The 71,042-nt window shown below is 37.2% G+C and overlaps 5 protein-coding genes and 3 long non-coding RNA genes across 12 annotated transcripts; 4 read left to right on the top strand and 4 right to left on the bottom strand.

The window, feature by feature from the left end:
• Positions 1–4,429: 4,429 nt before the first annotated feature.
• LOC131019455 (putative pumilio homolog 7, chloroplastic) lies at positions 4,430–11,883 on the top strand. The gene is made up of 5 exons (XM_057948004.1): positions 4,430–6,545; positions 6,627–6,789; positions 9,744–9,907; positions 10,410–10,668; positions 11,384–11,883. The coding sequence occupies exons 1-5, from the start codon at positions 5,026–5,028 to the stop codon at positions 11,489–11,491; spliced, it is 2,214 nt and encodes a 737-aa protein (XP_057803987.1). The 5' UTR covers positions 4,430–5,025; the 3' UTR covers positions 11,492–11,883.
• Positions 11,884–19,294: 7,411 nt separating this feature from the next.
• LOC131019454 (uncharacterized) lies at positions 19,295–22,596 on the bottom strand. The gene is made up of 4 exons (XR_009100261.1): positions 22,377–22,596; positions 22,253–22,288; positions 20,190–20,254; positions 19,295–19,603 (listed from the first exon to the last, which is right to left on the bottom strand). It is a non-coding gene; the product is annotated as an uncharacterized LOC131019454 (long non-coding RNA).
• LOC131019453 (uncharacterized) lies at positions 21,295–22,199 on the top strand. The gene is made up of 2 exons (XR_009100260.1): positions 21,295–21,675; positions 21,775–22,199. It is a non-coding gene; the product is annotated as an uncharacterized LOC131019453 (long non-coding RNA).
• Positions 22,597–29,076: 6,480 nt separating the features above from the next.
• On the bottom strand, positions 29,077–32,170 carry LOC131019452 (uncharacterized). The gene is made up of 4 exons (XR_009100259.1): positions 32,032–32,170; positions 31,908–31,943; positions 29,846–29,910; positions 29,077–29,259 (listed from the first exon to the last, which is right to left on the bottom strand). It is a non-coding gene; the product is annotated as an uncharacterized LOC131019452 (long non-coding RNA).
• Positions 32,171–36,942: 4,772 nt separating this feature from the next.
• LOC131019450 (protein LNK1-like) lies at positions 36,943–42,509 on the top strand. Of its 5 annotated transcripts, none has more exons than XM_057948000.1 (8): positions 36,948–37,137; positions 37,554–37,641; positions 38,534–39,099; positions 39,178–39,499; positions 39,828–40,520; positions 41,519–41,667; positions 41,796–41,922; positions 42,008–42,509. In XM_057948000.1, the coding sequence occupies exons 2-8, from the start codon at positions 37,618–37,620 to the stop codon at positions 42,104–42,106; spliced, it is 1,980 nt and encodes a 659-aa protein (XP_057803983.1). In that variant the 5' UTR covers positions 36,948–37,137; positions 37,554–37,617; the 3' UTR covers positions 42,107–42,509. The 5 variants fall into 5 exon arrangements, with proteins under 5 accessions (XP_057803985.1, XP_057803983.1, XP_057803981.1 ...); XM_057947998.1 differs by having other exon boundaries at positions 37,544–37,641; XM_057947999.1 differs by having other exon boundaries at positions 36,952–37,098.
• A 6,346-nt stretch (positions 42,510–48,855) lies between these two features.
• On the top strand, positions 48,856–56,279 carry LOC131019449 (uncharacterized). Its single transcript, XM_057947997.1, has 13 exons — positions 48,856–49,400; positions 50,494–50,567; positions 50,876–50,959; positions 51,095–51,175; positions 52,154–52,234; positions 52,835–52,927; positions 53,810–53,989; positions 54,077–54,144; positions 54,514–54,565; positions 55,083–55,136; positions 55,224–55,316; positions 55,396–55,462; positions 55,959–56,279. The coding sequence occupies exons 1-13, from the start codon at positions 49,256–49,258 to the stop codon at positions 56,048–56,050; spliced, it is 1,164 nt and encodes a 387-aa protein (XP_057803980.1). The 5' UTR covers positions 48,856–49,255; the 3' UTR covers positions 56,051–56,279.
• A 50-nt stretch (positions 56,280–56,329) lies between these two features.
• Positions 56,330–61,712, bottom strand: LOC131019448 (uncharacterized). The gene is made up of 5 exons (XM_057947996.1): positions 61,000–61,712; positions 58,454–58,578; positions 57,873–58,187; positions 57,592–57,761; positions 56,330–56,959 (listed from the first exon to the last, which is right to left on the bottom strand). Exons 1-5 carry the CDS (start codon positions 61,282–61,284, stop codon positions 56,574–56,576), a joined length of 1,281 nt encoding a protein of 426 aa, XP_057803979.1. The 5' UTR covers positions 61,285–61,712; the 3' UTR covers positions 56,330–56,573.
• Positions 61,713–66,327: 4,615 nt separating this feature from the next.
• On the bottom strand, positions 66,328–67,227 carry LOC131019447 (early nodulin-93-like). The gene is made up of 4 exons (XM_057947995.1): positions 67,044–67,227; positions 66,905–66,966; positions 66,717–66,792; positions 66,328–66,629 (listed from the first exon to the last, which is right to left on the bottom strand). Exons 1-4 carry the CDS (start codon positions 67,123–67,125, stop codon positions 66,541–66,543), a joined length of 309 nt encoding a protein of 102 aa, XP_057803978.1. The 5' UTR covers positions 67,126–67,227; the 3' UTR covers positions 66,328–66,540.
• Positions 67,228–71,042: the final 3,815 nt, after the last annotated feature.

Below are 71,042 nucleotides of genomic sequence, written 5' to 3'. Positions count from 1 at the left end.
TCGTGGGTACAATTCACTATCCATTTAGTTCGTGGGTATGGGGTTTGATACTTACTATCCATACCCGCGAAACCCGTTTACCCGCGAAAAATACCCGCCAATTACCCGTCAAATATCCACAAAAAATTCTATAAAATATGGGCTTTATATACATATTTTGAGATTATGGGCTAGTATTTTATATTTTAAAATAGGCCCAAACAATAAGGCCCAAAGTCTAATACTGAGCTAAATGAAAGAATGGAAGCTTTTGGACTTGTCTTGAAGATGAAGAAGAAGAGTTCAATGAAGAGGGTTCTATTTCTACTGTCGAGCAATTATAGACATTGTTCTTTGTTGGATTTTATATTTTAGTTGATGAATTTGAACATTGTTCTTTGTGGATTTGAACTATGCTATTTGTGTTGATTTTTTTTCTATTAAATTTGTTGTAAATTTATATTTAAATTCTATTTCGTGGGTATCCAGCGGATAGTGGGTATCCGGCGGATAGCGGGTATCCGTCGGATAGTGGGTGACGAATACCCGTCGGATAGCGGGTTTCGCGGATACCCGACGGGTAGCGGGTATCCGCGGGTAGCGGGTTTGGATACCATTTGATATCCATGGATAGTTTCGTGGGTAGCAACCACTATCCATTTAGTTCGTGGGTATGAGTATGGATAGTCACTATCCGTACCCGTTGTACCCGATTGCCATCCCTAACCGCAGCCTAAACCAATGACTCGTCCTGAAGTCATCTCGGTTGTGATCATTTTTATATCTCTTAAGGTTATTCCAATTATATGATCTTCTGTGATCTACAACACACCATATAATCTACTTATAAAGAGATAAAGGACATACATGTGCAATCATGAACACAATCAGATAGGAGATTAGATAGTGGTAACAGGAAACATTGTATACAAGCATAAAACGTTCTTGCTTTCATATACAAATCCAACAACCCCAAGCCCATTTTTACCTACAATCTGAATTTGAATTACACAATTGAACAAAACCCTAAGTCTTAAGCTAAACACCAGCCACCCCCAACCCTAATCTCTCATCTCTCTCTCGGCTGAGTCTGACCGGCGACCGATGACGCGCACCCTGGCGTGCGCGCGACAGTAGAATCAGTGGTGCAGCACGAAGCCGCCGCCTTTAGCTCTCCTTTTCCCAGCCCGGCGCGCGCGCGACGGAGTATTGGGAGGAACCACCGGGAATTTTCGGTAAGTTTGATGCTTAATTTTCTGTTTGATAACTTAACATACTTTTCAACATTCTAAATGCAAGTATGAATCTCAATGTTGGACTTAGCATACTTTCAACAATCTAAAAATTCTTTTAATTTTCTTCATTTGGAATAAAGTGTGTTTGTTTGTGCGGGTGGGGTTGGACTTGAGTTCCATTCAGGAGATATAGGATTTCTTAGTTCTGAATATTTTTGTGAGAGATTAATGTGTTTTTGTTTTTAATGGTTGGGCTATTTCTCTACGCTATACATTCATGAGAGATAATGTGTTTTTGTTTTTAATGGTCTGATGAGGCTATGCTTGTGATCACAGTGCACAAACACTTGCATTGTGTTTGTCTTAAAGAATTAAGCTTCTTATGAAATGATGATTAATTGGCAGATGACAAATTGACAACTGAAATATCGATTGAAGATGTTCGAAGGGAGGTGAAGAAGCTGATCAAGAAGCTGCAAATCTGTCTTTTAATGTTGTATTTTCATTCAAGACTTGTTAGAGCACTCCCAGCAGATCACCTAAATGCATCACTAACTCTAAATTTAGGCTAAAACAATTGAAAATGATATAAAAAATGCATCCAGCAGATCCCCTAAATTGGATGGGGCCCACAAAATTTTTTACACCTACCTAAATTCAATCTTAAATTTACACCCACCCTAATTTTATTTTAAGCTTATAATTAGTAGGACCCATACATAATTATTGTTTTTATGTAGAAAATAGGAGATTTGGTGTATGCATTTATAAAATCGAGATCCTAAAATTAAATAGGGAAGCTTTAGGGAGGAATATAGGAGCATAATTTTGGGATTTCTGCTGGGAGTGCTCTTACATTTTGAATTTTTAATGCCTTTAGACTATTTGAAAATGCATGTTTCATGTTTTCGATGTTTTAGATATCCAAGACTTGTTATAACTGATTTGGACAAAGACTTTTCGTAATGGAATAATTTGTAATGTTATTCAATTTGTTGAAAGAATGAATGAGATGAGCTTAAACGAGCTCGAGCTCACCGAGTTCAAACGAGTCCGAGCTCCACGAGCTTAAACGAGCTCGATCTCGAGTAAGGCTTCACAATTGAGCTTAACCAAGTCGAGCTCAAGCTCAACGAGTATGGCATCGAGTCGAGCTCAAGCTCAAAAATATCAAGCTTGGCCGAGTCGAGCTCGAGCTCGAGCTTCAAGAAAATAACCGAGTTCGAGTCTGAGCATAGCAAAACTCGACTCGACTCGGCTCATTTACACCCCTACTGGTGAAGCATGAAATCAACGCCTAATCTATAAAGCAATAATCGAGACAGGATTTAAGTGGTTCGGTCGTTAAGACCTACGTCTACGGGAGATCTTCAAGTTCTTCCACTATATTTCGAGATAATTACATTTTACAAGTGTTGCTTAGAAATAAATCATGCCTTAAATGCCAATGCTAACCTTCTATTTATAGATGTGAGAGTGAGCCCTAAAGGCCTTAGGCCCATGAACTCTAATAATTGGATTTAGGCCCTTTAATGCCTTAATATACTTTAGTCTTGATTTGACCCATCTGTGCTGTCCTTCGTTGCCCGTGTTGAGTAACTCCCTTGAGCTGCGCAGGCGAGTCTGTGCTGCCGAGTAACTTGGGTAGTCTGCGCCGCCAAGTCCCTTCGTCTGCGCTGCCGGGTCCCTTTATTATCTGAGGTCTTCAATTAAACCTGCGCTGGTTGGCTTCGTTCAATAAGAATAATAATAACAATAATAGTAATCAAGTAAGATGTTCTTGTATTGCTAAGCACAGCGCTGATGAGTATTCTAGTCCTCATCACCTACCCATGATGTCCCTGTTTCTCTCTGATCTCCAACGACAACGGCTCACCGCCGCCACTGGTCTTTCTCCCCCTCTCTTCCCCAAGTTCTCTCTGTACTCCGGCGAAAGACGACGAATGCGCGATGGTAGAATGAAAAAGTTAGGGTTTCAATTAGGGATTTAATGATCTAAGTTGATTCGTCATTAATTTTCTTGGTAAGATGCTTTGTTTTCTCAGTGCAAAGCAGTTAAGTTAGAGAGAGGAATTGAGAACTTCACCCACGTGTGCAGAATACCCAAAATACCCTTGCCGGAAAATGGTCGTAGTACTTAAATCAAATCAAATTAATAGTTTAGGAATTTCCTTAATACACTTTGAATTGCGGTACCCAAACCAGAATTAGATTATAATTTAGTAATTTACATGCCATTAACCCTTTTCTATTTATAATTTGTATCATCCACGCCCTATATTTCTATGAACCTTATCATTAGGGATGTCAATCTAGCCCGAAACCCGTGGGTTGACCCGATTAACCCGCCACCCGAGAGGGTTAGGGTTAAATATTTTCAACCCGATAAAAATTACAACCCGATTAGCCCGTAATCGAATAGCCCGGCACCCGATAGGGCCGGCCCGACTAACCCGATGGGCTAGCCAGAAATCCGAATACTTAATATTAAATATTTAGATATAAAAATAAAAAATGACAAAATATTATAAAGTCTCATCATTTCACTTTTCTGTATTTTTGAGATGCTTTGCTTCTATGAATTCAAACTATTGTTGGATATTTTATTATTTTTTTCGTTAACAAAGTTGAACATTTCATTGTTACCAACTTATTTTATATGTTATGCAATCTTGATGTTTTTTTCAATATCTTATATTTTTGCATTTCATGCTTGCTATATAATTTATATATTTGATTTCTATGTATATTTTGTACATTATACATTAGATCATTAAAAATAATAAAATACAAATGATTATTTTATTTTACACATTTAAGCTGATTAGCCCGATGGGCTAGCCCGAAACCCGAACGTTTAGGATTAAGGTTGAAAATTTATAACCCGACAAAATCTCCAACCCAATTAGCCCACACCCAATTAACCCAAAATTCGATAGGACTGGTCCGAAATTCGGTGGGCTGGCCGGATTGACATATTGGCTTATCATGGTTCCATACGAGGCCTTTATGGATAGATTGAGCATGTACAACGTCGCTAGATGAAAAAAAAAAAAAAAAAAAAAAAAAACTGAAAGTGAAACAGTACAGCAGAGTCTGTCACTGCTGCTATTTTTACAATTATTTTATTCTACTAAAATCTCTCTATATATACACACACATTATAAAGCAGAAAGACATAGTACGCCTGTGTATATAAGAATCAGGAATTTTAGAGAGAGAGAGAAAGAGAGTGAGTGAGAGGGCAGAGCGAGAGAGAGAGCGTCGCTTTTCTCCAGCTTTAATGGCGTGATACAGTGTGTGTGTATGTGTGTGATATATTATACAGTATAACGTATGTGAATCATTTAAGCAATCCATTCATATTTGCATGCTTCACCAACTCTTTTCCCGAAATTAATCCCCAAACCAAAATGAGCTAAAAGAAAAAAAAAAAAAAACAAAACAAAAATAAGGAGAAAGGAAAATCTTATAAGTATATTTCTTTTTTCGATTTTGGAAACGAAAACAAAATGAAGAGACTTTTGAAATCTCACCATACCACTGCCCCACTTTTTCCATAATTATTATCACTCGAACTTTTGGTTTTCCTGAGGCCAATCCAGATGCTGAAAATCGCTAATCTCTCACGCGTTCTCCGCTTTGATGTTTGTATTTAGATTATTGTGTTTTCACTTTTGATTTTGTTGTGCAATCTAGTGTTGTACATTTTCTACAATTTTTTTCCTTTTTTTTTCTAATTATTTTTTTGATTTATCTGTTTGTGTGTGTTTAGTGCTTTGTGTGTGTGTGTGTGTGTGTGTGTTTTGTGATGTTTGAGGGAGTGAAGAATCAGAAGAAGGGCGCAGAAAACATGAAGGATGATGATGATGACGAGTTGGAAATGTTGCTTGGTAAGATCTCTCATGCAACGTCGTCGTTTAATCTTCATTCTGCCCACAGCGATGCACATCGTCAGCATCATGTCGATCATGGTTGTGATTACGGTTTTCGTTATGGCCATGGTCACGCGTCACGTGTGGTTCACAAAATGAATGGCCACGGCTATGGTGATGAGCTCTTCGAGCACAAGTATGCGCGTGAGTCTTCCCCTGTTAGTGGCTTTTCTATAAAATCAGATGGTTCTTCGTCGAGTCTGTTCCATGGCGGCGTGCGCTCGTTGTATGAGATTGGATCGCATTTGGAAGAACTGAAACCCCAGCTGATCCCCGGGAATGGATTCTGGCCGGATTTCAAGGTGGCTGATGAGAACAAATTGTTTGGTGATTTTAATTTGTCGAGAAATTTTAGTAAAATGTACGTTAGTGAAGAGGAGTGTGCTAATGGAAGCGTTGGGATGAATTTCGAGAGATACGAGGCGTCTGATGATGGTAGGAAGGGGTTTTTGGGGTGCGGGGGGTTTAGCCTCTCCGGTGCTAGAGGGAATTCGAGGATTCAAGGGGAGAATGGTGCTGCATTGGTGGAAATGCAGCATGAGCGGAGGAGTGGTGATCCGCGGTATCCACCTGGTCTGTTTGATGGAATGTTTTCGCGGTCAGATTTTGGGGGTAATGTGTTTGGAGATGGGAGTTACCCTCTGGGGTTTGTGGTACCAGGTGTGGCCTCGGGTTCAGTTGGTGATGCTTTCCGTTGTGCTTCACGAAATGGGATGAATCTGGTTGACGGGAGGGACGCTTTTTACTCGCCTAATGTGGTTCAGTTGACACGCATTCTGCCCCGTTGTGGTGAAGAAAATGTACTTCAGTACCAGCCATCTGTGTCTAATGGGCGAAACAATGTGCCTCTCCACGTTAGAGTGCCTCAAGGGAGTATCGATGCCTTTACCAGTGAGGATAGTTTGATCATTCAGGGGGAGAGTGTTAATTATGGGATGGGTAGAGGACACACACATTTGAGGGGTGACAATCTGAGGGGTCTTCATCATCTTGAGAATGCTGCTGAGAAGCCTCGAGAAAGGTTTCAGCTAAATGGCTGTCTCCGTGTTGCTGCAGTCCGCGATGGTTGCCACAGTCCAAGGACGGTCTGTCCTTTCTCCTCACCTTCAAAGTGTACCTCCCTTGCAGAGGCTCAAGGATACATACATGACATTGCTAAGGATCAGCATGGTTGTCGATTTTTGCAAAAGATATTTGAAGAAGGAACTTCTCAAGATGTGCAGATAATATTCAACGAGATAATTGACCATGTTGTTGAGCTCATGATCAATCCATTTGGAAATTATCTCATGCAAAAATTATTGGAAGTGTGCAACGAAGAGCAGAAAACGCACATATTGCTGAGGGTGACTGAGGAGCCAGAGGAACTTGTTAGGATCTCTCTGAACACACATGGGTATGTTTTCATCATGTCTTGCTTCGCCTAATTTCATCATATCACTTCTTATTTCAAGCTCTTTATTGTTTTTTGTATCAGCACTCGGGTGGTCCAGAAATTAATCGAGACACTTAAAACAAGACAGCAAAAATCACTTGTTATTTCAGCTCTTGAACCTGGTTTCCTTGCACTTATCAAGGACTTAAATGGTAATCATGTTGTGCAACGGTGCTTGCAATGCTTCACTACTGAAGATAGTAAGGTGACTACTCTTCAAAATATTTCCTAAAAACGGTTTTTCATAATGTTATAAACTCATTTTCTATTGCTATCTTTTATATCATATTAGGTCACCTATCATAGTCAGATTTCAGCTAAGAGTAACTCCTCTTTGCTGTGTGCTGTGTATTTCTTGTTTTTCTACATAATTACGTGATAAATTCTTCTTATGGGTGTCTTAAGAGTCAGTTAAATTATTAATAGGAAGACATTGTGCAATTGTGCTAGATGATAAACATCCATTATGATTTTATGGCTACTTCCAATCAATAAAGACCCTAGAGAACTTGAAATAACACTTATCCAAAACTGATATCCATCTTTCGTTACACTTACATTTTCTGATCAAATTACTCTATGCCATCTTTCCGGAACAGCAATCCATAGCAATCTTATCCTCGATACCCTTATGAGTTATATATGCTTATGATTCTGTCTGGATATCACTGATTCAGATGTGGAAATGAGATGTAGTTTCATCTGCTTTTCAATATAGATTCACTGGCCTAGTAGAAAATTTTGTAACATGTAAAGAAAAGTTTCTGAATTTTGATATGAATAAATGGTTAGTTGGTTATTGAAACCTTATGTAAAGCATTGAAATGAATAACCATCGGCTCCTTAAGCATGCATCTGCGTTCTCTTATGTTTAAACTGGCTACAAGTGAACAATAACAATGCTTTGAACTTTTCTAAGTTGCTTTCGAGCACTGTTCTTGATAGGCATTCTTTTTCTAAAATTAGATAGCCTTATCACCACATATCCTCTTTTATGTATTGCCATTAGCCAGGATAGTTACTCTCGTAAGGGTTGCATGTAATTCTGTGCTAATATTTTGATGAATAAATAATCATTACATGTCTGGCCAATAATAAGCTATCTTTGAGTTCAAAGATGCTGCATCCTGAAGTATTCTATTGGTTAAACAGCGCACAAAAAATTCTTTCAGTGACCTAATTGGTCCGGATCTGTAAGAAAAAGAAAAGCATTATATTCAAAAGGTTGTTAGCCAGAATCATGTTGACCGTGCAGTTGGATCTTGCAACCTGCTGCTTTGGAAATTTAGTTACTGTTACAGTAGAACTTCTTAAATTAATGTTTCATAATTTAATAATCTCTCTAAGATAATAAAATTATCCGATCCTGACTTGGGCCCACTGTGTAAATTAACAATTTAGATAAATTAATAAGATAATAATTTTTCAAAAGACCCTTGTATAAATCTATAGTCCCATCAACATTATAAATTAATAATCTCGTAAAATTACAATGATAACTAGGATAATTTAGTAAATATGAACTTATTCTTTTTTGATTTCTATTGAAATTTAAATCAAAATGAATTTTGTCTCTAAGTTTTCCCACTCAAAAGCTTTGGGGTGGTGTTCTTGAATTGCAACAAACAATATAAAAGGTTTTCGATGCTATTATTGTTTCCTTTGTTGTATCAGTCTGAGCTTCATCCTCATCTGGATTTTCAATTATGGTACCAACAATTTCTTCTAATGATCTTTGAACATGCTTTATTTTCACTACGATAATGCAATAGTTGATTGACATCAATTTTATCATGATCATGATAACCAAGATTAATAATCATTGTGTTGAGTTTAGGAATGCCTTTAGTATCTGCATCATTTAAATTCTTTGAAACTCCTCCATCCCTTGAATGAAATTTACAATGCCTGAAAGAATTCTATTGTCTCTTGGTGAACATTTATGGTCCAAGCCGAGATTACAAGATTGTTAACTTTTTCTATGTACTTAATAAAAATAAAGCTTATTGAATTTCTATGTTATTGAATTTAAGTTTGTTGAATTCCTATATAATTAATTTTGAATTCACCGAATATCGATCTCTCTTTTAAATTTTTAATTACTAGATTATCAACTTATCAATTAGTTAATGCCTCTCTCAAATAATAAAATTTTACGATCAGGACAATATTAATTTATAGAGGTTCGTACCTATTTTTCTTGAATTTCCCTTGCTCTTAAACTTGAGAAGTGTTCTTATGTTTTTCAGCCTCAAATGTCCTTTTAACTCTGGAATTTGGAAAGAGTTGGACGTATTTTGATCTTTCTTTCCATGACTTTCCATCATAGGGTTTCTTTTTAATTACCTGGAATTTTCTTCTCATAAGGGTTTTTCCTTCCCTTAGAAAAATATTGTTGTCTTGTGTTGCTTAAAATTAATGGTCAAAACTTTTCAGAATATGGTGCCAATATTAAACTTACAAAACTTGATGAGCTGACTTCTGCTTCAAATGCCACAAAATAACAGGAGGGCTTAAATGTTCACTGCGCTGTTAGGTAGAAGCTAATTTCGGCCCCTTGCATGTCACATTTTTCCAGAGGATGAGGCTGAAATAAGTATCTTGTTCTTTTCTCATTTCTCTCTCTCTCTCTTTTGGAAATATTAAAACTTCTATTTTAAATACATAGGAAGGTTTCTTACCCCTCGGCATCAACTAAGGCAAGCATGGTTATCTAGAAGTAAGACTTAAGTTTGTGAAATAGAAACTTTTCCAACAACGAATCATGATTTATTTGAAGGGTTCGTTGATACTGGAAGTCATATGAGATGAGCCATGGTCTTCTGCTCAGTATGCTGAAGGACTGGTTGCTCTGCGTAGAAAACTCTGAGCTCCTTTACACGTTTAGAGTGGTTATCCACTGTCTCTTATCCGCATCAACTCCAGAAGGACTTCAACATCAGTTATATCTAGATTGTGGCCATACTTGAAAATTCTTAGCAGAAGGATGTATTAATTGGAATAAAGATTTCCCACTTGTTTCAGCATTAATCTTCCAGAACCCTATACTTAATGTTGGTAAAAGGCTACTACCAATACAAAATATTACACTTGCCTTCTTCAATGTTTTTTGGCTTACACAAAAAAAACTTATTTTAACAATATGAATCAAATTTGTAGTTCATTTTTGTTGCTGCTGCAAAGTACTGTGTGGATATTGCAATGCACCAGCATGGGTGCTGCGTTCTGCAGCGTTGCATCAGTCATTCCACAGGAGAATTTCGGGAAAATTTGGTTGCTGAGATTTCAGCAAATGGACTCCTACTTGCACAAGATGCATTCGGGTAAGTCATTGGAAATCCGATTTTAATTTTTAATTTCATGTATAGTATTTGCCGGAACACCCTCTCCCCTCTGCTTAGGGAGTGACACTATGACAATATGTACTAGAGCAAAACATCACTAAGAATTCAAGAAATTTAGTTCTTCATATTTAGCTTTCTGATTGAACTATGTGTTTCATTCACAAACTTAGGAATCTTGTTGAAGTAAAATGCTGAAGTGAAAAGTTTTAAGTCGAGTTAATAAATGAAACAGCTTTTCCTAGGCCAACTCAGGGAGCAGGGATCTCTTATGTTTCTGTATTATTTCTACGTGATTGATGATACTTCCTTTTTCTTGATTCTGATTTTTGTATAGCACTGATAGTTGTTGCTCTGTCTCTGTCTGGCTGTCTCTCTCTCTCTCTCTCTCTCTCTCTCTCTCTCTCTTTCATCCACCTTTTCAGTTCTTGTAATCTTTCTATGCAAAACAATATTTCCTGAGACCATTTCATTTTATGTGCAGAAATTATGTTGTTCAGTTCATTTTGGAACTTAAGATACCATCTGCCACATCCAAGTTGACACGTCAGTTTGAAGGTAACTATGTCAATCTATCCAGACAAAAGTTTAGCAGCCATGTCATCGAAAAGTGTCTTGTGGTATGTAACAATGAAACACGGTCAAAGATCATCCATGAATTGCTCTCGGCCACTTACTTTGAGCAGTTGCTTCAAGACCCTCATGCAAATTATGTTGTGCAAACAGCTCTTCGAGTTACTGAGGTATGATTTTGACTGACATTTTGGTGCTAATAATTTGGTGTAGTACAATTTAATCTCGAATCTATCAGAGTGCGAGTTTTTTGTTAGAATCAAATTATTACGTCATGTGTAACTTGCGCTTGTGATAGAAAGTAACATTATACAGACTAAATAATAAGATTATCTCAATTTATGTGGAAACACCTACTACACCTCAGTTTATAACAATCCCTGGAAAAAGAATGGTCCTTTTACACTATGAAATTGCAGATTTAATCTTCAAAACTGTTTTGTTCTTTAGTTATCTCTGAGTAACCATCTCTTTGAAAAATGTTCGACTAGAACTTTTTTTTCTCGACTAGAACTATTGTAGTTATTGGTTTGACACATGTTTCCATATCAGTGGATCCACTACGATAGCTCCTAATGAACTAAAAGAGTGCAAGATGGAAGGCATCTTAATACTGCAACCATATTTTTTACCCTTTCATGCATTAGAGCTAAACTAGCGCTGCTTCAGTCACTATTCTGTAGCCAAAAATGAGGATGAACTTGACATGTTTTTACATACCTTGGATGAATATATTTGATTGCCTTTTGAATTAGAACCCCTTTCAGTAATTTTTTTTCTTGCTGCATCTGTATCCTCCGTGGCAATTTTTTTATTTTTTTATTAATGAATGTTCTCATATTGTGATATTCTTGACCAAGCCAATTATATTTCTGTTGCTACCAGGGGTCCCTACACAGTTCTTTAGTTAATGCAATTGAATCCTACAAGATGATCTCGAGGAATAGTCCCTATTCCAAGAGGATTTTCTCTCACAAGGTTTTGAAGAGGTGAACTACTGTCTCCTTCCAATGTTGTTCGAACCTGACCCCATGTCCTAACGGGCTCCATGCGTGAAAATTTAGCTGTCACTCATGCTCGCCAAGGACCAGATGTTTTGTCAATTTTGATCAAAACTGTTTTGTTACACCGGCTTTTGCTTACCAGAAGAGTGTAAAGAAAGGCAATCATGCTTCTAGTCACTTGAAACACAGAATTGCATTTGTACAATTGTGCTTTTGTTGTTCAGGTTAACGTTTATCCACGTGCTCGTTGGATCCTCTCCATCTGACCGTACAGTGTATATAGGCCCAAGTTATGCAACAGATTTAGCTATACGATTTGCAAGCTTTTTGATTGCATGTTCAGCACTGGTAAAGAATTGCATAATCCTGCTGCGTATTTCCCTTTTTTTCTGTTGTCTGAGCAGTGCATTTAGGTTATCTTTGGTGAATTCTGATCAGGATTTTGCATAACGTGGATCAGTCTATTTATTGTTTTAGGTTATGTTTGGTATTTAAGATAAATGATGACAAATAAAATTTAAATAAATCATATAGATTAAGTGAGATAATTAGTATTTATGGGTTTGGTATATAAGATATAATAATAAGATAATGAGAGAAGTACCAAATAGACGTAATCCCCTAAGATATTTACCTCTCATTTCTTGATTTTGGATTGTTAGCTCATCAATGTCTCATAAGGAGTGTAAAATTTCTCATGTTCTTGACAAACAATTAATTTCGTTCAATATTTTTTTTTCTTTACTATTTCTCAAGTGGATCCCACTCTATTTATCAATGTATTAGGAATAATGAACTTCTTTTATTTGGTATTTTTAATGACCTTTCATTTTGTTTGATATAATTTCAAAAATATTGTCTCAAGCTTTGTAGATTCAATCCTGGGTTATAAAATGTTTTGCTTATATAATGGTTGTCAGTAAGAATATAACCCCTTAATTGAAACTTTCAGAACTAGGGATCTTATGTGTAGTTTGCTATTCTTATTCATCAATTGACAGACCCACTTGAAAAATAGAAAATAAAAAAAATGAAAAATATTGGACGAATTAAGTGTCCGTCAAGAATAGGAGAGAGTTTGCACTCCTTATGAGATGTTGAGGGGCTAACAACCCAAAATCAAGAGATAGGGAGGTAAATATGTTAGGGGATATATGATAGGGGATGATTTGCTACTTCTTCCTAAGATAATTAATATTATTATTTGGTAGAAAAGATATTGGTCTAGATTAAGTGTAAAAATTACGATTTTAACCTTTATATAAATTTAAATAAATTAAATAAAAGAAAAAACATAAAATAAATATTATATCATGTCTTGGAGCATCCACTATGGGCAAATTTTTTGCATAATGTGGATTAGTCTATTTATTAGAGTGCAACATTTATTAGTAAATGTATTTCTTTAGAGGTCTCCTTTATTTATAAAAAAGAAAAAGAAAAAAGGCAAGTATTATTTATATTTATGTTTCTCCGCCAATTCTCCTATGAGACTAAGTGTATGGGTGAGATGATGGAGAGAATAGATGCTAAATTGGAGAGAAGGGTTGTTGAAATGCATGAACGGAGTAAGGAGCGATGGCGCAACCAACCCTTATTGGAGGAGGGATTGAAGGGAGCGGCACAATAGAATTTAAGTGAAGGCCATTAGGGCAGCGGATGAGTGTTACAAGAAGACGAAGAATAGTAGTGGTGTTGCTGTGGGGAAGGGTGTCACAAATGGAAGGATGTAGGCACGAGCTCACCATACTACCGAGAAGGGCGGCGGTGACGGTGTTGCAGTGGAGAAGGGCAGTGGTGGCATTGAGAATGTTCACTCTTTCCTCAACATAACTAAAATAGATTTGAAGTCAATTATATAATTTTATATAAAAATTGGATTATTTATTTATTTATTTTTATTTACTTATTAATCTTTGCTACATGAAAATGGATAATTTCATATATTGACTCATGATTTATTATATAGTCATGTTTAGTTATTTATTTAGTGGTGCCACATATGTAAAATAATATATATATATATATATATATATATATATATATTAAATTTTAAAGTTATTTTAAATTGAACCAACTGAAGTGAAATCCTGACTACATCACTTATTGGGATAAATGGATTTTTTTTTATAGGGAAATGATATTGTGTTTATGTTGTCTCAAATATATCTTCCAACCAAAACCTAAGTCCAACACAATGACTGCTAAACTATGAGCTGCCATATTTGATGATCTATACATATAAGACATCCCAAGCAAAAGGTCCCCTCAAACGGCCTCAATAATCTCGTAACGTCTTTTGAGAGTAATTCATCCCCTTATTCCAATCTTTCCCTCAATGGCGGACACAGGGAGAAGAAGAGGAACTTGAACCCCGACCAAGCAAATAATTTTTTTTATTTTTTGTTTTTACAAAATTGTTAAATTATCATTGTTTTGTGCAAATTAAAGTCACTATTATTGCATCAAATTATATTATAAGACAACGAAACGTAGCTCAATTCGTGAGATGCTTCTCCTCCAATTAATAGGTCGGGTTCGAGTCATCGGGGAGGAATGAGGATCCATTATTGATCCTTTTTTTAAAAAGAGAGAAAAAAGAAAATCAAATTATATTATAAAAATCTCAAATTCAAAATTTAGGAATCAAATCCTATCAAGACTTTTATCTACGTAAAACCATATTGCATGCCGCCGGTAAAAAAACATATCAACACCTCAATCAGAGTTATGTGATGATCCAAACAAAGAACAATTCCATTCACAACCTCCATAATCAACAGTTGGATGTTGAAGAACAATTTGCGAATGATGAACCCATAACTAACACTATTTTTATTACCGCTAGTTCGACATTTCCAAGCTGGTAACGCTAACGAACTCCATCACCTCAATTGCCTTAATTAACTATATCATTCTTTTTTTTTGATATATTAACATATTAAATAAAAAAAATTAAAGGTTACGCTATGGTGAACTTGAACCTAAGACCTTTGATCTTGGGCATTAACCACTCTACCGTTTGGCCAACATACATACATAAATATATCATTCCTTATACTAAACTACTTATACAAACAGAAACCATAACTTACATAAATACACATTCTTTTGTTTGAATTAACATAAATACACATTTTAGTCTTTCGGCCCTATTCTTTCCATCTCATTCTTGTTTCATGTGGGCCGACCAAAAAATATTCCTCTGTCTCCCAATTCACTTGCAAAATGGTTACAAGACTACTCCTAGGTGCACTCATTTTTTCAGCTATAAAGGTATTTTTGTCTTCTTTAATTAGATCTGATGTCTTCAAGTGTCATTTTTCTTCACCTCAGTTAACAAACAATCTTTTAACTGCAGAGTTCGTCTGATCATTGGTCCGCGAGCCCTTTGAATGGTCGAACTAGTTCTACAAAAGCATTCCCAGCACCAGATCTACTTTTCGTGTTTCCGCTCCTTGCAAGTTAGCTATATGTATGCTTGGAGGCCCCACGAGCTCTGGGTATTTGGGCTTAGTTTCTCTACTATTGAGAAGGCCCAAATACCATCCTCATCAACTGCTCCTCCCCTAGTCTGGTGGAGGCACGGTGTCTAGACTATTCAATCTATTCAGAGATTTTTTCCTTTAATGATCAGATCTGTCAATAAATTCAACAACCACCTTATCTTCTTGATGTGATGTACAATTGGCAACTTTATGTCAAATCGATGCCTTTTCAGCTTTTGAGAAAAATGGTTCACCTTCCCTTGTATCCAAGTAGTAGATTTTAGGGTACGGAACCCTATTAAATCCAGATCGTACGCTCGCGTCACTTGGTTTTGGGCGATGAATTTCACCACCATGTGTCATCATCATAGGACTCTAACTACCTTTATGAATACCCTATTGGTAGTGTTTGAAAAGGAAATTTCCCTCTCATTTGTGCTCTCACACTCTAAAATTTCAACTTTTTCTTCTTTCGATCATCCCCCCGACTTTCCTCGTTCCATCCTCCATTTTTTTGACGACTTTCTCGACGATGATCTGTAGGAAGTTGGTGTTTAATATGTCTGGGACAAGGCCAGGTACCTTTTCCTGCTTTTGATTTCCTATTTTCTCTTTTCTATTCTTTTTTTTTGTCAAAATCATTCGAGCAATTTTCTTCAATCGCTCATCCTACCTCCAAAATCTTTATTTCTTTTCTTCTGTTACTTTCTAAGCATCCATGGTTTGTACTTCCATTGAATTTAATCCTAGGTTACTATCCACGATTTTACTCGATGAAATAGACAAAATAATGAATCGTCACTACTACAGAAAAGCTAATAGACAATGGACATTGTCTATTGTCTATTAGAGAAATTGTCTGTTGTTGAAAGTGGCAGTGTCGTAGGTGCCTGAAAAAAGGTGCTCATAGACCACAGGCATTGCCTGTTGTCATAAATATCTATGACTACAGACATTGTATGTGGTCTTTAAGAGCATATAGTCTGTTGTTGTATCATTAGTATCACTATGGTTTTCGAGTAGTGTCTTAGGTGCCGATTGTCTATAGTCTTTTCTGTATACCACACTAGTTTTTGTCTGATGTTGTAGTAGAAAATCCTATTTTTAATTATTATAAATTACCTCAATTTTTGATCGGTGTCGTAAGTCCAAAAAAATCCATACCCTTTGTGACGCCTGGGGACGAAGTGCGGAGTGATCGCCGGTGCAAAAGAGGCACGGACAAGGAGCGGCTCCGGTTAAGACTTCCAAGCGGAGGGGCGCAGGGATGAACCGAAACACACCCGGACGAGAGGGATTCCAAGAATATGCAGGTATGGGACTGCATATTCCAGGAGAGCTTAAGTGATTTGATAGGTGCTACTCATATCAACAAGATGCATATTCTTTTCTGGTGCCTATACGAAAGAAACTCCAATGTTAAGTGTGCTTGGCTTGGAGCAATTTCGGGATGGGTGACCCTTTGGGAAGTTTCTCAGGGAGCGTGCGAGTGAGGACAAAACACGCTAGAAAAGACTCGTGTTGGTCTGTGGGGACAGCCGTCAAGTCTGGAGCCGGGCTGTTACAGGTGGTATCAGAGCCGAACCTCTCCCAGTACGGTGTGGTTCGGGGACAAACCAAGCGGAAGCTGGTGGGCCTGTGACGCCCGGGGACGAAGTGCGGAGTGATCGCCGGTGCAAAAGAGGCACAGACAATGAGTGGCTCCGGTTAAGACTTCCAAGCGGAGGGGCGCATGGATGAACCGAAACACACCCGAACGAGAGGGATTCCAAGAATATGCAGGTATGAGACTGCATATTCGAGGAGAGCTTAAGTGATTTGATAGGTGCTACTAATATCAACAAGATGCATCTTCTTTTCTGGTGCCTATACGAAAGAAACTCCAAGGTTAAGCGTGCTTAGCTTGGAGCAATTTTGGGATGGGTGACCCTCTGGGAAGTTTCTCAGGGAGCGTGCGAGTGAGGACAAAACACGCTAGAAAAGACTCGTGTTGGTCTGTGGGGACAACCGTCAAGTCTGGAGCCGGGCTGTTACACCCTTTTATAATATTTATATTTTTCTAAGAATATTTTTTCTAAAATTAAATATTTATTTAAAATAAGATAAAATTATTTTCATTTATAACATAATCATGATTAAAATTTCAACATTCATTACAACTCAAATTCAATTCAATCAATTCTACCACATCCATTACAAAATAAGTTAAATCCTAACAATAACTATAATTAAAATGAGTTAACATTTGTCGATCCATTACCAAATAAGTCCAATCCTAACATTCAAATGAGTTAACACTTGTTGCTCCTTCGTTCCTTCAATATGTGATGCATCAACCAATTCTTCATGAACCCGAAGGTTTCTTCATCCATTATCCCAATTGTGACGCAAATGAGAGACCAGAGGATCCTCAAACCCCTCGTACCATACCCCTCTGAAAAAATCAGGTCCCAGCAAGTCTGTGTATCCACCACATCTATTTTTTTCCAACAGATCTGCAACTTCTATCAACTCCTTTTTATTCTAAATTACCCCATTTGCGATACACACAGTTGTAACATAGCATATTCTTCTATCTGTCCATGGGGCAGATAACACATCTATGATCTTTACCCAAACCAATTCTTAAAGAAAGCTAACAATTTTTTACAGTTTCTCTTCTCTCCCCAAATATAACATAAAATTCTTAGAAAAAACCCCATCTGTTGATAAAGAATTCGCCGACAAGTACTTTGTCTTGATGTCTCACGATATGTTTTGGAGCGATTTTAATCTTTTGGTAACCACACGGTACCATGACCAAACCTTTATTAGAAAGTATATTGAGGACTCCCCTTAAAACCTCCGAGTTATAGATTTTTTTAATTAATTAGCGAAGAAGGAGCCCTTCGATATGAGGCCTTTGTCCGAATATGATAGTGCTCCAGCCGCGACGAGACTCTTTCTCACTTACCTAGCAAAGTTGATTGGTATAGCCTCTTATGTATAAGCCTTAAGTTTTGAGTTTGTTTTCCCTTTACTAACATTCATTTTTTATTTGACACAGAACCAGAATGGATAAGGAAGGTCTGATCACTGTTTTAATTAGCAACAAAACTGCAACTCACAAAGCGTAATTGCAGTAATAAATAGTAAGCAGAGTATCGTCTCCACAGAGACTGAAAATCGAAATAACCCTAGCTATTCCCTAAACAAATCACAGTAGACAAGCAAACAAAATAAGAAGAAGATTTAACTAAAGCTAAATTCAAACAGCAGCAAATAAAATTCAAGAGAAAAATTCAAATAATGAAAACAACTGATCCTAGGGTAGTAAATTCATTAACTAAATCCACATAATCAATCTATTAATCCTATTAACCAATTTAATCTAGTTATGATGAGAGATCACTTAATTAATCAATTACTCTCGCTAGAGCAGTAACGATCGTAGATTAGTAAATTCTCTATCTCTGGTAGGTCTCAAGAAAATCTACTAACTCTCAAAAGCACATAAGAATAGCTCTCTATGATCCACCTATCTCCGATAGGTCTCAAGGTTAAGATCATATCTTACATTCCTGAATTCGCTACACAGTTATCTCCGCTAGGTCTAAAACCGAATAGTTACACATGCAAACTATTGATTAGATAATTTACACGAATTCAAGCACCAAGAATTATGAATCATAAATTGGAAGACAAATATGTATTAACAAATTAATCACATGAATTCAATTAACTATTTACAAACCCCAGAATCAGAAAAAAAAAAAAAAAACTAGCCAGACATAATGAAATAAAATAGAAACATAATTAAAAAGAACGCAATTGTAAAAACTGAATTATATAAAATTAGAAATAAAATGATTGTAACGGCTTGAATCTTCAATCTTGCAGAAATCCAATCCAAGCCTTCAAAACTGGAAAGCAAAAATAATCTAAAGCTATGAAACTGAAAAATAAGGCTGGGAACCCTAGATAGGTCAAAAGAAGACCTATATATAGTGTCAGGGTAAAACCCAGTACAAAAAATTGGAAATAACTGATAAAAACGTAAAAGACTGAAAAAACGTGGAGAAAACGATGCCCTGATCGGCGACCGCCGATCAAGTCGTCGAATTCCTTCATAAAAATTCCTAAACTCGACGACTGCCGAGTTTCCACCTTCGTGCCTTAAATTCGTCCAGAGATATCGGCAATCGCCGAGTTGGTCGTCGAGTTCCTTCATCAAAATTGCCAAATTCGGCGGTCAACTTGTCACAGCCCACTATCCCAATGACGGGTTAACCGGGGTTATGACTTGGGTGAACAATAAGAAATGGAAATTTAAAAGGGATTTACTAAATAACCAACATTAATAACAACAAACTAGTGGTATATATATATATATATATATATATATATAACCACTTGGGTAATTAACAAATGAGCCAGCCATAACGACTAAACCCCAAATGAAAGTTAAACAAAATGAAGGAGTAATAAGTTCCACAATACGATAACAAATTCAGAGTGTTTGCAGCGGAAAAACGTGTGAGTTATGCATATGGAGATGCATACTCAAGGTTTCATTACATAAACATCAAAAGGGAAATCCGCTCAACACCGATCCATTCCATCGCCTGCTCAACCTGCACATTTAGAAATACATGCAGGGCTGAGTATAAAAATACTCAGTGACATAAGCCGAAAATACAACATGCATACATATATAAATTGAACTGCCATAACAGTAACACACAGGGGTTTTCATAAATGACCTGCGCTTACTAAAACATTTCGTTCATTTTCATAAAGGTGGATGCATCCCATTTTCAGTCTATATGATCCATATCTGCCCTTTCTATCACGCGCCTGGAAGGAGGCCTCCTTACCACGGACGCCAAGACCGGTCGCAAGCGACTCGCGGTCTCCATGAGTGTACACGTTAACCCTAGCTAGCGACCTTTGTCTAGCATAGGATCCCAATTGGATTTCCTTTAAAGTTGGCGAACCAACACAGATAGGATACATATAAAAACATAAACATTTTGGCAGTCAATCATTTCATAAACATTTCATTTTCATAACATTTTCATTTTCATAAAGGGCATTGAACATATAAGCATTTTATAAGAACTGAATAAATAGTCAAAACATATCATGCATATATATTCGCATATGAGGCCTACGTCACGCAGGGGATCTCTATATACGTAATAATAAAATAATGCCCACCTCAATTGTTCTTAAAGCTGGCGTGGAGTCGTTTCTTCTTCTGCTTCACTTTCTGTCGCACGGACCTTCATTGATGAAGAGTCGATAAGTTCGTGAAGAAATTGTCATAAGACAAAGTCTAATTCTACGTGCCTAAGGTATCTTTTAATGTTTTAGGGTTCTAGCATCCATATTAATCTCGTTTCATTCAATCAATAAAATGTAACCAATTATCATGTAACTATCATATAGGTTCGAACCCATTTGTTCGAACATCAACATGTACATAATCCATAACCTCCCTCTACACCCGTCATTTAGTCAAGTACTCCATCAATTAAGAACAAGCCATATTTTATCACCCTGAAAATTTAATCATTATAAATCATGCTTTCTCATACTTCGCACATTTTCATCACTTAAATAAATAAATCATTTATAAACACATGCTTAGTAATTTAATATCTCAATTAAATCTCAAGCTCATTTGATAAAGTAAATCATATACTTAATCATTCTATAACACAATTCCACATTTTTTTTTTATCATGTAAATAAATAAGAAATTCCATTACTCATTTATAAATAATAAAACATTTTAAAATCCATTGAGATGAAATAAAACATTTTAACCATTTAAAAAAAAAAATCCATACTCGTAAGCTTTGAAAATAATTTTATCATATAATAAATGGGGCTTAATCCCAAAATATTTGCTTTAAAGTCCATTAATAAATTTAGATAAAAGAATGGACTTCGTTTAGAATAAATAATCCCAACTTTAAATATTAAAATTTAAATCAAGAGATTTAAATTCACAAAAATAATTTAGTGAAAATTCAAACATTTTTTTTTTTTTAAGAAATAAGGCCAAAAATTCGTAGGCTTTATTAATCAATTAACAGTTCAAAACTTAATTAAAATGAGCCTCAATCAATTTAAATAAATACCCAACATAATTTAAAATAAAAATGGGCCAAGTACATTTTATTAAATAAAAATCGGCCCATTCCCTTATTTAAAATTTTCGGCCCAGCTAGCAAGAAGGGCTTTGAGCCCAATTAAATTCTAACCCTAACATAACACACATATATCACACACACAAACACATAACATACGCACACACACAGCCACTCTCACTCTCCCTCTCGGCTCTCTCTCTCGCCTCTCTTACTCTCACTCGGCTGAGGGCGGCGCCGCCTCCGGCGCGCCTCCTCGCCGTCGCCTCGTCCCCTCTCTTTTCACTCCCTCGGTCTCCTCTTCCCACTCTCTCGCTGGTACAGTCGCCTCCGCCTCCACCATGGCAGAACACGGCTCTCGCCGGTTGCCATCGTTTCTCGGCCGTCCTCGGCCTTAAGGTAGGTCGGCAGAGACCATTCCGCCGCTGCATGTGCCTTCTCCGGCCGTTGTGAAAAGCCGAGCGTCGCCGCGCCGCTTCCCCCGTTCTCCGCCGTCTCCGCCATGGCCGGAATCGTGGTGGATGGCCGAGCCTTGCCTCGCCGTGAAGGTAGGCTCCAGATCTGAGCTCCCTTTTCCTCTCCTTTCTATTTTAAAAAAAAAAACAGATCTGAACTCCTCCCTTTTCTCCTCTTTTCCGGCCGAACAGAACCGCCGTTCGTGTCGCTGCGCCGCTGCTTCCGCCGCGTCGCCGGAAAAGATAAGTCTCTCCCCCTTTTCTCTTTTTTTTTTTTTATTTTTATTTTAAACTGAAATCCTAACCATCTCTCTTTCTACCCTCTTCTCTCTCGTTTTTGGCAGGACAAGGGCTAGGCGGCTGTGCCGCCGCCGTTGCCGGCGTCGAGCAGCTACCGGCTGCTCATACCCTTCTCACTATTCCCGGTTACACACTCAAGACAGAGACACAAAAAGGCCCAATTTCAGTCCAGATTCACAAGTATAGCAAAGCTAGGGTTTTGTTTAGAAATCTGTTCTTTCATCATTCATTTATCATTTTCTTAGCAAAAATCAAACCTTGTAAATGTAATAGCTTAGAAAATATATTAACATGTGTGCGTGCGTATTCTTCTGTTCTTTGATGCTTGAATCGAAATTAACAAGATGAAGTAGGGAGAAATTGGAGTAACCTCGATATGAGGGGTGGTGTTGGCAATAGTTCGATTCTGCAATTTGTTGATCACAAAGTAAGAATGAATTTTTTTGAAATTGAAACTGGAAGATTAATGAAGAGTAAGACATTTAATTACCTACCTTCTTGATTTGGAATTTGAAACAAACTTGATAATTTCTTTGAAGGACCCGTGAGGAGTAGGAGGAAAGAAAATGGTAATTTAGAAGATTAGAGAGAGAGGATTTCTTAATGAGGAATCTGCAAGATGTAGTGCTGAATATGTAATGTAGTGGTGGAGAAATAAAAAAAATGAAGTGTGTGGAGAGTTAGGTGTATTGGTGGGGAGCAAAGGGTGGTGGTTGAAGAGGTGGAAAGCATGGCTTTAGCAAAGTTAAAGAAAAGGAGTTGATAATATAATTAGATAGTGGAAGATACTATCTTAATCATAATCTTCCTCTTAAAGCCAGCAAATTAGATAGTGAGCTTATATGCAAAGATTTCTTCCTGTACTTAGAAAAAAATCAATTACTGCATTGATTGATAGTGGTGGTGGAAGTTCTAATTGTAAATAATAATAAATCTTTAGGTCTTGGTTACTCAGTGCATCTACTATTTAATCGCGTGTTTGCAATCAAATACTGGCTTCTGCTTATTATTCGTGTATAAATTAAATACGTAGATTTAATTCACTTTACAAGCCGCTCAAACCACTAATTAAACTTGTGCACCATATTTATAAAGATCCTTTAAATCTCAAATGGATTTAAATAACAATAAGAATTAAGCACATCAGATAAATCAAATCAGTTTTATTATTAATGGATGCCGAACCCTAATTATTAAATCTTAAATCAGTGATTAAAAACTGGGATATGACATACTATCCCCCTTAAAATAAATTTCGTCCCGAAATTTGTACCTCAGGAAATAATTCTGGGTATTTCTCCTTCATGCTAGACTCGAGTTCCCATGTCGCCTCTTCTTGATCATGGTGCTTCCAAAGGACTTTTACTAAGGGTATCGATTTATTCCTTAGTACTTGAATCTTCCGATCTAAAATAGATTCGGGTCTCTCTTCATAGCTCATATCTGGGCTAAGGATAACGTCGTCTCTTTGGATCACGTGTTTTGGATCATAAACATATTTTCTCAACTGCGACACATGAAACACATTATGCACATTCCCAAGGCTTGGCGGCAACGCCAGCCTGTAAGCTACCGGGCCCACCCTTTCTAGGATCTCATAGGGTCCTATAAAACGGGGTCTAAGCTTACCCTTTACGCCAAATCTTGTAATCCCTTTAGAGGGAGAAATCTTCAAAAAGACTTTATCCCCACACTCAAACTGCAAGTCGGTTCGACGTTTGTCGGCATAAGACTTCTGTCTATCTTGGGCCTCTTTAATACGCTGTCGAATCTGACGGACGATTTCAATCATCTCGCCTACTGTATCTGGCCCCAAGATTCTTCTTTCGCCGACTTCATCCCAGTAAAGCGGCGATCTACATTTCTTCCCGTATAACGCCTCATAAGGTGCCATGGCGATAGTTGCTTGATAGCTGTTGTTGTAAGCAAATTCGATTAGTGGCAACACACGCTCCCAATCTTCTCCTCTATCTAGCACAACAGTCCTTAACATATCTTCTAGCGTTTGAATTGTCCTTTCGGACTGACCGTCGGTCTGCGGGTGGAAAGCTGTGCTGAAATTCAACCTTGTTCCCAATTCCTTCTGCAAGCTTATCCAGAATCTGGAGGTAAACTTAGAATCTCTGTCGGACGTGATTGTCTTCGGCACCCCATGTAAACGCACGATCTCCTTGATGTAGAGTTGGGCTAACTTATCTGATCTATACGTGATAGGGATAGGCAGAAAGTGTGCACTCTTTGTGAGTCTGTCTACAATGACCCATATTACCGTGTTACCTCGTCTTGTTTTTGGCAATCCTGTAACAAAGTCCATTGCAATATCGTCCCACTTCCATTCTGGAATTTCCAAAGGTTGTAGCTCGCCGTAAGGTCGTTGGTGTAAAGCCTTTACTTGCTGGCAAACTAGACACTTTTCGACGAATAAAGCCACGTCTCGTTTCATTCCTTCCCACCAGAAATTTTCTTTTAGATCTTGATACATCTTAGTGCTTCCCGGGTGGGCGACATAAGGAGTGTCATGGGCTTCGCTCATGATCTTGTTCTTGAGTTCTTCGTCATGAGGGATGCATATTCTCCTCTCAAAGAAAATAGCATTATCGGCTTCTTCGTGGTAGTTCTTAAGATTTCCTTCTCTTATCTTAGCTCGTAATTTCTCCAATTTATCATCCTTCCTTTGAGCTTCTACCACCAATTTCCTCAAATTCGGTATAATCGCGACCACCCCCGCTATTGTAGCAGGTGGGTTTATCACCTCTAATTTCATCCTATCAAAATCTCGTATGAGCTCTTCTTCCTTTGTAAGGATGTATCCCAGTTTCAATGGGACCTTGCGGCTCAATGCGTCGGCTACTACATTGGCCTTCCCCGGGTGATAATTTATACCACAGTCATAATCTTTTACTAATTCGAGCCACCTTCGCTGTCTCATGTTGAGATCTTTTTGCTCGAAGAAGTACTTCAGACTTTGGTGATCAGTGTAAATCTCACACCTGACACCATATAGATGATGTCTCCAAATTTTTAGTGCGTGCACTACCGCCGCTAGTTCAAGATCATGGGTCGGATAATTCAATTCGTGTGGCCTAAGTTGCCGCGATGCATATGCAATCACTTTGCCTTCCTGCATCAAAACGCATCCTAGTCCGTTCTTTGATGCATCCGTGTAGACCACATACTCCTTGTCTGGTTCCGGAATTGTTAGCACTGGCGCTGTAGTTAGCTTTTCCTTGAGCAGCTGAAAACTTTCTTCACACTCGTTAGTCCATGTGTATTTAATTCCCTTTCGGAGCAATTGCGTCATCGGCCTTGCTATCTTGGAAAATCCCTCAATGAATCTTCGATAGTAGCCAGCCAATCCCAAGAAACTTCTGATCTCGTTTGGGGGTAGTTGGCGACTTCCATCCTTGTACTGCTTCCACTTTGGCGGGGTCCACCTTAATACCTTCTGAAGACACAATATGTCCCAGAAATGTAACTTCTTTGAGCCAAAACTCACATTTGTTGAATTTGGCAAAAAGGCGTTCATCCCTAAGAGTTTGCAAAACAGTTCTCAGATGTTCCCTGTGTTCTTCTTCATTCTTGGAGTAAATGAGGATATCATCAATAAACACCAAGACGAATTTATCCAAATAAGGATGAAATACTCTGTTCATGAGGTCCATGAACACAGCTGGTGCATTTGTTAGTCCGAACGGTACAACTACGAACTCGTAGTGACCATATCTTGTTCGGAAAGCCGTTTTGGGTATATCTTCATGTCTAACCTTTAACTGATGATACCCAGACTTCAAATCGATTTTGGAGAAAACACCCGCGCCCTTGAGTTGGTCGAATAAATCATCAATTCTTGGCAATGGATACTTGTTCTTAAGCGTTAGCTTGTTCAGCTCTCGATAATCGATGCACAATCTCAAGGTTCCATCTTTCTTCTTGACAAACAGTACCGGCGCTCCCCATGGGGACACACTAGGCCTGATGAAGCCTAGGTCCAGCAACTCTTGTAACTGGATTTTCAACTCTTCCAATTCCTTCGGGCCCATTCTGTACGGTGCTTTTGATACCGGCGCCGCTCCTGGCTCTAGATCGATGGTGAATTCCACTTGTCTGTCAGGTGGTAATCCTGGCAAATTTTCTGGGAAAACATCTTGAAAATCCCGCACGATCTCTACATCTTCCATTGTCTTTTCGGTCTCAATTCCCCCGTTCAGGTATACGAGGAAGGCTTGGCAGTCTTTCTTGTTCATCATCTTCCTTGCCTGTAAAGCTGAAATAGTCGGCACTCTGTTCCTCCTGCATATTCCGTGGAAACTCAAAGCGTCCCTTCCTGGAAAGTTGAAAGCGATTCTCCGCTCTTGGCACAATATCGTGGCATAGTTCTCCGCTAGCCAGTCCATTCCCAGGATTATATCAACGTCCTCCATCGATATAACATGCAAGTTGTTTGCTATAACCTTAAACGATCCTATGGTCAGTTCTAGGTTCGAGCAAGCATGTGTTACTACTGTTATTCCTCCTATTGGTGAAGAAATTCTCAAGTCCTGATTAGTCTTTTCAGGTTGGAGCTTTAAAGTTTTTACACATACACTTGCAATAAAAGAATGCGAGGCACCCGTGTCGAACAGAAGTATAACAGGTGTGTCAAGTAATGTGCCCATACCTGCCAAATTCCCTTGGTTGTTTCCTTGCTTATTCTTGTGCAAGGCATAGGCTCTTGCCTGTGGAATTTGCGGTGGACGTATCGCAGGTCGATGTTGTTGCTGTGGTGGTGGGTAGAGTAGTTGTTGGCCTTGAATAGCCCTGAGTGGTTGTACTTGGCTTGGCTGATTTGGCCCTCTCATTCCTCCTTGAGGTTTTCCTTGGCAGTCTCTGGCAAAATGGCCCTTCTGGCCACACTTAAAGCAGGTATTGCTGCCAGCCAAGCATATGCCGTGATGTGACTTGGAGCATTTGGGACACATAGGTGCCCTGAGCTGGCCCTGATTGTTTCCAGCTGATCCTGGATTGACTGGTCGTCCTTGCCATTGCCCTTGTGGCATCATGTTTCCTTGCCATGGCCTCTTGTTATCTTGGTTGTTGTAGTAACCCCTATTATTGTTGTTGTTGCCATCCCATTTTCTCTTCCCACGATCGTTGTTTCCCGAAGCTTGAGTCTGGGTTGGGCGGTCTTCAGGCATTGCTGCTTCAACATCCAGGGCTCTACTAAGTGCCTCAGAGTGGGTGAGATTACCATGACCAGCAAGCGCCATCTTGATCTCATGCCTAAGGCCTGAACGAAACTTCTCGGCCATCTTTTCATCAGTGTCGATCAGATGAGGGGCATAGCGAGACATGTCGCAGAAAGCGCGATCGTATTCCGTCACGGACATCTTGTTTTGTTTCAGATTGAAAAACTCTGTCTCTTTCTTCTTTCTGTAGCTCTTAGGAATGTATTTATCGTAGATCTCCGTCTTGAAGTCTTCCCAAGTCAGGTTTTCCAATTGTTCGAGGGTCATTGCCCTCTTCTTGGTTTCCCACCAAAAATCTGCCGACCCAGTTAGTTGGAATGCAACACAAGAGAGTCTCTCTTGGTCAGAACAGTAAAGAAAGTCAAAAATCCTTTCCATTGCTCTAATCCAGATTTCGGCATCAGTCGGGTTGCCGGTCCCGTTGAATGTTGGCGGGCTCTGTTTAAGAAAAAGTTCCTCAACCCTTCGTGGGGGTTCGTTTGCGGTTCCCACATTGTTTCTTGGGGCTCTTCTGGGAGGCATTCTGTGCTTCAAAAATAAAAGATCCTCAGTATATTCCTTACCTCAATTCATAACATATTCCTCTTGATTTAATCATGAAAGCATCATAACAAAACATCTAAATCCTTATTGATCACAAGAGGGTACTAGGACAACTCAACAATTGTAAGGCTCAATTCTTGAACGATATCAAAACAAAGTGGTGCAGAAAAATTTGTTGAGAAACTCAAACGAATAACCAGATGGTAGAAAGGAGTAACCAATAGGTCGAACAAAATGATCTAGAGTAAAAACTCATCTGGCTTTTCAACCGAAAGTTGAAACACATGGGTTTTCAACCCAAAATACGTCTACTGATATTTGGATCATGTGGACTGGCTAGGTCCAACATCATCACCTCCCAATCACACGGAAAACATCATCCCAAACTTAAAAAGCCGTGGACAACTATTCATAATAATAAAACTTAAGTTCGTACTGACAAACCAAAAGCTTAATTTAAAGTTCTATGTCCCATTGAACTCAAACCCCCACGTATAACATGTACACAAATATATACATATATATAGGCAAAGCATACTGTTCTTAAAATCTATCGTGTACTAAAAGTCGATTCGGTGTTCCATCGCGTGTGAACATTTGAACGTAGAGACTATGCTCAAACCCTTGATGCAGCGTTTGCCTTGAATTCGTCTTGTATCATCATCCTGTGTTTTTCCTTCAACGCGTACATGTCTTTTCATTCCTCTTTGTAGTTCAAAAGAACCATTGTTTCATTGTGGAAGCTGAAATGCTCTAAGTTCTTTTTCATTCTTCTACATCATCACCTTAAGAATCTAGATTGTAGAGATATCCTACTAATCCAGCAGTCTATGTTCTTTTAGAATCATGATCATGCAACTTATAGCAATCTATGTTTTCTGGGGAAAGCATGTGTCAATTCTCTATCATTCTTCTTATCATAACATCATAACTGCAATGATATGCCATGAAAGGCAAAACATTCAACATTTCAATGAAAGGCAAAACATTCAACATTTCATCATAGCATGCTCTTTACATAAACATTTTCATGAAACAGTTTAGAATAATAACATCTTTAAAACATTGTAACTGCAGTTACCTTTTTCCTTGATTGAGCACGATGCAATGGAGTGTTGAGCGGTGTCGTATGATCCCACATATGTCAAGTGAATCAAACTAGACATGACTTTTTAGAAAATGGTTTCTAAGGCCAGAGCAAACGAACTGCTCTGATACCACTCTGTCACAGCCCACTATCCCAATGACGGGTTAACCGGGGTTATGACTTGGGTGAACAATAAGAAATGGAAATTTAAAAGGGATTTACTAAATAACCAACATTAATAACAACAAACTAGTGGTATATATATATATATATATATATATATATATATATATATAACCACTTGGGTAATTAACAAATGAGCTAGCCATAACGACTAAACCCCAAATGAAAGTTAAACAAAATGAAGGAGTAATAAGTTCCACAATACGATAACAAATTCAGAGTGTTTGCAGCGGAAAAACGTGTGAGTTATGCATATGGAGATGCATACTCAAGGTTTCATTACATAAACATCAAAAGGGAAATCCGCTCAACACCGATCCATTCCATCGCCTGCTCAACCTGCACATTTAGAAATACATGCAGGGCTGAGTATAAAAATACTCAGTGACATAAGCCGAAAATACAACATGCATACATATATAAATTGAACTGCCATAACAGTAACACACAGGGGTTTTCATAAATGACCTGCGCTTACTAAAACATTTCGTTCATTTTCATAAAGGTGGATGCATCCCATTTTCAGTCTATATGATCCATATCTGCCCTTTCTATCACGCGCCTGGAAGGAGGCCTCCTTACCACGGACGCCAAGACCGGTCGCAAGCGACTCGCGGTCTCCATGAGTGTACACGTTAACCCTAGCTAGCGACCTTTGTCTAGCATAGGATCCCAATTGGATTTCCTTTAAAGTTGGCGAACCAACACAGATAGGATACATATAAAAACATAAACATTTTGGCAGTCAATCATTTCATAAACATTTCATTTTCATAACATTTTCATTTTCATAAAGGGCATTGAACATATAAGCATTTTATAAGAACTGAATAAATAGTCAAAACATATCATGCATATATATTCGCATATGAGGCCTACGTCACGCAGGGGATCTCTATATACGTAATAATAAAATAATGCCCACCTCAATTGTTCTTAAAGCTGGCGTGGAGTCGTTTCTTCTTCTGCTTCACTTTCTGTCGCACGGACCTTCATTGATGAAGAGTCGATAAGTTCGTGAAGAAATTGTCATAAGACAAAGTCTAATTCTACGTGCCTAAGGTATCTTTTAATGTTTTAGGGTTCTAGCATCCATATTAATCTCGTTTCATTCAATCAATAAAATGTAACCAATTATCATGTAACTATCATATAGGTTCGAACCCATTTGTTCGAACATCAACATGTACATAATCCATAACCTCCCTCTACACCCGTCATTTAGTCAAGTACTCCATCAATTAAGAACAAGCCATATTTTATCACCCTGAAAATTTAATCATTATAAATCATGCTTTCTCATACTTCGCACATTTTCATCACTTAAATAAATAAATCATTTATAAACACATGCTTAGTAATTTAATATCTCAATTAAATCTCAAGCTCATTTGATAAAGTAAATCATATACTTAATCATTCTATAACACAATTCCACATTTTTTTTTATCATGTAAATAAATAAGAAATTCCATTACTCATTTATAAATAATAAAACATTTTAAAATCCATTGAGATGAAATAAAACATTTTAACCATTTAAAAAAAAAATCCATACTCGTAAGCTTTGAAAATAATTTTATCATATAATAAATGGGGCTTAATCCCAAAATATTTGCTTTAAAGTCCATTAATAAATTTAGATAAAAGAATGGACTTCGTTTAGAATAAATAATCCCAACTTTAAATATTAAAATTTAAATCAAGAGATTTAAATTCACAAAAATAATTTAGTGAAAATTCAAACATTTTTTTTTTTTAAGAAATAAGGCCAAAAATTCGTAGGCTTTATTAATCAATTAACAGTTCAAAACTTAATTAAAATGAGCCTCAATCAATTTAAATAAATACCCAACATAATTTAAAATAAAAATGGGCCAAGTACATTTTATTAAATAAAAATCGGCCCATTCCCTTATTTAAAATTTTCGGCCCAGCTAGCAAGAAGGGCTTTGAGCCCAATTAAATTCTAACCCTAACATAACACACATATATCACACACACAAACACATAACATACGCACACACACAGCCACTCTCACTCTCCCTCTCGGCTCTCTCTCTCGCCTCTCTTACTCTCACTCGGCTGAGGGCGGCGCCGCCTCCGGCGCGCCTCCTCGCCGTCGCCTCGTCCCCTCTCTTTTCACTCCCTCGGTCTCCTCTTCCCACTCTCTCGCTGGTACAGTCGCCTCCGCCTCCACCATGGCAGAACACGGCTCTCGCCGGTTGCCATCGTTTCTCGGCCGTCCTCGGCCTTAAGGTAGGTCGGCAGAGACCATTCCGCCGCTGCATGTGCCTTCTCCGGCCGTTGTGAAAAGCCGAGCGTCGCCGCGCCGCTTCCCCCGTTCTCCGCCGTCTCCGCCATGGCCGAAATCGTGGTGGATGGCCGAGCCTTGCCTCGCCGTGAAGGTAGGCTCCAGATCTGAGCTCCCTTTTCCTCTCCTTTCTATTTTAAAAAAAAAAAACAGATCTGAACTCCTCCCTTTTCTCCTCTTTTCCGGCCGAACAGAACCGCCGTTCGTGTCGCTGCGCCGCTGCTTCCGCCGCGTCGCCGGAAAAGATAAGTCTCTCCCCCTTTTCTCTCTTTTTTTTTTTTTTTTATATTTTAAACTGAAATCCTAACCATCTCTCTTTCTACCCTCTTCTCTCTCGTTTTTGGCAGGACAAGGGCTAGGCGGCTGTGCCGCCGCCGTTGCCGGCGTCGAGCAGCTACCGGCTGCTCATACCCTTCTCACTATTCCCGGTTACACACTCAAGACAGAGACACAAAAAGGCCCAATTTCAGTCCAGATTCACAAGTATAGCAAAGCTAGGGTTTTGTTTAGAAATCTGTTCTTTCATCATTCATTTATCATTTTCTTAGCAAAAATCAAACCTTGTAAATGTAATAGCTTAGAAAATATATTAACATGTGTGCGTGCGTATTCTTCTGTTCTTTGATGCTTGAATCGAAATTAACAAGATGAAGTAGGGAGAAATTGGAGTAACCTCGATATGAGGGGTGGTGTTGGCAATAGTTCGATTCTGCAATTTGTTGATCACAAAGTAAGAATGAATTTTTTTGAAATTGAAACTGGAAGATTAATGAAGAGTAAGACATTTAATTACCTACCTTCTTGATTTGGAATTTGAAACAAACTTGATAATTTCTTTGAAGGACCCGTGAGGAGTAGGAGGAAAGAAAATGGTAATTTAGAAGATTAGAGAGAGAGGATTTCTTAATGAGGAATCTGCAAGATGTAGTGCTGAATATGTAATGTAGTGGTGGAGAAATAAAAAAAATGAAGTGTGTGGAGAGTTAGGTGTATTGGTGGGGAGCAAAGGGTGGTGGTTGAAGAGGTGGAAAGCATGGCTTTAGCAAAGTTAAAGAAAAGGAGTTGATAATATAATTAGATAGTGGAAGACACTATCTTAATCATAATCTTCCTCTTAAAGCCAGCAAATTAGATAGTGAGCTTATATGCAAAGATTTCTTCCTGTACTTAGAAAAAAATCAATTACTGCATTGATTGATAGTGGTGGTGGAAGTTCTAATTGTAAATAATAATAAATCTTTAGGTCTTGGTTACTCAGTGCATCTACTATTTAATCGCGTGTTTGCAATCAAATACTGGCTTCTGCTTATTATTCGTGTATAAATTAAATACGTAGATTTAATTCACTTTACAAGCCGCTCAAACCACTAATTAAACTTGTGCACCATATTTATAAAGATCCTTTAAATCTCAAATGGATTTAAATAACAATAAGAATTAAGCACATCAGATAAATCAAATCAGTTTTATTATTAATGGATGCCGAACCCTAATTATTAAATCTTAAATCAGTGATTAAAAACTGGGATATGACACAACTCCTCTGACCGTCGATTTTATCCTATTCTCGATTTTCGCTCAATTTCTTCATCTTTTCTCGATTTTTGGGCTCGATTCTCCCTCATATCTTCCCTTATACATATTCCTCATTCATCATGCTCCAAGAAACACTCATTCTTGCATCAAATAAGTCAAAACTATACCCAAACGTGAAATCACGAAATGATAAGAAATCAACTCTAAATGATAACACAATGGGCACAAGTTTGACATAAATCATAAGATATAAACCATAAAAACTATGCAAAATGAGTGTTTATCAAGGTCACGTTGAGGAATGAGGCTTGGCGGGCCGCAACAATAATCTGGCTACTTCAGGCACTTCTGGAGGCACCTCCGCTAGTATCGAGGCAAGCTCTTAAGCCCCTACCAAAACTAAGGGGACAACGAGCACGGGTACTGGGTCTTCCGTGCAGGTTCTCCCAACTCGAACCCCTCAGTGCCCCTCACATCCACAACAACAGCTGCTCCACTTACTCCGTCTATTGCCCCCATGAAGCAGGTTTTGGTTGACTCAAAGGGTAACCCTGTCATTAAGAAGATTCATTTCGCCAGCTCTAGCAGACCTCATTCTTCCTCCGCGCGGCTTCTGTTGATGCCAAAGTGAAAAGTTCCCTTGTTGACATTCTTGACAACTCATTTCCCGTGGAGGTGCGATAGCTGAAAAACTTAATTTCTAGAGATGATTGGGAAAGAATACAGCAAGTTCCTCTCCTAAATTAGGACGGAGAAAGATAACGAGGACGACAAGTCTGATTGGGTTGTCATGGCCAAAGCCTCCAAATTTTTTGTTTTAGTAAGATCATTCTTATTCTTGTTGCCATCTTTATTTCATAAGAGTTCTGATGGCCTTTCCATTTTGCATTTGCAGGGGCTCTTCAAATACGCATACATGATGTCACATCTTCGTAACTCCGGGAGCATGGCATTGGAACAAGTTTGCTTTGCCCTTATCCTCAAAGACAATGAGGTAATTGATCTCACCAAACGACTCAGCTCCGTTGAAGAGGGAGCCCAGAAATGGGAAGCAAACATGAAACTGCTGAAGCCAAGATTGTTTCTCTTCAGTAGGCGTTGGAAAAAATAAGGGCATAGATGGCCGCCCCAAAGATAAAGAGGTAATCGACCTTAAAGACAAGGAGGTAATTTCTGAAGATAGTGAAGGAGGAGTTGGAAACACCAAGGGCATAGCTGGTCGCCCCAAAGTCCGTGGAAGCAGCCAAGATAACAAAGACCCACAAGGCCTCGTTCACTATTGGGGCATTGTGCTAACGTCGCCAATATTTCTTGTCCTTGTTGGGGCAAGAATTTCTGAAGATAGTGAAGGAGAAGCTCTTGGCAGCCTATTTCAGTTCTCCGGCCTGCCTCAATTACTTGGCAAGGGCGTATGGGGTTTTGGCGGAGGACACTAGAAAGAACGCTGCCCGAGCATTCGACATCAATGAAGAAACAAGTATCGTCGGAGCTCCAAAATGGCAACATATGGTATCAATTTTATATAAATATAAAAATATTTTTCATGCATTGCACGAGGTGCAAATGTTAATTAGTACTTCCTACGTCCACCAAAAATATGCCTAATCCATTTTTGACAATATACCCCACAAACACTTTTTACTATTACACTCACAAACAATGTGGAACCCATATTCCACTCACAAACAATAAACAAATATTCAATACAATTCTCAAAATCCGTGTCAAAGCTAATTAGACATTTTTTTGGTGGACGAAGAGACAGGGCCGGCCCTGACATTCTGAGGGCCCTAGGCGAAAAGGAAAAAATGGGCCCCTATAACATTAACTATAAAGTGCAATAAACTAGAAAACAATGATGAAATAATTACAAAAATAACTTAGATCTTCTAGCATTTTAAGAAGCAAAATCATCAATAATTTCTTCAAGATCAAGCTTTTCTGTTCAATGCATAAAACCGCTAATCCATTCAATCTTTCTTAAGATATAGTAGAACGCAAATATGATTTTATCAATTTTAATTTTGAAAAACTTCTTTCTGCTGAAGCTACAGTAACTGGTATAGTCAACAATATTCTATATGCAATAGAAACATTAGGAAAAGTCAACAATATTCTATATGCAATAGAAACATTAGGAAAGTAATCTAAAACTTTAACAAACTCAAGAACCTCACCATTTGGTAATTTTCTAGTATAATGAGAATATGCAAAATGTCTACCAAGTTCATCTACGGGGAATGTGAGATTATACTCTCTTAGGGGACCTTTCTCTATCAAGATATATATCTCTAGTTTTATTATCAATATTATCCCAAGTTCTTGGATCAAATATATTCAAAGCAACATCATCAATTTCTATATGCAAAGCACCATTCTCATTCTCATTATCATTCTCATCTACATCAATTTCTTCGTTCAACATTCTCAATAATAGCATCAACCTCTTCATTTCCAGTCACATCAACTTCTTTCGACGAAGAACTAGAACTAGGTATAAGAAACTTATGAATGACTCATTTTTTTACTTTTAATCACCTCATCAATTCTTTTTCTTTTATTTCTTTTTTTGACTACCCGATGCATATTTTCTAGGCAACATAATATCCACAATAAATTTCAACCTCAATAAGACAATAACAATTACTCAATTAGCAATATCCACTGTGACTAACCACTATAAGTCTATAACAAATAAATTCTAATTTCTAAGCACACTTTCAAAATCAAACACAAATCCACCAAAAATACCTTAAACTTCAAAGCAATTAAATTTAAAATTGGAAACAACACACCAGTTGATTACTGTTGCAAAAACAGCGACCGCAGGCGCAGCTACAAGCCGGAGCACCTGCGATGGACGACCAGACCACTAGAGAATAACAGGCTGAACAGCACGCCACTCCCTTCCCGGCTCCGGCAGAACCAGAACGCAGCAGAACAGAGCCAAAAGAGTTGAGAGATGGAGAGAGTTGAGTGTTGAGAGAGTGTTGAGAGAGTGTCGAGAGAGTGTCGAGAGAGAGAGAGAGAGAGTCAAAGAGAGCGTCGAGCCGTTTGGGAGAGAGAGAGAATAGAGATGAGAGCAGAGAGCCGTTTGGGAAATATTTTTTTTTTCAATTGCTGGCTTGTTGCACAACTGTTGTCCGTCTCCCTTAGAAACAACAGAAAAATAATTTTTTTTTACTAGGGTATAATACATATGGGCCTATATTTTGGGGCCCCCGAAAATTGGGGGCCCTGAGCCATTGCCCCACCTATTTCACTAAAGGGCCGGCCCTGCGAAGAGAGTATGGAATAGTAATAAAATAATTTGTATACATAATTTAGCTACAGATAAGTATTCCCCCCGTCCCTTAAAAGTTTGCCCCAAGTGGAACTGCACGAGTTTTAATAAAAGTTAGTAAAAAATTATTTGATGATGGGGTCATGTACAAAAATAGTGTTTACAGGTTTGTAATTGTAATATTGATGGTGAATTCATGCACAAAAATAGAAAGTAAGGAGATTGAGACAAATTTTTTGAGGACACATCAGAAAAGAAATTAGGACAAACTTTTTGGGGACGGAGGGAGTACAATATAATAAAAATACTCCCTCCCTCCCATAACAAGTGTCCACTTTTTTTTCGACACTAAAATTAGGTGGATATGATTAAATAGTAAAAAGATAAAAAAATAGTGGAGTTTACATTGAAATAGAATTTAGGTGAATATGATTAAAAGGTAAAAAGTGGTGGAATTCATTCCCTCTCTTTTTTGAAAAATAGACATTTATTATGGGATAATTTAAAAAGAAAAAATAGATATGGGACTTACTTGATGATACTAGGCATAATAATTCATAATTTGCATAAACATATGACAATAAAAAAAATATTATAATCACAAGGGAAAGACAACTTTTTATTTTATATAAATATAAATTTTTTCACAGCTGGGATGGATCCGATTGCAAACGATTGTGAGCCTCGAAAAGGATCCGAAAACCCGAAAAAGCAAGCGCACCAATGAGAGCACAGAAAGAGATCGTATCCCGACCCGCATTCTCCTCCACTAGTTCTGATACTAACCCGTTGCTCTGCCGCCTCCGTATTGATCCACTCGCCACGTGTCGGCCCCTCCACGACTCCCATTTTTCTCATTTTTTTATTTATTAAAAAAATCACACCAATTTTTTTCTCTTCCCTGCCAGAGCTCATTCATTCGCCCTTTTCTCTCTCTCTAGAACCTCCCAGATTTGCGACTCCGGATTCTCGTTTGCTAGGGTTTGTGGCTGGACTCAGCTCTCAGCTTTTGCTGCGGTGTTCTTGCTTCCTATTGGTTTTTCCGGTGAGTTTTATGAAGAGCTCCGGTTAGAAGAGATCAGCTGTGAGTTTAGCTTTGTCCTTATTGACTGGGCTGTTTTGATTCGATTGTAATTTGTTTTTGTCTTTCTGTGAAATTGTGAAGACTAGAAAGTGAAAGATGAACTTTCTTATTACTGATTTTGTATTGCGGGAAAATGAAAATTTTGATGCGTTGTGCCAGATTAATTGTTATGAATTAGCTAATTTTGAGTAGTCCAATTCAATTATTATATCTTTTGAGAGGGTTGAGGTTTACTTTTTTCCCGATTTTTTTGTGGCGTTCTGGGTTCTTATCTCATCTGCAAGTAGACATTAAATTGGTGTTAGCAGGATGGCTTGTTTCTGTGGTGTTAAAGTTTGCGATTTCGTCACTTTTGGCTTCTAATACTTTTCCGCTTGCTTGTTTCTTGGTGGATATTTGAACGGAGGTGAAAGAAGATTCGTGAATAAACATGAAGAAAACTGCATATAGCTTCAGTGCTGGTTAAAATACTCTTAAGGAATGACAGATTTGCTCATGTATGAGGTGAGTTCACCGTTTCCAGTTTTGATATTATTACATATCACATCATTTTATATTAAAGGAAAAGGGGGGAACACTTATAGAACATCTTCTCTTTCTCCCTTCTTTTGTTGAACTATTGGCAAAAGATTCTAATCAGATTATGAAACCCTTTATCTGTGTTGAAGAAATTGTACTTTTAATCATCTTCATTTAATTTATTTAATATATTTAATGTGCTAGAGCGTAACTTTCTGTTCACATGTAAAACATGTCTGTTAGGAGATATATCCCTAGAATCCAGACAAAAAGGGTAAGGTAGCATGCTGAAAATTCTACATGAAGCGATTTTGATCAGGTGTTGCCTTCATTTCTGCTTTCGATTTTCATTTGGCAGCTAAGAATTTCAGATGGTGTCTATGCTTAGTTTTAGGTTGTTTTCTTAACAAATAATTTAGATTACTCAATATATTATATCACATCTATTCCATTCAATGGATTTCTTAATGTTTTTAATGGTGATACAGTTTCTCCTTCCTAATGAACACAATGTATTCCTGCCAATTTGTGTGATAGCAAAGTGGACATAATATGAGTCAAATGTATGTCTGAGTTTGTTTATGAATCTATGATTCATGCTGTGGCTGGAAGGTTAGGTAATATTTTATTTTATTGGATTGATCTTTTGCATCACTCTCGTATTCTGGCAATTTAAGAATTGTAATATTTGCAATTAAAATTATACTGTCCATCTGCTTTCATTAGGGCCACAGACCTCTTCCTTGTGCTTTTAGAACCCTTTGTTGGAACTATGGGTTTTGTCACTGCATGATCTGTTTGCGTTTTAGTACAGTTTTACTCATTTATGCAAGTATTTGAAGTTATTACAGCTAAAATTCTGTAACTGCTGTCACAGTTTGAAGACATAGGTTGGGATGATCTTTGTCAGAGTGATGACCATATAGTGCCTCGTCCTTTGGAAGATCATTCTCTCCTGCGTGATAGCTGCAAGAAACCTCATTGTGAAGTAACAAATATTGCCTATAACACTGAGGACAAAAATTCCGCATATCAAGGAAGTGAAGAAGGAAAGTTTTCATCATTGAATAAAAGGAAGTACAGAATGCTGGAAGGAGATTCTAGGTCGGACGCACCAAGTGGTGTATTTTCTTCTTCAACAGATGCTGACTCAATCAAAGTTGCATCTAGTTTAGCTTCCGAGAAAACCGCATCCTCAAGTCATGTTCATGGAAATAGTAACACAGACTCCCATGGTAATCAATTCTGTGGTGATGGCACCGTTGTTGGTGTTGGGACCACTGGCTTTAAAAACAACTCCTCTACTGATCCACTTGGTGGCATAACTCATGCTGGCAATGATCTCAATTTCTTTGAGAATGAAGAGGAGAAAGATTCAAGTGATTTCTTAGATTTTGGTTGGCCTGAAATAGAGAACTTTGAAGACGTTGACAGGATATTCAGGTAACACTGCACTCTTTCGCCATGAGTTTTTCGAGTTTTACGTTTTGTTTTTGTTCACAATGGCCTACTGCATTTCAGAAGTTGTGACTCAACATTTGGACTTGGGGCCAGTAGAGAGGATGAGTTCCGTTGGTTTTCATCACCAGATAACATAGGAGGCACTGGAGAATTTGTCAATTCAGACTTCAAATTTCAATCACCTGAGTCGAATTCTGCGGAAAATCTCTCATCAAACCATGACTTTTTGAAGGCCCATTCTTCAAATGATGCTGCCGTGATGAGTGCGCCTATCAGGCTCAGAGACAGTCCGTGGATCTCAGAGAAACCTGATTCATATGTCTCCTTTGCAGATGAATCTGCTATTGTTAATGGCGAGCAAGGGTTTACCCCTAAAGCACATGTGAGTATGCAGCATAATGTTTTGAGGCCTGTGTGGGGTTTAACTTTTCGTAATAGTGATATGGAACCAATTCTTTCCATGTTTTGTGGTGAAACTAAAGACTGTTTTTGCTTATTAATATAAAATGAGTGTTTTCTAGGGGACTTCTTGCCACCCTGAACCAGCCGTCCTTGGGGGTGGCAGGGTACGAGTGTGAGTAATTGTGCAGAAAGTATCACTTCCGTAGTATATATACTCTGTTTATGCATGTCAAATACTAACCAATCTCTAAATGTTAGGGGTTTCACAAACTGTACAATTTCTAAAATTGCACTTCAATGTATGGCAGCTGAACGGGCACCAAAAACAGGTTAAGCTGAAGAACCAGTCCAGGGGACAAATGAAAGAGCATAACCTTGGAAATGGTACAAGTAAGCTTCCGGATGAGGCAGTACAGACCCCTTATAGGATCAAGTCTCATCAAGCTTTCTTATGCCAGCAACAACCAAAGCATGCTTCAGCCCCAGATTCCTGTGATTATTTACGAAATCATCTTTCGTATGTAACTACAGATAACACTCCATCATCTGATCTGACATCAGTAAACCCAACATCTTCTGCTGTCAAAACCGAGACAAATGAGTTGACATCTCCATCAACCAGAGATTCTTCCCATGCTTCTGATCTGTTGCCATCTATGGGTGGCTCTCATGACCTTCCTCTTCATCTGACAACTCCAACAGGAACTGGAAAAGGAGTAATGCTACACAGTCATCATGGTAGTCGATCTCCAGTCGACAGCAATGCAAAGCCTGCAAATATAGTGGTGCAGGCCACCTCAAGTGATCCTGGTTCTATGACAGAAGAAGCTCATTATGTCAGAGATATGCCAGAGAATCATAGTGATTTGGCAGAAGTTCGCCACTTTATTCCAGCAGAATTAGGATCCTCAAATGTTCAAGAAAGCTCAACAAGTTCTGGTATGGATGATGTTTCTCTGGAAGCAGCTAGTTTTCGCCAGCTTCAGCTTGTTACGGAGCAGGTATCATTTGGTCCTAAAATTATGAACATTAATAGTTTATCTATCTTCATAGTCAAATCACAAAAATTGCTCTGTATCGTTGTTCTGAAGGACAAGCTGATGTACCTAGTCTGTTTTATTTTCAGCTCATTTATCTAGTTTCTTCTGAAGTTAGGATTCCATTTATTTCACTATATCAAGTCCTAGAAATTGATGTAGCTTCCAGTCTTTATGAAACTGTTCGACAAAATCCCACTTTGAAATTGCTTCACCCATACTAACTTGATAGAAGCAGTGCAGTACATCATATATTTGGAAATTCTACATGATATACTTTCACGAATGTCATATATTTGGAAATTCTACATGATATACATTCACAAAAGAGTTTCTGAAATTCGGATTATGTCCTGAATTGTATCATCTTAGTTTTTTGTACAGACTTAACCAGGGTTCTGTCTCACACTTTATAAACAACATTTTTTGAGGTTTATAATTTTACATGCTTAGGCTTTGATTGTTTCCCTGTAGATTGAAATCGTCTTGTCTTTCAGATTTTCCTGGTAATGGGTTTGCCACAATTACATGCTCATAAGGCCTAGTTCAAAGCTGTAGTTCTGCACACATCAAATACTGGCTTGCATGCTGTAATAGTATTAGTACGAATATGAGCAGTCCCCTTATATATTTATTCAAATTAAATGTTGAATAACTGCCTGGAATGGATGAGGAGTTATCATTTCGGAATGCATATGGTGACATAAAAGAATATATATAACTGCCTAAGAGCATTGAAGAAACCAGATGCAGCAAATTAATATCACAGATGATTATACATAAAATTAATTATGTTAAGGAGAAATTTTCTGTTTGGTCCATGTTATTGTGTGACCAAGAACACCGTGGCAACAATGGTGTTCATTCTATCATAATTACCACACTCTTCATTGAACTCGTTATAGCTTACCTTGTTACACATTCTCGTATTTTGAAATTAACTGTGTTCGTTGCTGGATTAGTTGGATTTGAGAACGAAGATGTGCATACGAGACAGTTTGTACCGTCTGGCTCGGAGTGCTGAACAAAGGCATAACCATGCTAACTCGAACAGCGGCTTTGATGATGGAAGAGATGCCTGTGGAGCATTAGTAACTGAAGGAGAAAAAAGGTATGAGAACTCTTCCCTGCTTTCTTGTCTGTTACTTTGCTGATACAAATAATTTTTAGTCCCTTGTCTTGACTATTGATGCCTAGTTAGATGCTAACTCTTTCTTATGTCTGTATCGGGTACAACAGCTTCATGGATATTGAAACGGATACAAATCCTATTGATCGTTCAGTAGCACACTTGCTGTTTCACAGACCTTCCGAGTCATCCCCTGCTTCTGCCCAGGATTCATTGCCATTCAAGTCGCCGAGCATGGTAAGCTTTTGAATTCATGTCTCCCTCTGGCTTATGATGAAGATCAGTGTACACGTGTTAACGTGATAGTCTTGCACGCGAGCAGGTACATGCATCTGACACAAGTGGACCTGTAATGAAGACCTTGATAGACAGTGAAGAACCAGATGTAGCACAAAGGTCTCTGACGACTGACTGCAAATAATTGTTCTCACAGAGTTGAGAGGATTTGGGCGGCCTTATGAAGCTTTTATACAAAGAATTTTGCAATGCTTTTGTAAAGTAAAAAATCCCTTTTGAATTGGTCTTGTTCTAGGGCTCAACTTTCTATGATCCTGAGAGAACTTCCATGGTCTAACCCTGCCCTAACTATTACTATAGTGAGTGGGAGAAAAATATACACTTCAAAGTAATATTAATTATTAGGTTTCTTGTGAAATCACCTTTTTCACATGCATTGTTGTACTACCTCCTCATAAAATGTATCCAATTTGTTATTTTTCGTCCGTTTTCATAAAATGTACCCAGTCTATTTTTAGTAAGTTTTTCATTCACAATTAAGTGGAACTCTTACACTCTTCACAATATATTTAACTATTTTATTGAAATTTGTGTCATTTAGATATAGATATTTTTTATAAGGATTGAGTAATAGCACTTCGTGACACTCGTTTCGCAGCTCGCATCGGCATTTTACTGTTCATCCACTTTCAATGAGGCAGAAGAAACTTGTTTTTCAACTAAATCAAGTAGTCTAGAAGTAGAGGCATGCATGAATGGAACTAGACTGAAAAACACTACTGAACTAATAGGTTTTAAGTTGGTTTGATTTTGACATTTAGAATTGATTGGTTTTAGTTTGGGTGATAATCGAAGGATCGAAAAGGTTTTTTTGGTTTCATTTTGAAATATAGAATTGTTTGCGGTTGATAATCGAAGGATCGAAATCTATCTAGATTGTGAACTTTATTTATTCTATAATAGATTATTCATGTGAGCTTCTATAATTGTCGATCACCATATGATCTTTTTATATAGAATTTGGACATATTATAATATAATCAACAAATAAATATATGCAACAAAAATATTTACTCATTAATAAGGAATAAGGTTAGAACAAATATATTAGCAGCTAAAACATGATTTTCAGTATACATGACCTTAGCAACAATGTCCTAATAATTTTGAAAATAGTAACCAGAGATATCATTAGAACCTACTGAACTATTTTGATCTAAAGCAATGACCGTCTCTTTGATCTCATCATCTGATGGCACACTCGTAAGAAACACGTTTTGCTCGAAAGAAACAAGCGGATCAATAATCGCTTCAATCGCAGCAAACTTCACTTTTCCATCGCCTGTCTCAGTGAAGTGATTAGTAAAATAATTGACAATATGGCAAGCCACAATATCTTGATCCCCAACCACCGCACCATCAATAGTTAGACAAGAAAATATTTAGTCATATTATCAAAGAAAGTGGTATTACGATCTCCATCCCTAAGCCAATAAATCCTACTATTTTGTTGCATGAGACAATATTTGTAGTTTAACATCAACATCACATTCAACGTAGCTTGAGCAACAACTTCCTCATTAAACAACGCACCCGCATAGCCAACATTAGAAATAATCTTTTGAACATTTAAAAGCTTAGCCTGATGATCTTGTACCTACTTGTGAATGTTGTCAAAAATGATTTATTCCAATTCTTAAGACAATTTTTGAGACCCTTCAACTTATGCATGATGATGACCAAAGGACAACGAATTGTAATATGCGCTGACCAAGATTCTTGCACAACACACATGAAGTCATCGTGATGAGTCCACATTTTCAAGAACTTGAAAGATCGATGTATTCGCATATCAGCCATAATACATTGAAAGATGTGTGGAGAATAATCTGACGTAAGACGCAGGATGTTAAGCGTAACCACCGAGTTCAAACTATCCACAAAGAAATGAGAAATAAGAGGTCTGTCCAACACCGACTCCACATCTGATGGAAGAAATCAACGACCGGACCAAATGTATTTGAGCCCTACCTTAGCTGATTCAAGAAGGCATGAGTCATCAATGAAGTTGCAAAAATCTTGACAAACATAAGCATGAGATCCTAGTACTTTTTCGTTCATGAGCCCCTTTAACAGCATTGAAGTCCCTCATAAAACCGTATTAGCCGCAACATGAGTCAGAAGATCGGACCATAGCTGTCTTCTAACAACAGAAGAACATGAGCTATGAACCACAACTAAATTAAAAGGACGACCTTGGAAACTACATACCAGGATCACTGCTTGATCCGTTGAAAGAGTGAGTATGACAACAATAGTAAGCTGCACGAAGATTCAAATATTCGAACACCAATTAACTCAAAAATTATGGTGCACCAGAATAAAATTCAACGATTAAAAAAAAAGAATTTTAGCAAATGCCACTTTCGGTTCGATGATACTTATAACGACAGGTGAGTAAGAACGACAATATTCTTTAAGGATTTTACGGGACTCATCCGAGAGTCTACGAGCATTCTAGGTTAAAATGTTAATTGACAACCATATTCAGACTGCAGGGTTTCTCCTTCGTTTCCCATTCATCGGCCCATCTTTGTTGTGCAATATTAGACATAGAACGAATGTTTGATGATGACACTTCTGAATCAATGACGAAATCACGTGGTTGACGCCCTTCTTTGACAACATGTGTTAATTTCTCAATCACAAGATCAAAGCCAAACTTGACAGTATTCCTTTGTTGCTCAGGTTTAACATGATTTTTAGAATTATTGCAACTATGTTTAATCATCGGATTTAGGGCCTTACGCTGCGTTATAACTGATTGTTCATTTTGTTGCCCAGAAGTGTTACCTTGAGCCACCAAGCACACTTAGTATTATAGTTTGCCACTATAGGTGTCGCATTCCGCTGTGAAGCCATACATTCCTTCATCTTTTTAAACTTGGCTTCTTTTTTAGTTGCCGACTGAGCCACTTCCCCATTCCATTCCAACATGGGGATGTCGACATTATTTCTCACCCAAGGATTCTCTAATGCACCCTCATGTATCACAATATCGTGCATTTGATGATTATCCTCCCGTGATGCATCTATTGTGCTTACTTCATCATGTTGTATTGATTGAGCCCGTATACCACGTGCTTAGCCTATTTTGTGATGAGTTTCTGGGTGTTTATGTGCTCTATTGGTTTATATTTTGGTCTAATTCACTCAAGAGTTTGTGGGCGAAAATAGATCTGCAATCGAACTTGAAACGAGTGAGAGCGGGCCAAAATACGAACATTGCGCATTGTAGTAACGCGCAACAGGCGCTCGCCGGAAAGCTACGCCCACCGACCAGCGGCGCCCGTGCCTCAAGAGGCTGTGGGGTGCCCCTTGTGGCCGCCAACTGGACAACCACCACCGCCCATGATTCCCCTATATATATATGTTTAGTTTTTGCGAGCGCACAATGGGAGAATGGGAATTAAAACGCAGTCGTCGACGAGACACAACTATTCTAAAGATTCTTTTCAATTCGTTAGAGAATTTCGAGGGATACACAAATTATTCTTCATATTTGTTGGTCTTGCAATCTAGCTCAGAGGGAATTACTTTTGATATTTATTCTTTGTTTAATAATGTAGGGAGATAAAATAGAAATTCATGAATAGTTGTTTTTCAATTTGATCAATTGGCTATTCACGCATTTCGAGGAGTATGATTTCAACCATTTTCGACTACTGTAAGTTTAGCAAGAACACTTGAGGATTTATATTTTATTGCTAAATATATGTTTACTCTTTTATATTTTATTGTTGATTATATTTGCTCTTCTTTAATTTATGTGGTTTTAAGTTGTAGATTAATCGCTTCTGCTTTTCGATTTTATTTAATACTCCCTCCGTCCCAACTTTTAGTATCCAACTTTTCTTTTTTGGCCGTCTCACATTTTAGTATCCATTTCTATTTTAAGTAAACTTTAATTATTTTAACACTCACATAAAAGGTGGGACCTTTATTCCACTCACAACACACACAATCACTTTATTAAAACTTGTGCCACTCTCAATTGGATACCAAAAACCGGGACGGAGAGAGTACATAGGTTTTTTTTTATGCTACTTGATTTGGTTATAGTTAATTTAATTTGCTTATTTGTGATTCATTGTTTAAATATGTTAGTTGCTTTTGAATTATTGTTTCCTAAAACCTTAGCATAGAACTCTAATTTTTTATCTATTAACCAACACAGATGTCTCAATAGTCTTTTTTTTTTTACCAAGCTGGAGGCCCGTTTTTTGCCTTAGATTTGAGGCCATCTTTAAAATCATCTTTGGATTGGTGATTAATCGAAGAATGGTGCATTAGAGTGGTATTCTTCCTACATTTATCTATTGAGTGGCCTTGCAGATTCCATAACAATACAACAAGTTTTTGTAACCAAACTCTACCTCAAATGTAGCAGATCCCTTATCAACTATTAAGGAAATTGGAATATCCTTAGAAACATTTATGTCAACCAAAACCCGAGCAAAATGACCCAACATTCCCAAAAAAGTTATTTTCGTTGAGTTTAATAGGTGATCCTATCGAGCAAGCAATGCCCCTAATAATTTTCGAATGCTGGTATTCTAACTGGAGACAAAAATTTATAATCCAAACATGAGCCATCGTAGAAACTTCCTTATATGAATCAAAATTTAGGACCTAATCCCGAAGTTTTAAGGTTCCCACATTCAAAGTCCAGACATATTTGACTTTAGCTTTATTAATATCTACCTTAGAGGAGAATTTAAGGATAAAAAAGTATTTGTGGATAGGAATCATATACCACGACATAGATGTGGACCACAACCCATCCAACTCAGGTTTAAAGTCTGCAACAATACGTGACGTGTCCTATTTTTGCAACAAAATCCGAGCATGTAAAGCATATCAAGAACTCTGCACTTGTTGTTGATATAACGCCTCGCGAACATGCAGAGTTTATTTGTCTCCTATCTTAACCGGGTGGAGCGTAAGGAACTCATGAGCGAGAACATCAAGCTTTTTAATTGAGAGACCACCAACAATAAAAATAAGAAGCTTGAACCCTAGGGTTAGGAATAAGGTTTATGTTGGAAATATACGACTTCCATTCGTGGGAAATACTAGGAAATAAAAAGTACCCTAGGTCGGGCACCACCCATTGGCAACGTTCGTACTCGAGCCGTGCAACGAGACTTATCTCCTGAATTAGAACTGTTCTTTTTTAGCGATGAATCAGGCCTAGAATCCTTATTGTTTATAACCATTTGTCCAAAGAAAAATTCAAAGAAAGCAAAGACAGATTAAGAGTATACCTGTCTGGTAGATGAACACATTCATAGGAGAAAAGACTGATCATAGGGAAGAATTGACGGCGACGACAAAGCAAAAACTAGGGTTAAGCGAAAGCAAGAGGATAGAGACCAGAGAAAACCATCGCCCTCCAACTATGATTGTGAAGATAAAAAATCATGAAAAAAAGAAAGAATAGTATTTTTGACTTAAATTACTATTTTATCTTTAATTCATGTGAATTAGCCTAAATTTACATTTAAAAAGCTTTGTGAAGTAAATAAAATAGAGTCAATACATGGTTGAGAAACTATGAAGTTATGAATTATAGATAAAATAAGGTATTTTGATCGTGAAATTGTAGGCAAAATATGGTCAATATATTAGTGAGAAGTTTTTTTTATATGAATTATAGGTAAATAAAGTCAATTAATGACTAAAGTCTAAAGAGCTTCTTGATTATGAATTATTGAAAGATTAACATTAAAATTTTAAAATTACTTTATTTTAATGACTACTTTGTTAATAAATACTAGTATGCCTCTCGTACGATGCACGGGGAGTATTGTAGATTTAATATTATATTAATAAACATAAATTTTTTAAATCAATTACTTTTATTAAGTAGTAATTGTCAAATATGAAAAAATTAAAAATATACATGCATAGTATATATACTTTTTTGGAGTTTTATATTTAATCATGATAAATTTTTCTGTCATAAATAATTATGTGGTTGGGTCAAATCCACCCCCAGCCCCTCCCCTCTTCATTTCATTTCCAGCCCGGTTAATCGAACAAAGTATTATTTTTTGTTATTAAAAGTGTTATTTGTATGCATTAAAAGTGTTAATGTATCATTTATTTTTATACAATGCCTCATTTATTTTTGTAGAAAGTATCATTAGCGAAAGATTATAATTTGTGTATGATTATCAATTCCGTTTATAAATTTGCACTCGTGCAACGCACGAAAAATATTTTTATATTTCACTATATATAAAATTGATATTAATTTAATTATTATTATATATATATATATATATTTTAAATATAATTAAAAAAATACTGTCATTTAAGATAAATATTTTAGTTTAATATAAAAAAATAAAGAATAATTGACATTAATAAAAATTGATATTGTGAAAAAAGAAATTAAAAGCTTTTGATAAATTAAAAGATAATTGAAAAAAAAATTATTCAAAAAAAAGAGGAGAGAGGAGAGAGATTTTTCTTAAGTTTTAATCTTTAAATAAATATAATTTTTATATTTTAAATCTAATATTTATATAACATATATCAAATTAAAGCTTTTGTTATGATCTTTAATTTGATATGCATATTAAATATTTTATAATTAGTCGAATTTCACAATTTTAGAAAAGAAATAAAATAGAAAATAAAAAGTTAAAGAAAAAGAAAAAAAAATGTATAACTTATTAATAAATCTTTAATTTTATTATAATCACAAATTTGCCACTCAATTTTGAAATTGATTTGAAATTGAGAACTCCTTTTTTAATAGTATAGATATTAGTCGACTCTATTTAATATTAAATCGCATTAAAGTTAACGAAACATGAGTTAAGTATAGGATTAGGATGTAAGACAAATAGAAACGAAATTAATTAACAATTAATAAAAAAAGACAAAATCCTAAGAAAAAGGGTAGACGTCCTAAAACTAAGAAGTTTGACCATTGTAGGGATTGAAATCGTTGAAAAAAGCAAGAATTATTGAGAATCATACATTCCCACAAAATAATCGCAGAGCGTTGCGAAGAAAAAAATGTATAAATAGGTAGCAGGATCACGCGCAATTTCTAATACTTGCCGGAGTTGGTTGCATTTTTTTCTTCTCTTTGCGAGAAAAAAAGGACGGGTTGAACAATTCCTCAGTCAAACCCTCCTTTTTTTCTCCGGTGCCGGCCGCCGATCAATCTCCCCTCGTTCGGCTCCGGCGAGCTAGAGAAAGAAAAGATCTTTCGCCTCTGCCCGATTTTATCTTTAATTTTATTACCTGTAATCGTATGATGGATAGAATGTTTAATAAGCTGCGGAATTTGGACGCGTACCCCAAGGTGAATGAAGATTTCTACAGCCGTTCGCTATCTGGTGGCGTTATCACCCTCGTTTCCTCTTTCTTCATTGCCTTGCTCGTCGTCTCGGAATTTAGTATGTACTCTTCAACTTCATTATTATATTATTATTGTTATTTTTTTTCTTTTTCCCAATTATTTGGTTTGTGGCCGCTATGTTTTAGGCGTGCATTAATTTTGTTTCTGGATGAGCATGGGAGGATGTTTGATTCTTGGTTGTTTTTGCTTAAATCGGAAAAAGCGTTAAGTTTAGGGATGTAAAGGGACGGCTAGGATAGGATCTGTGGAAGAGTTGATATGAAGCTTATGTTTTGATCTGCGCTGGGTTATATGAACTGTGTAAGAGAGAACTTTGCCATTAGTCCTTGAGCAGATATAGGTGGAGCAGGATTGTGTGGCTTGATCTAGTTAACTTATGTGTTCGAACTCCCTTTTGTCTTCTTTCTTCTCTTTGGAGATCGTAGCTTATCATATTACTGTAAGTTCCTTCTGTATATGAAGATGGTACATTTTTTTGAATATTACTTCCTGGTAGTTCTTGAGTAGTAGGATGGCAGAATTAGGAACTCTGTGTGCTGCTGAAGCTAAACTGGTCATAATGCGAAATGTTAAATCGGTGCCAGTATCAAGGGATCTGTTAAGAAGGAGAGAGAAGATATAGGCTGATGGAGTTAGGTTGTGGAAAATCTGAATCTGGGATAGACGACCTTCAATTTGGTCTTGGTGAAGCAATAGAAAATTGTGGACTGTCTGAGATTTTTTCCCCTTGTTGTTGTGAATATTAGTAATCAACTAAAACTTGGTATTGCATCAATTCTATTCATTAATATGATGAAGATGATCTATGTAAAATGCCATACAAACACAATGCTCCACCTGGTATTCGGTTTTAATGTTTCACTACCATTCTCACCTATTGTCTCCTTAAACTTTCACAGAAGGGATAAAGTTAATGCATTCCTATTTCTAGTACTTGTGATCAGGAAAAGTTAAGCATCTTTGACATATTTCTGATCAAGAAAACATAGCATCTTATGATTGGTTATAGTAAGCCCGTGAAAAAGTACCTCTATATGGAATGGAGGAATATATTCTAAATCTTCTTTTTGAATCTATACGTTTCTTTCTACTTAAATGGGATATCATATTAATGGCCTTTTAACTGGCAGGATTATACCTCCACACGGTTACAGATACACAGCTTGTGGTAGACACGTCTAGGGGAGGAAAATTACGCATCAATGTAAGATAATCGTCTTCTTTCGAGTACCTATGGATATCTCATTGGCCATGGCATTTTGATATTCAATATCTCATATTGGGTTGCCAGTCTTTGTGGCTCAAATCTTCTGGAATAATCTCTCAACTTGATTGACTATTGATTTCTTAAACTACCCAATTGATAAACCTCAAACCATGCTCATGATAATTAGTATTCTCTTACTGTACTGAGGTGAAGCTTGAACACCCGATAGGAAGACTTTTTAAGGCCTTCGGTCTGTTATAATCAGTTGTGTGATTTATTATCCTTGCATCTTGATCTGATTGCAGTTTGATGTAACATTTCCTTCCGTTCCATGCACGTTGCTGAGTCTTGATGCCATGGATATCAGTGGGGAGCAACATCTAGACATTGTATGTGATACCTTTGGTCCATTTGTTCACTTTTAAAAAATTCTCACTGTTGAGCTTGTACCACAGGCTTTTATTAGCCATTGTTATCCTCTATATGTTCTTATTATTTATGTGATGTGTTGCATAAATTTGCAGAGACATGACATTATGAAGAAGAGAATTAATTCCGATGGCAATGTGATAGAAGTGAGGCAAGATGGAATTGGAGCACCCAAGGTACATGATGGATACATGAATCTTTGTTGCCCTTGCTTATGAGCAGAGTTATCATGGCGTTAAATTGTCTTTTGTATTGTCACGACTGTCCTCTGCCATGTGTAGGTCAGGATCTGATTGCAGATATTTAATTCTGTTGATGGATGATTTGGGTTATGATATAGATGATTAAGTGCCAACATGAAGTTGAATAAATTTCTGAGCTTCTTTACATTACATGAAAATTTTAATGAAATTGTTAAGCTTAATTTCTTCTTTCTTTCTAGAGACTATATTGTTGGGTACCTTTCCTCACTAATGAACTGTCATTTAATCGTACGACAGCTTAGAGAGTTGATGGAGCACATTAAATTTGACTGGTGGCTGTTTTTTTATAATGCTCTTGCGTTTATTGTTTGTAGTTCTATTACATTGGCATGGCTTGTTTATGCCGGATAGATTGTACTCTAGAAAATATTATACGGCATCAAATGGCATTTGGCAAGTAAGATCAATATTATAAAGAGAGAAAGAAAAACCTAGGAGAACCTTAGAGTACACAAGCTGTCACCTTAAGGCCGGGTCTTATTATATCTCAAAGGGAAAACACCAGGTGGGAAAGAGTACTCGTGTAAAGGCATTTGAAATTTTGCTTCTTTGGTGTTTGTTGATACAATACTAACTATATGAGCTTAATCATTTCCATTTGCTTTAATGACAACTTGATTCGTACTCTGGTAACATACAATAAAGAAATACTCTAGACCACACTATCAGGCTATGTACGCTTAGCTGTTAAAATTATTTAACTGAGGTCTGAGGTTGATAAATATATATACTATGCAGTGTGGTGAGCAAGTTTGGTGTGGTTTTGTTTATTATCTTGCAAAATTAGTATTCTGAAGGTTGTCTATACCCTCCCCCCCCCCCCACCACACACACTCGTGTGCTTTTGATTGTACCTTTCACTAATCCCTTGTTGTGTATTGGTCAATTCAGATTGAGAAGCCTTTGCAGAAACATGGTGGCAGGCTTGAGCACAATGAGACATACTGCGGTTCATGTTTTGGTGCAGAAACGGTATTTCTATGTTTCAAGTGTCCTTTTCTATTGTTTAATTCTGCATTTAAACTGAGCTAAAGGCAGATAATTTGGATTATCTGTCATTTGTTTAAAAAGTTGACCTATTGTAGAAAAGATAATACACCACCACCACCACCCCTTGAGCTCTATCCATGTATGGTTGGTTTTTTATCCTTCTTATCAATGCTTGTTGTTATCTTTAATTGATAAGTAGCATGACTATATGCGAGAGTTTGGAAACAAACTGGGAAGGACAAAATTCACACCGTATAATTGTTTAATAATTGCTCTCCTTTTTGACAAATGACCAACACAGTTTTGCTTTTAGTTTCTTATAATATTAATGCCTATATTATGGTACATGTAGACTGTGGATAGGGAAACTAATCTGTACATGATAACTTCGGTACATTGTAGTTCTTCTGTCCTCAGTATTTGTATCTTAGTCTTCTTCATAAATCAGATTTTTTTGGCCTTCATTTTTGTGAAATATGATGCTGTGTGATCCCTATGTTTACGTGCTGCTCCAATCACCTCATACTTATGCACATTGGTTTATGGTTGTTTCATTGTTTGGTGGTTGTAATACTCTTGCAGTCTGATGATCACTGCTGCAATTCCTGTGAAGAGGTTCGTGAAGCATATCGTAAGAGAGGCTGGGGAATGACAGATCCCGATTTGATTGATCAGGTTTGATTGATTGATGATCTCAGTTAACACGTTTTCTCTATAAATTGGCAATGTTGTGCAGTGTGTGGCCCCAATTTTGTTTTCAGATAAAATGTTAATTATGTTGCTGTCGAACAACAGTGTCTATTTTTGCAAATGAAACCATTAATTTCCTTATGTATTTATTAACTGTAGATTACAGGTGCTAATATTTAAACTTACGTGTGGATCTGTATGACCAGATAATCTGGGGATATACTCTCATGGGAATTTACCCTTCAATAATTATGCATAAACATCTCAAGTATGAAATTTCACTTGCTTTTTTGGCTTTTGACATGTCTTTAGCAATCAGAGATAGTACCAGTTTGCTTGACAGGTTGAACTTGACCCTGAGAGTGTAAAAAAAGTGCAATGTCATAGATGCTTGACCATACCATTCAAGAATCTTTTAATTTTTATTTCATAATAATTAGGAGATCCAGGCAATACTGCTGACAGAATTTGTTGTCTCAGTTTCTAAAAGCAAACACATTTCATGTTCACTGTAATTTAAGTGTTTTAAAATTGAAAGAGCATAAACTGGTAACAGCAATTATGTTTTTTCAGTTTTGGGTATTGAAAGAATTGGTATTGTCAAATAGTAGCAGTAGGTTTGATACCATTAACTGTTGCAAAACAAGCATTTTATTTTAAAATTATTCACTGAGTAGGTTAAAAGTTAGTCAATCAAAACAGCTGGCAACCATGGTGCAAGATGGTGGTGTAGAAATGTTGATTTTAATATCTGAAAAAATTTCCGACCATCTTAAAGACTAAAAGCATAGCTGTTTTATGTGAACTCTCACTAATTACACTTGCCATCAAATAATTGTCTTCTCTGATGTGTTCTATGGTGTACAGTGCAAACGAGAAGGTTTTGTTCAGAAAGTGAAAGAGGAAGAAGGTGAGGGATGTAATATACATGGCTCTCTGGAGGTTAACAAAGTAGCTGGGAATTTTCATTTTGCCCCCGGGAAAAGCATTCATCACTCAAGTATGAATCTGCTCGACTTGCTAGCTTTACAGACAGAGAGTTATAATGTAAGAAATTATTGTATTTCCCAGTATATTTTTTAATCTCAATTGTTAATACTAATCACTGTAATGCTCTTTTCACATGTGATGCAGATAAGCCACAAAATTAACAAGTTATCTTTTGGGGATGCTATTCCTGGGATCGTAAACCCTCTGGATGCGTAAGCTCTTCAAATTTTTATGGATATGTTTGAACTATAGGATGAATTCATGAGGGATAATTCTATAACGTTGGAGCTGAAAGTTCCACTCAGAATGATTCTAACTTTTTAACTTTAACCTTTTATAGTGCTGCATATTTTTATTGGTGACATATCGATTGCTTTAATGTCATTTGTGCTTCCTACTCATTTGGGTCTTACTCATGTGAAATTTTAAGTATTGAGAAAAGAGCTACTTTGTCTAGATCCCTAACTGAATACAATAATCTAACAAATAGAAACAGGAGAAGCTGGTGATGAGGAATTCATTTCTTTTTTATTTTATTTTATAATCTTGTGGCATTAACAAACATTTATACTGATATTCAGGGTGCAATGGGAGCAAACATCACCAAATGGTGTGTATCAGTATTTTATCAAGGTCAGTGTTCTCAAGCTAATATTTCATCGCCCTTGGTTATTTCATCGCCGTTCTAACACATGCACTCCTGAATATTTGGCTATTTCTTACACTTTTTATTTGTATACAAATTTATGCATAACTTAAATGATGATTTAATAATTTGTGTTTTCTAATTATCTTCCTACATATCTTTTGTACATAAACTAACCTCGTAGCGTTGTGTTGAAAGGACGAGATGCTGCTGGTTTTGTTTTAATCACTACATATAGTAAATTTGACTAACTTGACAGAAGCATTTGGATACTGCCTTGCGGTGTTGTGTTAAAGGACTGAGATGCTGGTTTCGTTCTAATCATTGCTATATGAATATTAAAGTTTACTAATTTGAAGGGTGCATTTGGGTAGAGTCATTTGAAACTCATTATAATGATCTGTTACGATACTGCATCAAATTGAGTCGAAAACAATATAGCAGGTCCTCTTGAGATACTACTGCAACCTTTATTTACCTTAAGCACCTTCTTCACTTTTGCAGGTGGTTCCGACCATATACACTGACATTAGAGGGCACACAATCCAGTCAAATCAGGTATACTTAAGTCATTTAAATACAGAAGTTTAATTGAATCGCTATCCTTTTAACTTTTCCATATTATGATACAATACTGGTATACAGTTCTCAGTCACTGAACACTTCAAGAATTCTGAAATGGACCACTACAGATCGCCCCCCGGAGTTTTCTTCTTTTACGATCTGTCTCCTATAAAGGTTAGCACATTGCTTTCTGTGCAACAAGACACCCAAGCTACAACTATTATGAATGTATCTGAATGTGTGTATTTTACAGGTCACTTACACCGAGGAGCATGCATCATTCCTACACTTCTTGACACATATCTGTGCCATAGTAGGAGGTAACTTAACCTCTTCGCATCTGCATTCTCCATTCATTCCATGTTGGGTCATTCTTAAAATTACAGCCTGAACTTTGACCCTATGATGATTTTTTAGCCTGAATTTACAAATATTACAAAGTATAGCCTGTACTTGTCTTCGTTGTTCACTTAATAGCTTGAGTCAAAATTTTCGGCCAACTAAAGCTGACGTGTATTGCCACACTATCATTCTTTAAACAGATGCACCGTCTTCATTCACATCCTATCCTTCAATGCTAAATGAGCTTCCATCTATACACATCAGCCTTAGTTGGCCCATTTTTTTGATTTGGGCAATGGAGTCAAGTACAAGCTATATTTGTAAATTTCTGCTAAAAAGTCACCATATGAGGTCAAAGTTATGAAGTATTCTTTCACCACACTGGACGGATCAGAATCTTTCTTGTCTAGTTATGCATCATCTTAATAATACACATCCTCATCATTGCTTAAACTCCCTCTTCATTTTATCCAGGTGTATTCACAGTAGCCGGGATAGTCGATTCCTTCGTTTACCACGGTAAGAAGGCGCTAAAGAAGAAAGTAGAATTAGGGAAACTCAGATGATGTCTGCTGTTGTCATGAAATGATGAAAAGGCAGCGAAGTGCTTGACATGACTACTCTCTTGTTTCACTCATGATCATCAAAATGTGTTGACAAATGCTGTGCTAGGAGCCATCTTCCAATTCCTGCTCTTTTCTCGACAATTTTGCCCTTTTTTTGTAGTAATTGATTTTGTTCATTTTTACTCAACATTTTCAGAATATAGAGAGCTCTGCGTTTTTCACTTGCAAATCCTGGATATTTTGAGTTTCTGGGAGTTAGCTGGTAACTAACAAACAAAATAATAGTGGAAACTTTAATCGATTTTGAAGCATTCCAATACAGAATACTTACAACAGAAGCTTGACATTAATTAAAACAAAGAAATGAGTGTAATCAATTTCTATGTCCGAAAAAAGCTGTGCCATAAATTATGAATTTGTAAAACAAAGAAAGTATGATGCCAGTTCTGAAAATTCTCCTGCAATGTGTATGGACTGGTCTCTTGTATGATAGAAAAAATTGAAGAAAAAATGCAGGTCAAAATCAACCTGCTTCAGCGTGGGCTTCCAACTCTAACTTTATGGCCTCAAACTCGGAATTTTCACGTTCTTCTTGGGTCAGCCACGATGCCAGACACTGGTTGATCAAGTCATTTGCACAGCCAAAACTCAAACTTGTCTTTGAAGTTGCCATTCTTCCGAATTTCACTATATCTTGCAAATTTGACTCAGAAGGATCTTTTATGTAGTTTTCGAGTATATCTTGAATGGCGTTGCACCAGATTGGTCGAGCGACCTTGAGGAATTCTTGCACTACCAAAACAGGAACACTCGTGCTTCCCACATCCGACTCTTGTTGGCCTCCCCTCCCATGATAATCGGATCCTCCGAGCTTCAACAGATCGTGCGCATCTGCTAGATCACTATATACTGCATGCAACCAAAAGTACGTACGATTGCGTATCTCTAATAAAAACACTACGAAAGCCTCAAGTCTTCACAAATTATTTTGAAGATAAAAGGAAGGGTTAAACATTGTTTGTGTCCCTAACTATTAGCATTTTTCAAAAGGTGTCCTCAACTTACGTTTTCACTTCAGAAACCCTCAACTTTGAAAAACGTTTGATTTATGTCCCGCCTTAAAAATTCAGCGATGGAATAATGAGTCGTCTTGCCAAATTTTTAGGTGTATTCATAAGGTTTAAGGTTTTTCTGCAATTTTATAGTATTGAATAATGCATATTCTAATGAAGCAACTCATTATTCTGTCGTCGGATTCTAAAAGGCTGGACATAAATCAAACTATTATTTCCAAAGTTGAGGGTTTTTGAAGTGAAAACATAAGTTGGGAACATTATTTGGAAAATGTTGAAAGTTGAAAACAAAAACTATGATTAACTCTAAAAAGAACAAGGCTAATTGAACATCTCTAAGTCTCAACTTCAATCATTTACTTGACGTGACATTAGGCGTCATCTAAAAGGGTTTCAGCTAAACAATTTAATAAGACGAAATAAGCATAGTAGGCGTCGGAGTTAGCTGAGGAAAAGAAAAAAATCTACCTGACAGCTTTCCGTCGCTTCTATAAGCCTCTATGCCATGTAAGCCTGCATCCTTAAGTCTCCTGACTATAGCAGAAGGGTTTTTCAGTGCCCATGGGTGCGCCAACACTGCAACACCCCCGGTTTCACGTATAAATCGCACTGTTTCCTCTGCAACAGGCTCGCTTCCCCTGAGACGTACAAGAGCGAGACAATTAGTAATTAAAGTTCTTGATGAGCCATCGGCGTTACCAATTAAAAACATAAAACATAATCCCAAAAAAAAAAAAAAAAAACAATACGTGGAGTAAGCAGGTCCGCCATCATAAAGATATCTGGCAAATGCCTGTTTCAGATTTTCTACGTGCCCCGCTTCAAGCATAGCACGAGCAATATGAAGCCTTCCGGGTGCAACACCTTTTCCTGCTATTCTTGTCACGGTTTCCCACCTAATTGGCAGCTTGAGTTTGTTCAGCTTTGAAACAATGCTCTTTGCACGGAGGAATCGTCCATCCCGAATATCCCCTAAAAACTTCTCCAATCCTGCAGAATTTGTCGGACCGCAGCTACTATAATAGGCAAGGATGTGAACCGGTTCTTGCACCCCTGAATCCCCTCTGTGAGCAATTTCACAATCATCAATAAGATAATCGTGGATAAGATAAGTAACTATAAAACACCATAAACTTACTTTTATTTTTTTGAGACGTAAACTTATTTAGATGGCCCTATTATGCAATGATAAATGACTGCAAGTGCACAAGAGAAACATAAAGCAGATAAAAGGGGGAAAGAAAAAGGAAAAAGTAAACTATTCCTGAGAATTTAGAATCACTTTTGCTTGGTCGAGCAGAGTACCGGGTTCAAATTACAAATCACCAACCTTGAGTAGAAAATTGTACTGATTTCAACACCAGGAATAATTTTGATGCCAAATCTGCGAGCTGCTTCCATGGCTTCAGGGACGCCAGACATTGTGTCATGGTCTGTCAAAGCCAACACTTTCACCTGTTCCATGCCATTAAACCCTCAATCGCTTTACTCCAAACGAATCATTTATAAGGAATGCTTTGAAGTAACATTATTCTGGTTCTATTGTAAGATTCGAACAGAAAAGATGCCAAAGCATAAATAAAACGTCAGAAAGAGTAACATGTGAGATGGAGAAGGATAGACAATATTTTTGACCCACAGCATCAAACCAAAAGTGAAACTTACTGGCTAGGTGGATGCATATTACATACAACTATTAGAGATTTCATCAACTATTTGGTGAAAATACATATCAAGTTACACACGTATCAACGGATCAACCAAAATCATAAAGATTTATCTGTATTCACAAAAAACGTGATAGCCAGTCTTTCCATATTCTCCTTCATATTTCAGTCACTGCTTTCTAAAAGGTGTGGGAAGATAAAAACAAGCTCGAACAAAAAAATCCAGATGAACTTCGGTGCATGGAATTTTGGTGTTGTGATTCTCTTTTTAAAGAGAATGAGCACAGAAGATGGCAAGTAGAGGCATAGTTTCCAAATTAGTCAGCTGTGAAATGGATATTGTAGAACTGAAAGTGTAAGGTTGATATACTTGAAACCCGTATTGATCTTCAGCAGTTTCCAGTGACTTCATAATTCTTGGCACTTGATCCTTATAAATGTAATATAGCTTATATAGTAGACTGATCCCAGCTCCAAAATGAAGGTAAGCCATAATGTTGACAACGACACATATTTCTGATCCATGTTAGTTATGAAAAGATTCTTAGAAAAGCTACTTGAATGATATGCATGAAACCCCACTAGCTTTAGTCATTTGTGATATAAGTAGACCACCCTGCTTCTGCCACATTTTTGAAAGCTAGTATGGAATGAAATAGTCGATTGCCACAATTAGAGCATAACATCGACATTTGTAGACCTGATGTCAGAAGGAAACTCTTATATATTCCTCAGACCTGAGCTATACAAGGTAGTCTCCATTCATTTTTCTTATATCCTTGCTTTCGTGATGTAATATTAGCATAAATAGTAAGTAAATCCATTGCTAAACATAAATCAGCAATTGCTAATCACATTATAAGTGACAACTTGCAACTGAATTAAGTTGAACAATAGGCAACAGAGACAACACGCAATATTGTTAGTAATAGGTTGTGGTTCAAATAAGACCTGTTTTTAAACTATAAAATAGGAATTATTTTCGGCCCTTAGATTGTGAAGATCTACGGTTATGTATTTGCGTAGATTTCCAACTAGTTATGCATTCATCATTTTCACAACCAAATCACATTTTTCACAACTAATTCATCATTTTTCAGGATGTTATATCTAATCAAAATGCCCTCTTAACCTTGTGGTAGTCGGTTCGAGCCCCATGGTAGCGTGAATACAACTACTATGCATTCATCATTTTATGCAACGAATTCCCCGTGATATAAAAGTTCTGCAAAAGCTTCTTCAAGAAACTTGTAGAGGCACAAGATAATCAAATAGTATAAATAATGAAGTGTGTAGATTTTCAAGTTCAGTTTGCATCTGCACCTAAAACCTAAATCCCAACTTAAAGCAGTAAAAGCTGATCTAAAAGTGGTAATCTAAAGCAGACAAATTCCTCTTCAAGTTCTGAAATACTTGTACAATTCATACAGTATATCCATACTGTTCTTCACTTAAAATCATGTTCTGGCATACATTGAAAAAGCTTCCAACAGTTCTTGACATGCTGACATTTTATGAAATCTTGCACTACACATGTTTAAAATTGTAAAAGAAAACTGAGCTTGAAGAAGGTTATAGCTCCTTTCTTTGTAACAGTACTCTTGAAAAAAAATCAACCAATGTGGCAGATTTTTACTCAAAGGGGCAAGAATCTCAGCATATAAAAGTTAACTATAGGATGTTCTAATACACTTTCAGAACCTATCCCAAATACATTTTAGGTTACTCGAAATTAAATTGGCCTGAGATTAATTTTTTCATCGGGAGAGGCCAAGACTCATTATGCAAGACTAATCCTACGTTGCACTGTTCCAAGACTAAGCACAGGGCCCGAGTCCACCAAACGAACAACATATCATGAGAGTAAATCCTGTCTAAGCCATCAAACATAACACTCCCATTGACAATCAAACTCTTGTCTAATCCTATGTGGCATTGTCCCGAGGCCGAGTCCACCCAATCGAAACATATCATGAGACTAAATCCCGTCTAATCCACCCAAACGAACACTCCGATTGACTATCACAATACAGTTCAGTGAAAATTCAAATCTAAAAGACAACAGTCAACAAAAATCTTCAGCCTCTCAAAACCATCAATCTTTTCTAAAGAAACATTCATTCAAACACAAACTGCACATGCAATGCACAACCACAACACAGAGAGAGAGAGAGAGAGAGAGAGAGAGAGAGAGAGAGAGAGAGCAGACCCCTCTGTGATGAGCTCTCTCGACAAGCTTGGAAGGGGACAAGAATCCATCGCTGCATGTTGTGTGGCAATGAAATTCAAAGAGAAGCTTCTCCTTGGGCTGGTAGCATTGCACCCCAAAATCATCATCCACTACACAACTACTCATTGAATTGCTACTACCATTCGACTGCTCCAAAAAAACCCACTCCCTCACAGCTTTGTACGCCGCCGTCTGCTCAACTGTCATCTTCCTCTTCGCTCCACCTCTCTTCTTCTTCTTCTTTTTCTCTTTATCGCCCATCATTTCTCACAAAAAAAGAAAAGAAAAGAAATTGGGTGTTTTCTTCTCTGCTTCCCTTTTTGTTCAATTCATAAAAAGAGAAGAATTTTATTGCAACAACTATAAAAATGAGAGTGTGTAGAGGCAGCGGTGGGATCGAGGAGGTGCTAGTGTAAACATGGAAACTGAAGAGCTCATCTTTACAGGGTTTCTCTCACAGACCAATACGCAAAAGGAAACTATTTAGGGGCTGAGCATGCGTTTTTTGTAATTTATTTTTTTAAAACAAATAAAATCGAGTCAAATTATTCAACATTTTCAAAATTAAAATCAAATCGCACAAAAACCAAAATATTAATATTAAAACTAATATTATACAAATATATAATTAAAACTCTAGATTTTGTGTGGTTTTCACAAATTCAAACCAAAAATTCGTTTTCCTAAACAACTCGAATGAAGAAACCAAAAAACTCGAACTATTATCGATATTTATGTAAATATCTTACCATGTATGGCAATAACTATAAATAGCAGTTTTTACTACTCCAACTACACACATTTTGAGAGATTTATCAATGACCATTCCAACCATCCAATCACTATATTTATAAGATTATTATATTTCTTTAAGTATAAAAATTACATATAATAAAAATAAAAAAATAAATTATATTTTAATAAAAGGGGTTATTGCCATAAAATACATCAAGTTTACCAATTTTCTGGTTAATATCATCACTTTTTTTTTTTGCCAGAAAATACACGAATTTATAATTTGTTTGTAATTGTCCCACCATTTATAATTTCGCACAAATTAATCTGAGGTGGCTGCCGAAATTGCCAACGTAGCTTTCGGAATTGCCAAATCACACATACACACACTTCTCTCTCTCTCTCTCACAGACACACATGTACACACACAAACACACGCACACACCCACTGCGCCGCACACACACGCACAACCACTCCCCCTTCTTCCTTCTCCGGCGACGGTAACGTCACCACTGCCGCCCCCCTCTCACACTCAAACTCCCCCTTCGTCTTCTTCTCCACCACGACAACATCACATTCCATAATCTCATTCAAGCAACTCAAAACCTCATCCATAGAGAGCCTGGCCTCCTTCTCCGCCTGCAGGCGCCTAAACGCCAGTGACGCCACCACCTCAATCATCCTCGCAGTCTCCGCATCCATCCCATACCCAAGGGACTCGTCAACCAGCTCCTCAATCGCGCCCCTCTCGATCTGGGCCGCAGCGAGGCTGTCCAGATTGATCTCGTCGATCCGGGCTGCCGCCTTCCCCCACCAGCAGAGCCCCCTCTCCGCCGTCCTCCCCGACCAGCAGAACCTCCCCCCTTCGCCGCCCTCCTCCACCAACAGAGCCCACCCTCCAGTCTCTCTCCCTCGACCAAAACCACCAATTTCTTCAAAAATTCGACTGAAACCACCAATTTCACCATGCTCAATTACAAATCTGCAAATTGGAATACTTTTGGTGAAGGCGGCAGAGATCGAGAGGGGAAGTGGTGGCGGCAAGGTTGGGGGAAGGGGAAGGCTCCGCCCGTCGGGCAGGAGAAGTGGCAGCTGCGGGAGGTGAGGGAGGGGGACGGTCTGTTGGGTTGGGGGGAGGGAGGGGGGGAAGGGGACGATCTGTGGGGTGGGTGCAGGGGTGGGTGGGGAGTGGCAACACATCATCATTCTCAAATAAATTAAATGCCACATTAGTGCCACATAAGCCACGTAAATGACACATAAGTTTCGATTTCGACGGAGATATTCATCGTGAGATTTTTACGAATAAATTATAAATTCATGTATTTTTTAGCCAAAAAAAAGGTGATGATATAAATCAGGAAATTGACGAACTTGATGTATTTTATGGCAATAACCCCTTAATAAAAAATACTAAAATGTCAAAAATTGAGCAATAAATAAACAATATCATTATCAAGAAATCACAAATTAAATTAAAAATATATCAATACGAAATTACAAACAAGCAAATTGTGTTTCAAACACATGTGCGAAAAATTACACATTTAATTTTCAGGGCCAAACTTTTGCCAAATATGTTATATCAAGTCGTTTTTAGAGCATTGTGAACTTCTCTATTACGAAGTTGTGCCTTATTCCTCATATAGCTAGCTAGACTTGCAATCCGTGCTGTTGAAAATTCAAAATTAGGATCATCATTAGCTTCAACATCTCCACTTTGGCTATTAAACCTTCTAACTTTCATAAATTCTGTAGGATCACAGTAATTTAGGTAAGTGTGCCACTCGTCTTCCACTATCATATTGTGCATAATAATGCAAGCAAACATTACTTTTCCCATCATATCACGATCCCACATGAGACATGGTCGTTTGATAAAATTGAAACGAGCTTGTAAAACTCTAAATGCTCGCTCAACATCTTTTCAAGCAGCCTCTTGATTTTGAGCAAACAGTTGATGCTTTCGAGTTTGTGCACCATTAACAGATTTCACAAATGCTGCCCATGAAGGATATATACCATCAGTGAGATTATATCTCATATTCTTTTCATGGCCATTTACCACATAACTAACCTTTGGTGCTCGACCTTCCAAGATATCATTGAAAACGGGAGATTGTTCAAGCACGGTGATATCATTTCTCGAACCTGGAGTTTCAAAAAATGCGTGCCAGATCGATAAGTCTTGAGATGCAACTGCTTCCGAAATGATTTTGCCATAAGTCGATTTTTCATAGACTCTTCTTGAGGAGATAAGTTGTTTTTACCCAACAACGTGTTAAGCACATTCCATTTTGACATCATCAAAGTGGATTGCATCCTAATATCTCCCATTCTGTTAATTGCATCGGTTTCCTTCTCACGTACGATCCTCATCGCTTGAAGTTCTGCAGTAAAATCCTTAGAAATAACCGACTGTTGTGATATTTTGGCTTTTCCGTTTCTTTTTGCTTTTGTTTTTGCTTTATCTCTACCAATAGAACGGCAAATTGTTGAAGTTTCACTTACAGGAGTTTCAGAGGTGGAGTTGTTTGGATTCTCATCTTCCTCGATGGTTCTTGATTTTTTTTGAACCATCACGATCTTCTTCAACATCATCTTCACCATCAACTGCACGGGCACGCGTACGCTCACTGCCCAACTTCAATTTCCACTTTAGATGATGACGCATGACTTTTTCAAAAGTCTTATGGTGTGTAAACTTAGCTTTTCCATAAAAAATTTGAGCTTCCTTCTCAACATCTGCATAAGACATGCCGCTACTTTTTCGAGCATATGCACTCACCCACTTGGTTACATTCGTATTCAACCTCTTGTAACGATTTCTCAATGACTCCATGGTTCTTTTCTCTCCCATTAACCGCGAGTTATCAGCTCGAGATTCTTCATACATTTCCCAAATGCGTTTCCATCAAGTGACACTATTTTGATTAGTGCCAACAATTGCATTCAAGCTACAATTACACCAAGCATATATACATGAGCGCCAAGTCTTCTTGATCATTTCCAACCTTTCGGACCGCTGGAAGTGTTTGTGTTTGTGGGGTGGATATTTTCTTTAGTGAAATTTTCATGAGTGAGATCATATGGAAATTGGGGGTTTGAACCAGATCCAAAAACTTCACTATTAATATTATCAATATTAGGATAATAATCTTGGGAGTTTGAGAAATTTTGAGAATTCTGAAAAAAAAAAATTCTAGGATCCATTGCGAAAAATGAGAAAATTTTAGTGAATGTATAAATATAACAAATGAGGACTATAATAGAGAAATTAAAATTATAAATTTTGATATATATAATTTTATATTAATATCTAATATCTAATATCTAAATTAAAAACATCCAACCAATAATAGTAACACATCATCAAATTTTTATCCAAAAAAGCAAGGAGACCACAGATTTGAATTTGGTTCCCATGAGACCGTGGTCGGTCGATTGTGTTGATTCAATCCCATTTTTTTTTTAAATTCCACTTACGGACGTGGCAGGCCAACCTTTGAGAGTTGAGGTCGCTGATAATTGAAGTCTAATGTGTTATGAACACGATTGTTCTATCCTTATTATTGGTGTTACTATTGTTCTATACTCCCTCCGTCTATAAAAAATAATCCTAGTAAGAGACGACACAAGTTTTAATAAAAATAGTTATTGTATTATTAGTGAAGAAAGGGACCCACCTAAAAGGTTAATGACAATTAATTATATTGTGAGTGGAGAATAAGCCCCCAATATGTGATAGATATTTTTTAAAAATAGAAAGAGACTAATTGTTGTGAACATCCTAAAATGACAAAAATGGACTATTTTTTATGAACGGATGTAGTATTTATTATTAATGGCATGTCTTAAAAAAGAATTATGTCTTTCTTGCAATGTATTATTATAAATTTAATACAACTGTTTAGAAACAATGGTGTCAAATGGCCACATTGAAGATGCAAACACAATATTTGGCCACTAATTGAAAAAACACAAATTATGGCCATTAATTAGGCAATATGCCTAATATACCCCTAAGTAAAAAAAAATTATTTTTTTATTTTTTTAATTGTCTGCGCCCTATCTACCCCTTGACCCCACCCTCCCCCCCACCACCCACCCCCAAGCGATATTTGTTTTTTACTCCCCTGCCCCCCGACCCCCGACCCCATCCACCCCCAAGCAATTTTTTTTTTTTTACTTCTCATGCCTTGTATTAATAGGGCCATAAGTGCCTAACCTGACCCGCGTGCTTGATCCTACCCGGCACGCGACCCGCGTTCCTGACCCTACCCAGTCTGCCCAATTAAGGGCAAAAACGTCCCAAAGCTATAAAAATGGCCAAAATTTATGTTTTTTCAATGAGTGGCCATAATTTGTGTTTTATGATTCATTTTGGCTATTTCAAAATTTTATTCATTGTTTTATATATTGGCAATCGAAGTTAACGACGATTTAGGCGGTAGCCTCGTAATTTTTTTTTACTATGTATACATTTTTTATTATTTTTTTTCTCTCGATTTTTCTAAAATAAATAATCTATAACATACTTGTAAATAAGAATATCAGCGGCACATTCATAAGTTTCATCACTCATATTGAGTAATAACATCATTTATAACATTTGGATGCAATACATTGATATATGGAAGCACTTTCACATACGTGATCAATTAATTAAGCCAACTCTATATTTGTAGCATAGAAACTTAATAATTAATCTGCAGGGTTAGAGTTGGGTACATTAGAGAGATTTAAAGATGATAGCTATATATATAAATAGCAGTAGTGTTGAATTAAAATTTGTGAGATTGGTTGAAGGAGTTGCGGCGAGCGGTTGCGAGGACAGTCTTGTCAGCCACTATGAAGTATGCCATTCCAGCCACTGCATATAAATTAAGTATAAATGTAAATTAATTAACACACTTTAAAATTTAATATACTAATTAAAGAAAAGCTTTAATTTACTTACCAGTGGAGACTATGAGAGCTTGTGCGGTGGGGTTGAGATGGGCCTTTGCCCAAGGCAACATTCTTGCACTTGCCACCTGCAATCGCATATATTATAAATAAAATGAGATTAGGATTATTTTGGGAGGATGAATGGAGTATAAAAGATGGAAGATATATAAATTTGAAAGTAAGAAATCATATAGTTACAGTTGGGATAGCAGTAGCAATAGTAGCAACAACAGCTGCTTTAGCTCCTGCCATAGCACCCTCTGCACAAAGTAGTAAACATATATAAGCCTCAAATTCCATCAAACAAAAATATTGATCAATTTTGGTCGAGAGAGACCTTGAGAGCAGCGCTTGGCGAGGGCTAGCTTTTGGTCGAGAGAAGCCAAGGAAGGTCCATCACCCAGATTTCTTCTACCCATATTAATGTTGCTTCAAAATTAATTTCTCAAATTATATGTATGTAGTAAGTGGGTGATGAGGATGATGGTTGTTGAGAAATGGAAGTGTAGTAGTTATATATAGTGTCAATTTTGAGATAGAGAGAGAGAGAGTTTTGATGGTTTGAGTTGCATGGATTTGGGAGTCAGTTGTTTTGTGTAGGCGCTGTGGCAGTAGACACTAGTTTGGTTTTCACTTTTCAGAATTGGTTTTTTATCCTACCTATAAATTTGTCGCCACTTGTTTCTCCTTTTTAATATGCCTTGAGCACGGATAAATAATACTCCCTCCGTCCCAATATTCAAGTCTCGTATTCCTTTTTGAGCCGTCCCATGTAACAAGTCCCCTTTCCTTTTTTGGCTAAAATTAGGGATGAATTAGTAACTTAATTACCTATACTATAAAACACAAAAATTAACCCTAAAACCTACCCACCCACCCGCTCTGCACTCTCTCTCTCCTCTCCTCTCTGAAATGAATCGCACTCTCTCCTCCCTCTCCTCTTCTTCTTCTTCCACCGCTTCCAACACCTTCCACCGCCACCATCCTCCTGCGACGCCTCCACCTTCCTCTTGCTCCGCCTCCAACGCCTCCACCTTCCTCCTGCCCCGCCTCCAACGCCTCCGCCGCCTCGCGCCTCCGCGGGCTCCAACAGCCGCTGCCCTCCGCCTCTCCTCTGCTCTGCCGCAACAGCCGCTGCCCTCCACCTTCTTCCACCGCCTGGCACCTCCGGCGCCTCGCGCCTTCGCCACCATCTTCCTGCGCCGCCTCCACCATCCTCCTGCTCCGCTTCCAACGCCTCCGCCGCCTCGCGCCTCCGCGGGCTCCAACGCCACCTCTGCCCTCCGCCTCCGGCTCTCGCCCACCACCTCTTGCCGTCGGCTGCTGCAGAGAGGATATTTGCTCTCCGCCTCTGCCCTCCGCCTCCGGCCGTCGCCCACCACCACCCAACTCCACCAATTTTTGTTGTTTCGCCCAAAACGATTAGGGCTCGCCTCCACCCTTTCAATTATTTTTGTTGTTTTAATTTCATAAATTGAAAGATTTCCATTTCTTGATTTCTCTGTGGTGGTTTTTGGTGGTCCGGCTCAGAAATTGAAATTGTGGCGGTGCGGTGGTGATTTCTTGAAAGATTTCCGTTCACTGTTCTGGCGGCTACGGTGGTGCGGTGGTGCGGTTCAGAAATTGTGGTGGTGCGGTGGTGCACAGGCGGTGGAAGAAGGCGGTGGTGCACAGTAACTTTTTTAAGGGGACTTGATTAACTCTTAATTTTAGTCTCCTAAATACCCGTGCCCAAAAGAAAGGGGACTTGATTAACGGGACGGAGGGAGTACTATCTGTGCGTTTATTATTATTTTTATTTATTTATAAAGATTGTGTAATTTTTTATTTTTAAACACTTTCTTTATACTTTAAACCTTATTCACAAACAATATTTATAAAATACTCATCCTTTACTGTTATGATTTGATAAGCCCAATACTAATCTTTAACACTAAAATTACATCTTTTAACTTTTTTATTAAAATCTGTGCCCTCCACTCCACCACACAGTCTTTGTGGACGGAGGGAGTATTTAATCTTTGAGGTAACAATGTCGAAATACATAATCTTTTTCGGTTATTAGCACCCAAATACACGAACTTCGTATCTATTTTGATTTTTTTCATGAACTTTGAAAGTTGTTAAAAATACACGAATATTAACTCATTTTATTTTTTTCACGAACTTTGATAATTGTCAAAAAATACACTAACTTTGGCTCATTTTATTTTTTTCCACAAAATATATTATTATAAAAAAATGATTTAAATAATTCTTTTATAATTAACTAGTTAGCTTAATTAATTTAATTAATGATAGATGACAATTATTCATGGTAACATGATTTTCTTTTTAAAATTTTAAAATATACTGTATTTCGCAATTAAAACGACGTCGTTTTGATAAAAATTAAAATAAAAAAATTATTTGAATCATTTTTTATAACAATATATTTTGTGGGAAAAAAATAAAATGAGCCAAATTTTGTGTATTTTTCGGTAATTCTCAAAGTTCGTGGGAAAAAACAAAATGAGTCAAAGTTTGTGTATTTTTTGACAACTTTTAAAGTTTGTGGAAAAAACCAAAATAGGCCCAAAGTTTGTGTATTTAGGTGTCAATAACCCTAAATTTTTATACATTTTTTATTTTGCATATGAACTTAAAATTATATCTTTAAATACATGAATTTTCATTTCTTTTTTATTTTGCATAAAATGAATATTTTCTATGAATGAAAGTTGAGTTAGAAGTCGGAGCTGTCTACGTGGCTTAAATAGAAGTCTTCCTAAATGATGTAGTTGGACATTAAGTAAATTTCATTACAAGAATATAAAAATATATTATCGTCGAAAATGTTCATCATATACCAAAAAAAAAAAAAAAATAAAATAAAAATGAAAGTCCATATTGATAAATATTTATGCTCATGTGCAAAATCAAAAAGGAAATATGCAGTCATATTTGATAAACATAAATTTTGGCCACTCATTTGAAAAGCGCAAAATTTGACCATATTTTATGCGTTCTGCCAAACTACCCTTTTACCCGTTGGTCACGCCTATTTATGCTATACAAATGGTACTAGTGACCATATTATTATCAATAGTGTCATATACTTGTGCTGATACACTGCACGAATGATACTAGCTAGTGACCATATTAGTGCCAATAATATCATATACTTGTGCTAATACACTACCCCATTAGTCATATGACCATTTTGAACACTTCCCCATAAGGTTTAGATTCCCCATTGAGGGTTTAGATTCTCCATTTAGGGCTTAGATTCTCCATTTACCCATTTAGGGTTTAATCATCGAATGATACTTTTGGCACTAATATTGCCATTTGTGCCAAAAGTACCATTTTTTTTTTTATAATTTTTGTTGGTACTTTTGGCACTAATAGTGCCAAGTGTACCTAATCCGCTCGCAAACCCGAATCCAGTCCGTCCTAATTAAGGCAAAACAATCCTAAAACGTAAAAAATGGTCAAAATTTTTGTTTTTTAGATGAGTGTCCAAATATTGAGTTTCATTATTTAATATGACTATCTCACAAGTTGACTAAATCAAAAATGTGTAAAAATTCATATATTTTAGCACAATTATCTCTTAATCTTTTATACTAACTTTTCTTTTCTAGTATAAGTAATTGTTAACTTGTTATGTTGCTTATATTAGTATTTTGAAATTTACGTATTTGGACTAATCGAAATTATTGAGAGTTTAAATTCAAGTACTAAAATGAGATGGCATCCGCATGTGAGCGGATAGAGCTCCGAGTCCAGACTCGACCCGACGTGACTCACATGATACGTCATTATCTTGGTATATTAGTGTGTAAATGATAATTTTCTTAAAAAGTAAAAAAAAAACTTTTTTAAGAAAATAAATGAAATTATTACAAAACAAAATTATACTCACTTCATTCTTAAAATGCATTTCTATATTTTATTTTTGGTCTATTTCTAAAAATCATTCTCGTCTCCATTTTTTATAAATATTCTCACTATCCACTTACAATAAAAGTGTAGTCCTTATCTCACTTAAACACTCATTTAATTTTCTTAAAAATATTGTCATTTTCAAATAGAATGCATTTGAAAACCAAGGAAGTATTACATAAATTAAGTCTCCTAAAAGCAAATGAGAGAGGGAGATGAATTACGAGTTTTAAATGCAAGATTTAATAATTTCTCAATAAAAAAATGCAAGATTTAATCCGAAATTTGGGTTGGACTCCAAATCTCCGATGGAGACGTATGAACATTATAATCACGATAAATTCATAAACATGAACATGGTTCAATGGTTTAATTTGTTTTGTACAAAATCAGAACCATCAAATGATGT

This window comes from Salvia miltiorrhiza, chromosome 4 (genome assembly GCF_028751815.1).
Source record: "Salvia miltiorrhiza cultivar Shanhuang (shh) chromosome 4, IMPLAD_Smil_shh, whole genome shotgun sequence".
In the NCBI taxonomy this organism is placed as follows: Eukaryota; Viridiplantae; Streptophyta; class Magnoliopsida; order Lamiales; family Lamiaceae; genus Salvia; species Salvia miltiorrhiza.
The sequence above is the reverse complement of the archived record's forward strand: the minus strand, read 5'-3'. Positions and strand labels throughout refer to the sequence as shown.

Coding starts and splice junctions, on each gene's coding strand:
- LOC131019448 (XM_057947996.1), bottom strand. CDS start 61,284: ATGATGGGCGATAAAGAGAAAAAGAAGAAGAAGAAGAGAGGTGGAGCG. Junction 58,188..58,453: donor AGTACAATTTTCTACTCAAG/GTTGGTGATTTG, acceptor AATTGCTCACAG/AGGGGATTCAGGGGTGCAAG. Junction 57,762..57,872: donor GGCGGACCTGCTTACTCCAC/GTATTGTTTTTT, acceptor TGTACGTCTCAG/GGGAAGCGAGCCTGTTGCAG.
- LOC131019449 (XM_057947997.1), top strand. CDS start 49,256: ATGATGGATAGAATGTTTAATAAGCTGCGGAATTTGGACGCGTACCCC. Junction 50,568..50,875: donor GAGGAAAATTACGCATCAAT/GTAAGATAATCG, acceptor ATCTGATTGCAG/TTTGATGTAACATTTCCTTC. Junction 52,928..53,809: donor ATCCCGATTTGATTGATCAG/GTTTGATTGATT, acceptor TATGGTGTACAG/TGCAAACGAGAAGGTTTTGT.
- LOC131019455 (XM_057948004.1), top strand. CDS start 5,026: ATGTTTGAGGGAGTGAAGAATCAGAAGAAGGGCGCAGAAAACATGAAG. Junction 6,546..6,626: donor ATCTCTCTGAACACACATGG/GTATGTTTTCAT, acceptor TTTTTGTATCAG/CACTCGGGTGGTCCAGAAAT. Junction 9,908..10,409: donor CTTGCACAAGATGCATTCGG/GTAAGTCATTGG, acceptor TTTTATGTGCAG/AAATTATGTTGTTCAGTTCA.
- LOC131019450 (XM_057948000.1), top strand. CDS start 37,618: ATGACAGATTTGCTCATGTATGAG. Junction 39,100..39,177: donor GACGTTGACAGGATATTCAG/GTAACACTGCAC, acceptor ACTGCATTTCAG/AAGTTGTGACTCAACATTTG. Junction 41,668..41,795: donor GTAACTGAAGGAGAAAAAAG/GTATGAGAACTC, acceptor CGGGTACAACAG/CTTCATGGATATTGAAACGG.
- LOC131019447 (XM_057947995.1), bottom strand. CDS start 67,125: ATGGGTAGAAGAAATCTGGGTGATGGACCTTCCTTGGCTTCTCTCGAC. Junction 66,793..66,904: donor TTGCTACTGCTATCCCAACT/GTAACTATATGA, acceptor ATGCGATTGCAG/GTGGCAAGTGCAAGAATGTT. Junction 66,630..66,716: donor AGCTCTCATAGTCTCCACTG/GTAAGTAAATTA, acceptor ATTTATATGCAG/TGGCTGGAATGGCATACTTC.